The 64,716-nt window shown below is 36.4% G+C and overlaps 1 protein-coding gene across 1 annotated transcript; it reads left to right on the top strand.

Moving 5' to 3' along the window:
- The first annotated feature begins 6,486 nt into the window (after nucleotides 1–6,486).
- Nucleotides 6,487–58,203, top strand: LOC128983939 (DNA-directed RNA polymerase III subunit RPC2-like). The gene is made up of 22 exons (XM_054403216.1): nucleotides 6,487–6,706; nucleotides 9,071–9,225; nucleotides 9,930–10,106; nucleotides 11,194–11,317; nucleotides 11,904–12,071; nucleotides 12,924–13,081; nucleotides 15,516–15,630; nucleotides 23,331–23,516; nucleotides 24,949–25,062; nucleotides 27,469–27,669; nucleotides 28,767–29,083; nucleotides 29,394–29,494; nucleotides 34,092–34,295; nucleotides 36,408–36,617; nucleotides 37,915–38,096; nucleotides 38,443–38,529; nucleotides 38,995–39,160; nucleotides 39,667–39,831; nucleotides 48,831–48,961; nucleotides 49,724–49,887; nucleotides 50,062–50,151; nucleotides 58,031–58,203. The coding sequence occupies exons 1-22, from the start codon at nucleotides 6,617–6,619 to the stop codon at nucleotides 58,158–58,160; spliced, it is 3,435 nt and encodes a 1,144-aa protein (XP_054259191.1). The 5' UTR covers nucleotides 6,487–6,616; the 3' UTR covers nucleotides 58,161–58,203.
- The last annotated feature ends 6,513 nt before the right edge of the window (nucleotides 58,204–64,716 follow it).

The raw sequence follows: 64,716 nt of genomic DNA, 5'->3' as shown, positions 1-64,716 counted from the left end.
TCTTTATGTTATGATCGAGTTATGTCTGAGTTGAAGTTGGGGTTAATGTTATTGATAGATTTTGATTGCTGCTGTGTTGCGGAGGTCATTTATTATCGATGATGTGCTCCTTCTTCAATGCGAAGATTCTGAGAAATACGAATGGAAGACATCAATAACACTGGAGTACTTTGTAGTTTATGTGGAAAAGTATATTTTTAGTTTATGGACGAGAAGTACAGAAGTATTCCAATTAATAAGCCAGCTATGTTCAACAAGGCAAGGCCAATAAAATAATTTGTTTTATTCACTAGCGCTTTTGAATTGAAACCTAGTTTCTGAAAGCGCTAGTGAATAAAATAAATTATTATGTATTAGCGTTGTTGAACATTTACATTTTGTTATAAATTTCATTGTAAGCAAGATGCCAATAATTCTCAAAAAGCTTAGACCATTAAAAATGAAATGAGAATTGGGATCTTCTCTTTTGGAAAACATGTTTGGGTACAATGAAGATAGATGAATAGATGATAACGGTAACGTAGCTCACCCAAGTTACTTAAAATTTGTTTTATAAAATAAAGGAGGTGCCAGAGGTTACAGTAAGTAAAGTAACACATACATAAACATAATCTGTAAAATTCATCATTCAGTTACAGTAATTAAATGGTTTGGAGTTAAGTGCGGGAGAACCGTTCCAGTTTCAAGTAGATTGTTGCAAGAGTTGCAGTGAAGATACTAGTGTGATTTTCTGAAACAGCTGCAGCTGTTACAAGTGCTACGAATAACGCTTACTTGCGCATGCGCAGATACGCGGCATTTTCCGGTCTTGAAAGGCTCGCCAGAAATTCGGCTACAAACGGACTTGTTTCTATCCGGTTTCAACTGTTTCAAGCATTCAAAATGGTGTCACTAATTGATACTGCCGGCGACTGTGAAGTGCACGCTGTAATTAGATTTTTAGGTGCCAAACGCCAAAGGTGTGAAAGCCATTGAAATTCATCGACAGAAATGAAGTGTTTGGTGAGAACATTGTGAGTGACGGAATGGTACGCAAGTGGATAAAGCCCCCCACACACTACCAGACCAGACCTCCAGACCTGACCGTCTGGTCTGGCGTCTGGCACTTGTCTTATCGTGTGTGGGGCTGTCTGCAGACCGATTTTCTCGGACCAGACTGTCTGCGTGTCTGATGGTTGAACCCTCAGACCACAGACGGTCTGAGGTCCCCCCACCACTATTTTTGTCTTATCTGTGAGTGTGTAGCGCTGTCTGTCAGACGGCCGACCATCGTGACAATCTTCATCCATTTGTTGGAGTTCTCACCACGGTCTCTCAATTACGAATTAGGACCGTCTGGTCTGGGAGTGTGTAGAGCCGTCCAAGACGGTCTGGTTGCAGCCAGACGGTCTGGTCTGGAGGTCTGGTCTGGTAGTGTGTGGGGGGCTTAAGGGTATTTAAAGACGGCCGCACCAACGGTCGTGATGAGCAGCGCACTGGTTGGCCGCCGTCCAAGTGTCATTACTGTTGAATTGGTGCGTTGCTCACCATGAACGTTGGTGGGGCTATCTTTTCATGCCCTTCCACTTGCGTAACATAAGTTCCATGCTCTGAGTTAAGTTAAAAACTATCTATTTTATAAGTGATAATCATTAATTATCACCCACACAACACAAGAAGATCTTTGGAATATCTTGGGGATATTCCTGTGGGATATGGGGGATATCCTCTGTAAATCCCTCAGCAAAGTCCTCAGAGTTTCCTGGGGAACTCTCTGGGATATCCCTATGTCTGCCCAAATCCTGATCCCTGGGATACCCCATCATACATAAAAACGCAAAATAAAGATTTAGTCTGAAAATCACTAAAAGAAAGGTAAAAATAAAATAAAAAAATAAATGAAAATAAAATGTTAGTTGAGTATTTTGATTAAATATTTAATAAAAACAAATAATAAAAAAGTTACCTCGCCACAGCAACCCTGCAAACTAAGCAAATTTCCAATTACCTGACTGGATTTCAACTAAAATATTCCCTAAAAATTGTGAGATTTATTTCCTATATAATTAACATTAATTTTAGTGAGTACTTAGGTTTGCTTATACAGGGAAAATATTGAGATGTGTTTTTTTTTTATTGCAATGTTGATAGCTTAGTTTTAAATAAACAAAATTTCCAAATTTGGTTTTTAAATATATCTATAAACAAGCAAACTACAACAAGATTATTAATTATCCATAAGAATAACATGGGAGTTTTAAATTTATAATTTTTAAATTATCTCTGTAACCATTGGGCATACAACAACGCTTCAATATACATAATTATTTTTTTAAGGGGCAATATACCCAAAAATACTTTTTCCTTATAAATGGCCTAATTTTTTTTAAATTTATTAAAGTGTATCCTAGTGCAAAATTAAAAAAAAACATATGGTATGAACCCCCCCCCCCCTTCTCTTTTGGGCTTACAACTATCCATGAAGGGGGGGGGGGGTTTAAAAAAAAACATACGTTTACGTTTTACAGCATAACTCCTTTTGTTTTGATGTTTATTTGTTTTCACGTCCAGTGCCTTTGGATGACTGAAATCTGTCATCGCATGCTGATTGGTTCCTGGAATCTGGAACCCAATTTCAGCTGTCTCTAGTAGACATTTCTGAATTTCGATATGACTAATCAAAGTCATTTTAAACTTAATTGAGGTATAATTAATAATATACATAGTCTCTGTGAAATCTTGAAAACTCCTTTTGTATGTTTCAAAGCTAAAATAGCCTTACAAACTGTAGCATGGCTTTTCATATGCTATTGAAAATAGATTAGAGACATTTTGTTTAAATTTTTGGCAAAATTTCGTCAATTCTTTATAAAAAAAATACGTAAGGAGTATTGTTAACAATATGTAAATTTCCATGCTACTGTTTGTGTACAATATATTGAAGAACATATACGTACAAAATTTGACTTCTCTAGCGAAAAAATCAAAAAAGTTATGCCGTAAAACGTGATGGAAAACACTAAAAAAGAAATATGCGGGAAATAGCAAAAACACTTTGCTTCCAATAGGCGCCTGAAAAGAAAAAAAACCAGCTGTGCACAATTAATTATGAAATTTAATCTAAAAACTATTTTTCCTACAGTCACCCGACAAAGTTGGCTTCCTTGTACTGTTTGTAGTACAGAAAGCTGCTAATTGCTGCATATTTATACTTTGTCGTACGGTTTATACTTTGGCGCACAGCACATCAGGATTCCAACGAAACAACACAAAACAGCGTGTGGTTCTAGCCTATTATGCACGTAATCCGTGTGCCGTTTCGCGCTTCGGTGGGGCACACGGAAGATTTCTCAGGTGCCGTTTGACGTCACTAACTGCTGACGTCACTAACTGCTGACGTCACTAACTGCTGACGTCACTAACTGCTGCGTCCGAAGAAACAGACAATTTTATAATTTTCTATTATTAAATTAAACTGTCATAACCTAACCAAACTAACCAAACGTGCTGATAATGGAAAAATCGAATAAAGGTTTACTAATCGAAAAAATAGTTTTGTTCATAAAATAAAATTATAATTGCCTAAAATTCAATTTTATAATTTTTTAATTATAAAATTAAACTGTAATAACCTAACCAAACCAACCAAACTTGCTGATATGAAAAAAATGTTGATAAAAAGTTAGTCCCACCGGCGGGATTCGAACCCGGATCATTTCCGGATTATCAGCCCGCAACGCTATCCACTGCACCACCGAGGCAGATGGCTCAAAACCGTATCGTCGGTATTGGTGTTCCCTCAAAGTGACGTCAGCAGTTAGTGACATCAAACGGCACCTGAGAAATCTTCCGTGTGCCGTTTCGCGCTTCGATACAGGTAGGCAACACTTAAAGATAATAATACTATGAGCAGCTGATTGACTATTTAACTACGATTTAACCTGTCATTTCGTGTTTATCGTTTCGATAAACTCGAAATGACAGGTTAAATCTTAGTTTTTTTTCTTTTTTTCTGAGCCCTTATAAGGCTTGAGGCTTGGATAATTACTCCACGTAGCCTATTAGATGACTATTACTCACTGAATTCTTCTGTGGTTGTCTTTGGGCATTTGACACTTTCTGTAACAAAGGTTGTGTTATGTTAGTTACTCAGTTTACATTTATGTGAAATGTGAAAGTTTCTGTTTTTATTTTGAATAGTCAATCAGCTGCTCATAGTATTATCATCTTTAAGTGTTGCCAACCTATTTCCAAGCATACACGGATTACGTGCATAATAGAACCACGCTGTTTTGTGTTGTTTTGTTGGAATCCGGATGTGCGCCAAAGTATAAACCGTACGAGAAAGTATAAATATGCACCAATTAGCAGCTTTCTGTACTATAAACAGTACAAGGAAGCTAACTTTGTCGGGTGACTGTAGGAAAAATATGTTTTAAAGTCACTTTTTTCTTTACATTTTTCAGAATTTGAAAGAATTTTCATGGTCAGGAATTAAATTTTCAACAAAACAATCTTAAGCGATTTCCGAAAATCGCACTCCTTCCACCTTCAAAAATCGTTCTACTTTTAAAATATGTAAAATTTCTCCGATTTTACGGTTTTTTAAAATTGAACAAGCATGCCAGCTAGTCACACTTTTGAAAAATACTTGTTCAATAAGTTTATTTAGTATTGCCTTGCTTCAGCCGCTCCGTTTTTTTTAAATACATATTATGAAGTCAAACGAGGTGAAGCCCGTGGGTAACAGCTAGTATTCATAACTCATTATTTTTTTGAGCTCCGGTGTTGAAATCTGTAAATTTGTTTATCTTAATCTTTTATACCCCTATGTTAATTGTGCAAAATATGAATAAACACGCGTTAAAACCGTTAAAAATGGTTGATTTTAAAAATATTTTGCAATTTGCAATTTAATAAAAAGGTTTTTATTAAATTTGAACAACTTATTTTAAAAAACATCCGTTTATAAACGGTTAAAGAGTCTTTATTCAGTTTTTGCACAAACATAGTGCTCTATAAGATAAACATTTTAATAGAGTTTCACTGTCGTAGCTCAAACAGTTAATAAGTTATGAATATTTTTGTAAAAATCACATACAGTACATACAGCTATCACATACCTACACATCAAGCAACCACATACATAGTTAGATAGACCGAAAACGGAATGAGATAGGAAACATGTTATAGTTATATTACATTTTTTGTTTCTTTGGCATGCTCGATGCTCTATAACGGGACAAAGTGGGTTCACTGTTCATATGGTTGCAAGACCATGGTATTTACTCAGGGGAGGTATAGAAGAGGCTACGATGACAGCTGAGGGCTTCTTATTAGCTGAGGGAACGCCATTACCGTAACAAAACGGTCTGTAGCCATCGGCTTCGGTGGCCTAATGGTTAGCGTGCCGGGCTGATATACTGCAGATCCCGGGTTCGAATCCCGCCGGTTGCATTAACTTTTTGTCCAAGATTTTTTATTTTCAGCAAGTTTGGTTGGTTTGGTTTGGTTATTACAGTTTAATTTTATTATTAAGTCATTATACAATTTTAATTGAGCAATTTCTAGTTTTATTTTATAAACAGAATTATTTTTCCGATTACTATAAACTTTTGTTATATTATATCTTTATCAGCAAGTTTGGTTAGTTCGGTTAGGTTATGATAGTTTAATTTTGTAATTAAGAATTAATACAATTGAATTTTAGGCATTTATAATTTTATTTTATGAACAGAACTATTTTTGCGATTAGTAAACCTTCATTGCCAAAGTGCTCTCTACTACAGCGCTGTTCACGGAGGAATTTTGAACTAAATGCCTCATTTGTACCTCCCCTAAGTCAGACCCCAAGACCATGGCCAAGAAAGGTGTAACCATGTTTTATCTATGGTGTAACCAAGTGACCAACCACGACCAACCCAGTCTGTTCCTGTTTTAAATTAACAGATGAAAAGCAGCCAAAATGAAAATAATTAACAATATTGCACCTCGCAGCTGTATAGTTTGTAGCAAGCATTTAAAACTGGCAAAAAAACACCGCCAAATAAAAATTTTACTTTAGACAAAAAACAAAACCAAACACTCACATGATTCATTCTAATTCCAATCCTTGGGTTCTTCATTTATGGGCCTCCTTTTCGGGATAGAAATGCTTGACACTCCCGCCCCGTGACAGCCCTCAAGCGAGTAGACTCCAACCCAACCCCTATCCCATCATGGTCTTAGAATCCTACTAAATCCCATCTATTATCTGACACACACAAAAAAAAAACCAAAATTAAATTTGCCACCAAACTAAATCAATATCCTCAACAATTCCAAGTCAATACTAACAAAAACTCACCAAATTCTAATGAAAACCACAGAATCCTCAAATAAATTAGTGCACAACGAGGCTGCATATAATATAATCCTGCTTTCGAGCAAATAAGATAAAAAAAATAGGTATATATAGTCAATGCTTTTAGCCAGCAGCTTAGCTGATTTGTTTAGGTTTGGATTAGGTTATGTTTACATTGGCTACTTGGCTCGGCTCGCGTTAAGTTATTCGCATGGTGGGTCGTAAATTTTCACTAAGCTGTTTTATTAGTAATGTGAATGGTGTTGTTTCAATTTTTGGCTAGCAAAAACTAAAATGGGTTCCTCTGGAGAACGGGTACAAATCCGGCTAGGAACCCCAAATACAAGTTCTAAGCAGATTGGATTACCAATAAAAAACCTTGAGGTAGGCCTAACCTGAATAAATAAGAGTTTTGGGTAGCATAAACATAGGCATAGGCCAGTTCAACCCCAAGAGGGGAATTATTTATAAACTGAAATATTATAAAAAAAATTTGAAATATTGAAATAGCCTACTGTTAATTTTGGTAGCCTAATGTGTGTTTTGATGTTTTAGCTTGCAGTTATAGCCTATTTTCAGTAGTTTATATTATCACGTTGTTAATATGGAAGTGTACCCGATTTTTTTCCGTTTGTTAAGTTAGGGCCTAATTAAATTTGATAGGCCTATAAACCGTCCTGTGTGCCTAGTGTTTAATTAAAGAGGATCTTAATCTTTAAGACTCATATTCATATCTCAGTTAAATTAAGTACCGTATTGGCCTTCACCTATTTTGAACACTTATTTCCTGTTTATAAGACTTATTTGTAACTTGCAAGTAGGAACTGATTTTAGATGCAATAACGTAAGAAAAAGCTCAGTGATGGGAACTATCACTACTTAATTAAACACTACTGGATGTGCCTAGGGTTAGGTTTGCAAGATCGCAAAGGAGCTATAATACAGTGGCAATTCAAATTTTTAATAAGCTGCCTCACTCGATCAAGCGTCTTGGGCGTAAACTTTTCATGAAGAAGCTCGTCCCTCTCCTTAAGTCAAGAGCGTACTAAGTTACTCACTAAAGGATTTTTTTGAGGATAGTTTTCCTGAATTGTCTGACTAAACCGCATATCCACATGCCAAAGTTTTTGTAAATATTTATGTTTGTATCTACTCGATTCAGTTGTTTTTAAATGTATTTTTGTATATATTGAAATTCTGACGCCATCAATCCCTTATTGGGTAAAAGATGAAGACATGGTAATAAGGTAATAACTCACTACCGGGTAACTTAATTCCAAACAGCCGTTACCTCCCAGTATAAGCAAAAATAACTGTTCATACAGCCTGCAGATTATCTGTCAGTTGCTGACTGAATGAGATGAAGTTTAAATCATTTAATTTTCCACACACTTCACAGTAAAGTTGCGTTCATACAAGGCCAGTAAACTTAGAGCAGGCAGGTTTCGGGGCAGGTTATTTCCCTTCAAGTTACATGAGGCAAGTAACCTGCCCGCAAACTGGCCTCGTGTAAACGCGGCTTAAGCAGCTGGTTACTGGACTTTTTGTATAAGATACTTAGTTGTTTTGTAAGTTACCGTACAGAAAAGATCAAGTTCAGCTGGAGCTTGGTAACTTATAGCTATTTTTGTAACTAGTGTGCGAAGTGGCACTTTGATGCACATAAGAGAAATGATTAACTTACGCACAATTCACAGGCGAGTGTGGAAAGTTTCCTGAGTGCAGCAAAGGCACTTTGCACTCGCGTTACACATTATATTTTTCCTTCAGTTAACTTACTATAAAGCATATAAATAATTAGTCTTTCAAACACTATACACCACGTTTTTAGGTTAGGTTAAATCCAACCGTTGAACTAAATGGGAATCACTGCTCCAGCTGATTCTAGTTGTAGTATCTCTAAGTTAAGTGTTGCCAACTTATTTTTAACCGAACACAAATTACATGCCTAGTAAAAGCACGATTTTTGGTGTTGTCTGGTTTAAATCCTGGAGTGTGCTAAAAGAAATGAGTGTGGCAAAAGTAGGCTAAAGTTAGTGCGGCAAAAGTAAGTACAGTAGAACCTCTTTAATCCTTAATAATTGGGACCAGGGGTAGTTCGGATTATTGAATATTTCCGATTACAGTACATTTTGTTGTTTTTACATAATAATAGCTAAAATGGCTCTTAATTGTCACTGGAAGAGTGAAAAAATGCTTCACAAAGTATAATACAGTGTTTAAACAGTATTAATACAGTAGTAAACATAGAAAATAAACAGTAGGCCTACTGTAAATTACAATAGAAAAAATTACGGTGCGTATGTATACAATAAATAACTACTGTACTGTGTATAGAGTACAGTTCAATGAGGCGTTCGGATTAGTGGAAGTTCGGATTACGGGGGTTCGGATTAAAAAGGTTCTACTGTAAATACTTTGCGTGCTATAATACGTGCAAGGAAGCCTACTTTAGTCAGGTAACTGTAGGAAAAGTTTATTGATCACTCGGACGTACAGGGCACTTTATACTCGCCCACTCTAAATCTTAAAATTAGCGAAGAGTAACTTAACTAGCCCTAAGTTTTAATGATAATTTGTGATCAACTTAGGCCTATACCTGATGAGCGTATGTTAAGGTAACTTATAAGTTTAGTGTTGTTTGACATCATACAATTGTTCATTCTCTGTTCTCAAATTATAAATTCCAGGCCTAGTGAAATTATTATTTTACTTAGTGATTTATTCATGATTTTTATTTACATGTAGGATAAATGGAAGCTGGTCCCTGCTTTTCTGAGTATAAAAGGATTGGTAAAACAGCATATCGATTCATTCAATTACTTCATTAATACAGAAATCAAGAACATTGTAAAAGCAAATGAGAAAGTGCTCAGTGATGCAGACCCTCTCTTCTATGTCAAGTAAGCAATGAGTTGTCCTTAATTTGTTATTCCTAAAGTTTTTATTCTGTAACTTGGCATCTTCTTTAGCTGTATTTTCTGTCAAATTTGTAATATCCTTAGTGGAACGTTTAGGGTGTAATAATTAAACTAACAACTACATTTGGGAATTAATAAATCCTGGCCGACTACATGTTTAGGCCACGGTTTGCTGGAATCTTGAGGACTGGAGAGCAAGGAAACTTTTAGATCGGCGATTGATGCAGGGAGGGAATAGTGGCGTGATGGGTTGTAGCCAAATCCGGGAGCTTTATTGAAAACACACGATATGCCGTCACAGTCTCCTGATTGCAGTCAGGCTACAAATGCAAAACATATTGCCAACTCTTTTATAACATAACATAAATATGAATATGGTATAAATGACAACATAATGCTACATTATTGTACATACACTACATATATATAGGTTGTCATCTTTTCAGTATGTGATATCTCTTGCAGTTTAACTTACATCATCTAAAGTTGTTATTCTTTTAAGATGGTATAAAAAAATAAAATAATTAAGATGGTAGATGGCTTCTTAATTGATTGAAATGCTACTGATACTAGCTTTTGGCTGACTATTTATATGTCATTTTATATGAATTCTAACTAAACAATGATAAAAAATCATTTCATTTTACAGAGTTTAATATTTTTAATGCCCTTTGATGTTTACATAGGTACTTAAATATATATGTTGGCACACCTGATGTAGAAGAAGGGTTCAACATCACCCGGAAAACATCCCCTCATGAGTGTCGTCTGCGTGATCTGACGTACTCAGCGCCTATCACTGTGGACATAGAGTATACACGAGGCAGTACTAGGGTAGCCAGGAGTAACCTTCTTATTGGCAGGTATGAATGTAAACAATTACAGATAGGTATTCAGTTAAATCATCTTTAATGTCATCACTGACAACAAAAAAAAAATGATAAGTTATTAAGAGTGTAATGAGACAATTATTTTAGCAGAAAAATTTTGCTTGATAAGATTTTAAAAGGGAAAAGTCCTTGACTCTACTCTGAATAATATGGGTCTAATAAGATCCTTTCTAAGATTGTGAGTCTTTTTAGTTATAAGAGCCTAAGGAGATAAACATAGGGCCCAGTCTGTAATCTGGTGTTTAGGAAAAGATAACCTAATGGACTTGTTAAGAGGTTACTATGTTAAATCTATCATATTGAACATGTGCATTTTTTCAAAGCTAAATAATGGGTCAGTACATTTTTTACAATAAGAAGAAGTTAGCGGCCTCTATAATTTATAATTTGTCCGTTCACATAGAACTCAGGCCCGTGCGTGGAGCATTTCCTCCTAAGCAAGGGGTGAGCCAGTACTGTAAAATGGTGAACTGTAACATTTAGTGACAAGTACGGGGTAAAAACCATTGACTTTGCTGTTAAAGTTTCAAAGTCTGTCGCTCTACCAACTGAGCCACCTTCTCAGCACACCTTGTAGTATTTACTACTAAGTTTACTCTTTCTCATTATTCTGTATACAAATGACATTACTAGCGTAGCCTACATTGTTAAAAATGGTCCAATAGAAATTGTATATTAATGACTAATTATAGCTCTTGTATAACATTTTTTCAATATCGATTTGTCAATATTGCTTAAAATTTCATTAAACGCCAATTTAATGTGGTCTTACTTACTTGTTTTTTCTCAATAAAATGAAATTAAAATTCTTGATTTTTTGCTGGCAAAGCTAGAGCCACACGGCCTTTTCTTAAACTCAACCTGACTTCTGGTTTGATCGTGAACTTTGATCATCCATTTTACCCCTAGTATAAGTAAAGATTACTTAAACACAAGTTTGATACGCTATATAAAACTATATTAATTTAGTAGTAATAAATTCATTTAATTAATTGTAGAATTGTCATATGACATACATGAACCTTAAAAATTGTTTAGTACATAATTGTTTTTGTTTTAGGATGCCCATAATGCTACGAAGTTCAAATTGCGCGTTATACAAGAAATCAGAGTACGAATTGTCAAAGCTGAATGAATGTCCTCACGATCCTGGTGGTTACTTCATAGTTCGAGGAACTGAAAAGGTATCATGATTCCTTAATTGTATTTTGAAGAGAACGGTTAAAATATATTTTCTTTAATGTAGGCTACTATTAGTGTAACCGAACACAGTCTCCCAGTAGGCGTCTTAGGCTGGTAAGCTAAACCTAGCCTGTTTAAGATTGGCTGCATGCACTATATTTTCTCTGCAGTCACCACTAGATTGCCCTTGTCAATTTACCGTAACAGTAATTCACTGTCCTCTGATCAGTAGTGTACGCAGATTAATAGGTATTTGGTGAGGTTCTGGTATTATAAAAAAACAAAAACAGGAACAACGAAACAAAAGAATAATATCAATGATTTTATTTAAAATTATTGTTAAGTTGATGAGACCAGTTATTGGCCATTTAGTTGTGGTAACTGGATGTGTGAGCTAGGGTCACTCAGTGACATTTACTATTCATGGAAGTGTTAAACGCTGGAACTAGATCACCGTTGTTTGTGCACCCGATTGGTTAAATGTTACAGTGAATAATAAATAATATTGTGGGATTAATTTAAACACTAAAAGTCACTTTAAGACATATTTTCCATAGTATGTTTTATTTAGGCTTATTAATTTTCCAGGTGATTCTGATCCAAGAGCAGTTGTCTCGGAACAGAATGATTGTAGAGGAAGATCGTAAGGGAGGGATCCAATGTCAGGTGACCAGTAGCACTCACGATAAAAAGTCACGAACTAACATCATCATGAAGCGAGGCAAATACTACTTGAAGCATAACCTGCTGCAGGATGTAAGTGGGCAAGAAAATTCTTATTTATTATTATTTTCCATGGATTATCTCACCAAAATCAAAACATTTTAGCCTAGGTGTTAGAAACCATAAATTGATTTTGCTGATGGAAATTATATGTTTTTAGTAATCAAATTAAGGTAATCTCAAATTGAAGGTGCTAAAATTGTGAGATGTATTTATTTATTCCAACGGACATCTCCATTTTAGTGCAAGTGTTTATCCGCTTAGCAAGGTGACTTCGACAAAGCATTGCTCATCAATGCAAGGAAGGACATTTAATATTGATCATATTAGACATATCAAAGTCTATGGTGACTGGAAGTATTGTTGGTAAAGGGCTCTTAGGATTAGGTTTTTAATTAAGTTTAAGAGGGAAAAGAACACTATCTTTTGAACAGAATGAGTTATTTGTTTAAGTATCTTAGCCAGTGGGATTTTTTATGGAAGAAATTGAAAATCTTCTAGAAAAAAGTGAAATGTTTTGAAACTTCACTTGTTACCAATAGTATAACATAGACCACACATAATATTATGTGTAGGCCTATATATAAATAAGATAAGAAAGATAAAGATGACAACAAATAAAAACATTTTGTTCTATTCAATGAATATTTTAGTAATCACAGGGAGTTAAAAGCTAAGAGCATAGATTAGCACAGTGGTTAGTGAGACAGTGATCTTCAACTATATTTTTTGTTACAATTACAAAATTGTCTAGTAATAAAAGTACAAGCCAACCGTACAAGACTTTTACTTAAGTTGTTGGTGATATAAAGCAATAAATGTTTGTAACCTTCTACTGGTTTCATTCAGAAAGTGAAAAGTTCTGATGTGTTTGGGTCATTGCAGGATATTCCCATAGTGGTGGTATTCAAGGCGATGGGCTTTCAGTCTGATCAGCAGATCGTTCAGATGGTGGGGACGGAACAGGAGATCCTTAAGAAATTGGCTCCTTCCATAGAAGAATGTTATACTGTGGATGTATTTACTCAAACTCAAGCACTTAAGTCAGTAGGCCATTTTGATTTAGCTTTGCTTAGTAAAATTAGTTGACTATTTTTATATATTTTTTACGTCATGCTCAAGTAAGTTGGTCATATTGTTTTAATTAATGCATCAGCTCACAGCTTGTGGACTTTACCAGCTTGGAGAACAATATGACAGTTCGTAAAGTGATCATAACAGTGTACAATTTACAACTTGATGAAAATTATGAATTATTATTTGTATAATGCTTTACTACTAACCACAAGAAAGTGCGACTATATTATACTATTACTAATGTTATAAATGTGACCGTTTGTTTGTTTGAAGTTCAATCACGCATTAACTACTGGTCGGATTGGGTTGAAATGTGGCTTTATGATAGCTCAGATTCCCGATTAATACAAGCCTATTCTTATCTAAAAAATCCTTTCGGGTTAAAAATGTATAGATATTTATTTAAGTAAATAAAATATGTATGTTGCATTTTAGCAAGCTTGTGATCTTTATTTGAAGACCTATTATTGGATTTTTCAAGCAAAAATTAGTCATAAATAAAAATACCCCCGCCGCAGCAAACCTGCACCCTAAGCGAATTTCAATTTGCCTGATTGAATTTACACTAAAATATCACATTAAAAATATCACATTTATTCCCTATTTAAATAGCAATACTTTAACTAGTACTTCGGTTTGCTGCAACAGGGAGGGTAAAAAAGTGTTTTTAGTAAAATGTTGAATAGTTCAGTATAAAACAAATGCATTTTCCAAATTTGATAAAAATATTTTCATATACAGGCTAACTACAACAAGTTTTCTTATTCTCCGTAAGAATAACATAGGAATTTTAAATTTAATTTTTTTTGAATTTTCTCCGTAACTAGGTATTAGGCCTATGACAACGCTTCAATGTACTAAATTGTTTTTTTTTCTGAGCCCTAAAATGGTTTCGAAATAAATTGCAAAATTTTACGTTTTTAGGGTCAAAAATGGGGAAAACCAATTTTTACCCCATAAAACCGCCCATAAACCCCTTTTCCCATGGTCCGATCATGCTGGTTCGCGAACTCGTTCAAATAAATGTAGGTTTAGGCCTACATGTTTGTACCAAATTTCATCGAATTCGGATCATTTTTGCTTGAGTTATTGTGCTAACGGACACATTTGACCAAAATCTTGGACGCCATCTTGAATTTTGGACTTCCGAGACTTCGATTTCATTAGACTTTTTTTTCTGGAAAATACACATAATTCTAAGTCAAAATAACCAATAAAACAATTTAAAGCAATTTTTTTAGGGTTCTCGTACGGATTTACTCGACTAAAAAACAAGACAAGATCATACAAACTAAGGTATTTAGGCCTAGTCATTACCTTTTTCCATGTTTTATAGGCCATGTTATGTAGTGTATAATTCAGAACAAATAGTTTACACTTATAAAGACAAATTTTATTGCAGTTTTAATGTGAAAAATCATCTTGAAAACAAATGTTGCATGACCAAATATGTTTTTATCCCATTAGGCCTATAGGCCTATACGATATGCAAATCCGATTATTTTACAATAAAACAGAAATTATGACTACGTGAAAAGCGTTGAAGAGAGATTTACGGCTGATTTGCACACTGATTATAAGTAGCACACAGTAGAAAGATAGAAACATTAATTGTAAACAAAGAGCTACTAAGATTAATTAAAACATTTAAAAATAGTTATTTTCCTACTCCTTCCTCAAAAAGTTGAGCAGTAAAATAATTTGCCAAGACTCGTGTACAGAGCCTTGACTTGTAAATATCAATGGGTATTACTTATCTCTACTAATCTTAATTTCCTATAATCAATGACAAAATAAATTAACCTCATAGTTCTGTTGAGTTTTTTTATATTTAACCAGCTGTTAGTTAAAACAAATTAATTATATTGCAAAAAACAAACCGAAGATAATTTGAACATCCTAGCATTTTACTTTGTATATTGAATTAATCTGCCATCCTCTTACCAAAGAGTTGAACTTATCAATGATTAGCATTACACAAAGTATAAATAAGTCAACCGTAAGTATGTCTTTTAGTTTTTATCCAAATGCTGATTTTGTGTCACAAACAATGAATGTTTACAGCTGTTATGTTAAGCAAATTATATTATACCAAAAGCTAGTTTAGAATGTTAGCGTCGGCTGCTAGACTTTTCAAAAATTAAAACTTAACGTGTAAAAAACTGGGACCCTAAACTAAAATTATGGCTTCGACATTCCCTAGTTCTCAAAATTATCTTTCTTTCAACCCAAAAATCATAAAAATCTGTCGAGTGGTTGATTGAGAATGGGTAAATAAAATACCCTGTTACGTTTTAATATATAAGATTCGTCATCAAAGCTAATATTTAATTATGTAGATTTAATCAATAAAGTGTTCTTAAAAAGGAATTTGATTTTATAAACATATATTTGTTGCAGTTACATTGGAAGAAAGGCAAAACAGAAGAGGTTTTTTGGTCCGAGTGGAAAACCAAAACCACCAGTAGATGAAGCAAGAGATATGCTAGCCTCAGTCATCCTGGCTCATGTTCCGGTAATTTGATCTTGAGATTTGACAACTTAAAAACCAATACTACTAGATCATGTTTAGTACCTAGACACAAAACGTTACACTTTACACAAAATATAACAATATTTTACTGCCACTGACAGCATTTTCAACCAAGGAGAGAGAGTTTCTTCAGGACTAATGGTATAATTGTGTTCTCTACCTTACGAGCTGGGCTATAACCTCAATTAAAGAAATTTTAATATGTATCAAAATTCTATCAAAGTATCCTATATGATCCTGATAAGATTAAGTGACTTTTGAATGAAGTAGTCATCCCATCTTCAAAGCCAACTTCAGAAATGTTACTTCCAAACAGGGGATAGTTGAATGAGCCACTCTTAGTGTGCTACTGTCAAAATTCCATTTCTCTATAATTTGTTTATACTATGATAGTGGATGTGACTTTTTTTCTAGGTTCTAGTTTGGAATTGTTTTTTACATTAACTTACTTTAGGCTTGGCCTAAAGGGGGTCGTGGCATTATCACTTTGATAAAATCCATTGGTGATTGGCGGGATTTCAAGTCCATCGCTCTGTCACTGAACCAGCTCGCTCTGCTGATGTAACGTTGACTTAACAGATGTTATTGTTTAATGTTTACAAATGACAAATGACAATGACAAATGACAAATGACAATGACAAATGACAATTCTTTATTGCACATAACATCTGTTTAAGTTATTACAAATGTAATACACAGACAGGTACATTGTCATGTTTACAAAATAAAAAGTCATCTTTTCAGTTAATCTTGGTTAAAAATTGTTAACCCAGCACACTCTGTTAACTCAATTTATATTATTTTTAACCGACTTCCCCACTACCAACAAAAGGAGGAGGTTCTCAATTTGTCTGTGGCGATGTTTTTTTTTTTCTATGTATGTTCTCTACAGTTTCCGCCATCAACTAATATGTAGGTTGTAACATTATTTCTCCTCTACAATAGATAGTTTACAATTTTTTCAATTACATTTTTCTATAACCATTATATTTTTGTGACATTGTTATCAGAATACAAAAATTTAAAATGTTCTAAATATATTAAATTAGTATAATTATGAACTTTCTATGTTACACATTTTTATCTTTCAATCGATCCGTTCTCTCATGCCAACACACGTATATTCACAATCATTTAAATTTAGTTAATTATGTTATTCTTTAAATTTTTTACTAAAACTTAAAACGGTGAAATTTAAATCGTAAACCTTTTGTAGCTTTAAAATTGTAATAACTTAATGTTCTTGCATAGAAATTATCCAAAAGTTTATTTAAGAGCTTCTGCATAAACTAATTACTTGAATCAAATATTGCTTATAATACAAAATACACATTAATAGCTAAGTAATGTAGTATAGCGTAGTTATGTTCCAACATTGCAGGTATGGTTACACTTATCCATTTGAAATTTATAATTTCATATTTTAATAGCCAAATAACAAAAAAAATTGTTTTTACATTACAAGAGAAATAGTTTATTTCATTATTTTTCTTCCTCTAATGTTAATTGCAGTTATCATCTAAAGTTCCAGTTATTTGTAGTCAAGTTAAATATTTTTCCTACGAAGTTTGTACCTATTTGTAATAATCTTCTATTGTATTCTTGATTGGAATTTTATAAACTACCTAACTAGGCCGATTGAAAATATTAAAATTTCATTAAAAGTATTTTTTCTCCTTTTAATAATTATTACGCTGTAATCATACAACTCATTTTGCAGTATTAATTAATTATATTATGATAAATGTTCTAAGATAAATTTAGTCCATAGTACAGTTTTTGAAATCTTTGAAATTGTGGAAGTTGTTATACTAAAGTAATTTTGCTCCTTTTAATCAGTTTTTTCTCCTATATTTTCAATTTTGAAGTTATCTATCATTGTACTTGTACATTTTTATTACAGTGAAGGTTTTGTTTTGTTTTTGATAAGGCTACTTTATTTTGAAACAGCAACTTAATATTTATTCTCATGCTAGATTTTAGTGGTATAGTGTTATAGTTGTATCAATGGTTGACTGGGCAGGTGACTGGGGCTTGGCCGATGCAATTTTTTAATAACTGTGATGATGACGGCGACGGCGACTTCCATTGTCTTGAGCTACATTCCACAGATCAATACATTAATTTTTTTAATTATCATTTAAAGAGCCTGAAAATTTTTCACAATAACATTAGAAGCTTTTCCAAAAATTTTGATGAGTTTTTAGTTTACTTAGATTCTTTTAATACCAGTCTAGATGTTATAATTTTTTCTGAGTGCTGGCTTGGCGGGGGAGGGGTGGGGGCGAACATCGACGGGTTTGACACTCACATGACTACCACTCAACGTAACCGCAATGATGGTATCATTGTGTTTACTAACAAATCACTATCAGCTACTGCACGACAAATCACTCTGGGGGACGTTCATGGGTTATCACTGGACTTTGTGTACTGCAACAAGAACTTCAATTTACTTGCACTCTACAGAACATTCGACAGCAATCCAGTACAATTCACTAGTGAACTTGAGACTTATTATCAGAACATAGATAGAAACAAAATGTGCATTTTTATGGGTGACATGAATTTAAACCTTTTGAACAAGGATATACTAATTGACCTCTACTTAAACAGTTTACTTGGTTCTGGACTTGTACAGTGTGTGGACAGACCGACTAGAGTTACACAGGACACTGCCTCCTGCATTGATCACATATTTGTGCGTTACTGTGACATGGCTGCTGTGCGCGCTGCTGTACTGCACACTAGCCTCACCGACCACTATGCCACCGCCCTCACTATACATGGCACTGCATACACTCACGCACACACACTTAACATTCACACTGCTACCGGACCTTCTCAAACTTACCTTGATCACACCCTTCTCACTCAAAATCTCTCTCAGACCGACTGGGGACCTATCCTAAACTGTATAGATATCAATATGTGCTGAGAAATGTTTTACAAAAATCTAGATTTTGCTTTACAAAATGCAAAAAAACCTATAACTTCAAGATCATCTAGACGTAAAAGAATTAAACCATGGATTACTGACAGTTTGGTCAAATCAATACGTACTAGAGACAAATTAAGTAAAGCCGCTCGTCGTGAACCATTTAATGATTATCTACAAACTTATTATAGGAATTACAGACAAAACCTATGCAATCTATTAAAAAGAGCCAAACGAGATTTTTACAGGGAAAGATTGTACCAGAACAATAGGAATCCAAAATTGTTTTGGGGACTGATCAATGATCTTGCTGGCAGGCCACGTAATAAAAATTCATTTCCAATTGATAAATTTATTCCCAGCATGTCTCATGATACTCAAGCCGCAAAACACGAGATAGCAGATGATTTTAATAACTTCTTTGCTTCTGTTGGAGTAAATCTATCGAGGCAGATAGATGCGGGTGGGACCCCAGTGGTTGTTGACTCTGACTACAGACTGGACTCTACTTTCACATTGCAAACTGTTTCTGCACAAGACGTACTACGACACATCTCCGAGCTGCGCGGTGGCTCAGCTCCGGGTCTGGACGAAGTTTCGGCTGATTTACTTAAACAAAACGCACTCATAATTTACATTCCGCTGCTACACATAATTAATCTATCTCTACTGACTGGTATATTCCCGGCTCAATTCAAAACTGCAAAAGTAATTCCTTTATTTAAAACAGGTGATCCAAAAGACTGTAACAACTTTAGACCAATCTCATTGTTAAGCGTGTTTTCCAAGGTTTTAGAGCGTATTGTCAAGGAGCAGTTGGTGGAGTACCTTCATAATAACAATATATTATCTAATTCACAATTTGGGTTTAGAAAAGATAAAAACATCTCTGATGCACTTTTTGAAGTATGTAAATCTATAAATAACTCAATGGCTAATAACAATCGTTCTATGTTAATTTTCTTAGATTTAAAAAAAGCATTTGACTCAATTAACAGAAACTTGTTGATAGCAAAATTGGAACAGATCGGTGTCAGAGGCACTGCTCTCGCCTGGTTCAAAAACTATTTATCTGACAGACATCAAGTAGTTTCCATTTGTGGTGTGAATAGTGATGCAAATTTAATTGAGTATGGGGTTATTCAGGGAAGTACTCTGGGGCCTATACTTTTTCTAATATATATAAATAACATTTCAAAACTGAACCTGGATGGTGAACTATTTTTATTTGCTGACGACACATTAGTTTTGTTAAAGGGTCGTTCTTGGGAGGATGTCAGGTCTAAAGCTCTCCGTGACCTCTCACTTCTAAAAAAATGGCTAGATCAAAATGTGCTCTCACTTAATGTGAACAAGACTAAATTTCTTCCGATATCACTCAGTACAAGCACTGATTATAGTCTAGACAATTTGAAGATTCATTGTTGCGGCGACCATAACAGTATATCTTGTAATTGTGAATACATTGAAAAAGTAGATTATTACAAATATTTAGGTGTTTATTTTGACTACCGAATGAGGTGGTCAGAGCATGTAGATTTCTTAAAGAAAAAGATTCGTAAATACATATATGCTTTTAATCAACTGAGTGTCATTTTGGACGAGGAGGACGTAAAGAGAGCTTATTTCGCTTATGTACAATCCTTGATTTCATTTGGTATTATCTGCTGGGGAGCATGCTATCACACCACCTTGGAACCCTTGAATGTGGTCCAAAGATCAATTTTGAAAGTAGCTTTTAGAAAAAATAAAAGGTACTCCACTGATGCGCTATTCCGTGAGACGGGAGTATTACCAGTCAGACATATTTTCATTCAGTTTCTTCTTAGTCACACATTCAAAAACTCAAACACGATCCTTACAGCAGTCACACATCAACACTACACAAGATATTCACACAATGTTGGAATATCTGTCCCTCAGCTACATAAGTCAGTTCTAACTACCAACTGTTTTTATGTTGCTCAGATTCTATATCGAAATCTAATTCAAAAATATAATATTCAACACATTTTTAGTTTACCCTCAATACAGAAATTCAAAAATCAGATGCTTGTTTTACTGCACACGATTACCAATGAAGAGGCCGAAACTTTGATCAGACCTAACCTTACTTGACCCTGACTAAACAATCCTTGACCCTTCGACCCCCTCGCCCTCACAATGTCTCCTGTCTTAGATTGCACTGGCTTTGGTTGTCGTCGCCGACATTCTCTTATCCGCTAAACGATCAAGTTAAATTAACAAGGCTTAAAAACCTTCCCAATTTTAGTGTGTGCCCTCAATTTGCTTAGACTGATAACAGCCAGGCCTACGCACAGGCACCTGCCCATGTAGGCCTATCCCATAAGTAAGGCAAATTTTATTTTATTTTAGAAATATTGTACTGTTAGTTGTATAGCTACTCTCTGTTTTAGTTTATATTTTTGGGATAAATAAACGTTTTTCATTTCATTTTTTTTTTCATTTAATTTCATTTCATTTCATGTTCACCAATTTCTCTGTGATTCTTTTACCGATCAGTGTGGTTCCACCACCAAAATAACCAGGAGAGTTTCTATTTGGTACCTTATATATTATGTTTAAGTATAATATTAGTTTCGGTGAAAAATTCTGAAAACCTTAAATATTCAACATTTATTTTGTTTACATTTGTGCAGATTGTTTACATTTGTGCAGAGAAGGCAATAAATAATAATAACATTCCTACAGCTGTTAGTTGAAACCATTAAAAGAAGCTACAGACAATTCTTCATGAAACAGTTGCTTCATATTGATCAATAAACTATTTCTTGCCATGGAGCCTAAATTAATTACATTGAGAAAAATGCTTTTTGTTTTGGTTACTGTTGTATTAAGTCTGTTCTTCTAGTCATATGATTTATTTGTGTTTAAATATCTTTTGTTGACAGATGATTTTTGTAAACATGTTTTTGTAAACATTGGTTTAGTTTTGAAATAGAGTTTGTTGAAACAAGATGTGTGTTTAATATTCTTGTATTAGAAATAGAACAGTTACTATAGAAAATGTATTTTAACGTTTGACCTGATTTGTGTATACAGTAATTCTGTTTTTAGTATTGAATATTCTGACTTACAAAAACATATGTTTCAGTGAATAGCTGTATGATATCGACAAATAAAGGTGTATTGTGAAAACCAAAGCATTCGTAAAACAGGTCTAAATATAAATTAAATGCAATTATTCCTTACACGACCTAAGAAGTGTGACAGTGAATAATCGTCAATTGTCTTAAAAGTGTTAAATATTTTAATTACTAAACATGCATTTGCAGATGTGGAATGTTTATTAATATTCTCTACCCAGTTACTATTATCATATCAGTACTATTATGCCTGCTTCGGAAAGTCCTAGGGGAAGATGATTTGCAATTTCAACTAGGCTATATCTTGATCAAACAAAACCCCCTACATGACTTACACCACTTTTAGCTGAACCAATCTTTCATATAATATTTTCCAAAGGTACTATACATGTTAACGACCAATTTTCCACTTTTGAGAGATTGTTTAGTGCTGGTAGCTGAGGAATAACTTTCATATTGTTCCAAAAGGCTTGAGACATTACTGTATTTCTTTTTATAATGTAGAAGTACACCGATTGCAGGAAACGATGATGTCTGACATTTCAATGTATCTAGAAAAGACAATTAGTTTTTCATCAGGCCTATTGTAATGGACAACTCTTTCTTTCTTAAGGAATATCTAAAAATGTTTATTTTCATAACCAATGATTATGTAACCTCAACAGGTGACTCAAGCAGTTTTAAAATAATTATTGTTCTGTGGAACTTTTGATTGTTTCAAACAGTTTTGCTTATCAAAAAACCTCAAGTGATTGATATATAAAAAATTATACAGTCACTAAAAATCATGAAATAATTTCTTTTTGTAAAAAAATACAACCGACTTCGAACGCTCTAAAAAGAATGAAATAATTTCAATAAAGTAAACTTTTGTATTAGGCAAGCTCACGTATTTCAAGTCGGCGCGGCTCAAACTGCAAATATGATTGAAATTAAATATTGTGTGTGTATTTTGAAAATCAATAAATTGTAGCTGGATAACATAAATATATAAAAAACATACTGAACTGTTTTGTTTATATATTAAAGGAAATATTTTCTTGTATTTTATGTTTACTTCAGAATAAATGCATTATAAAAATAACACACACAAATGTTCTATATGAATAGGAAAATAATTTAGTTTGATATTATGATAGGGAAAAGAAGCTAGTTTAGTATTAAAACGTTACTTTTCAGAGTTAGAAACATTTAAATGCGTTATAATCTTTTTAAAGATACTCGTTAATACCACTATAATGCCGATATCTGATTACGGTAATAAAATAACACTTAACGCATAACTATGAAAAACACAGGCAGATTAACACCTTTAGTTATAGATAGTCACCTGCAATATGGACACCCTCTTTCAATTTTGTATCAAAAATCATCATAGAGCCGCGCCGACTTAAAATACGTGAGCTTGCCTAATACAAAAGTTTACTTTATTGAAATTATTTCATTCTTTTTAGAGCGTTCGGAGTCGGTTGTATTTTTTTACAAAAAGAAATTATATCATGTTAGCATTGGAATTGCATGTCCACCTCTATCAATAGTTAAACATTAAGCATATAGAAAAAATGTCCTTGATAAATGTTTTTCCTGTTCATTGGTTAAAACAAGCAAAGGGTTTTCATATGAATATAATCAACAGGTGGAGAACTTTAACTTCAAGCTAAAAGCTATATACACGGCTCTGATGCTGCGAAGGGTAATTCAAGCGCAAGATGATGTGGAAGTGGTCGATGACCGAGACTACTACGGCAACAAACGCCTCGAGCTAGCTGGCTCACTGCTGTCACTCATGTTTGAAGACTGCTTCAAGAGGTTCAACTCAGAGGTGAGAAACGACCAATCACCTGTCAATACCACTGTATCTCACATAGTATACAACCTAGAATTATCATATTTGCCATGTATGGTATGGTATGGTGTATGGTATGTATATGTTGTTTATATGTATGGTGTAGATGTTCAATAAGAAGGGATTTGACAAGGGATTTGACAAAATTTGAAACATACAGGGGGTTAAGGGGGGGTAGCTATTTCCGGTGGAATTGGACTATGTTTAAGCCTACAAATTCAAATTGAAAACATCTTTATTTTCCGTACATGTACATGGGTACAAAATAGTGTCAATGTCACAACATTTGTAGATGACTCAGTTTTTTTGTCATCAAATCAGGATCCTATTTTGGCATCGTCAAACTTACAGGCTGCATTAGACGACTTGTCTCAGTGGCTACAAAATTGGAAAATTAAAGTTAACAAAACAAAATCCATTCAAGTTACCTTTACCATGACAACAAGAACTTGCGCCTCAGTAACGTTGAATAATGTCATGCTTCCACAATCCAACGAAGTTAAGTACTTTGTTATACATCTTGACAGAAGACTTGCATGGCGTTTTCACATTTGAAACAAAAGACGTTATTTAAATTTGAAAGCAAACAAACTAAATTGGCTTATCGGCTCGCCTATCGGTCAAAATTCAAAATTATTCTAGTCCTTTTTTTAATCTTCTGTTTTTCTTGTTTAATTTCTGAACTTATTCATGATTTCTTTGTGTAATACACATTTCGATAAGTTTGTTTTCAAAGCATAAATTAAAGTAATAATCAACTTTTTGTGAAAAATTTGTATTTTTCTATGATTTTCTATGATTATGCTTACCGGTATATCATAATCATACCTTTATATTTTGGTCTGTACAAGTTGAATTAACGCTTGGATCTTAAATATGATGGAAAATTGTTTTTGCAGAATTAAATCATCCACAACTTTTGTATTTAAAGTTCTTTCTATTGCCAACGATTTTAGAATAAAATCAGTTTAAAGTCAAACAAAACTGTGAAAATTGACTTTATCCTCATGTTTGCCCCTTAAAACAAGGCAGTTCACATTAAACCACAATTACCAAACTCTGTATTTCATTAGAGCAGCTTATTTTGTAACATAAAAATACATAAATTTGTAAAAAGTGGTTAAAAACATATTGTACAAGTGCTTAAAGTACACACTTGATTAAATTTTAGGAGTTATTGATCATGCTATTTATTCTGAAATAGGTGCCAGATAAAACCCGTACCGCAAAAAATTATAAATTTTCTATTCTAAAACTTTATTTCAGGGTTAGTTGTTACCATTAGCCGAACTGTTGTAAAATTTTTTGTAAAACGGTAATAATTTTTTTTTAAAACTGATGTTAATAAAGTGTTATATAAATTGTTATAATACAGTAGTTCCAAAAATAAAAAATATTGTAATTACAGTTGAAAGCAATCGCAGACAAGAACATTCCCAAGATCAAGGCAGCACAGTTTGATATTGTCAAGCATATGAGGCAAGATCTGATCACTAATGCACTGGTGTATGCAATATCAACTGTAAGTATCAATGTTTTACAGGTAAGGTTATAGAGGTAAGGAGGGATTCTTAAGTCACACAACACATCAATGTATTCTTTTTTAGTTATTTTTTTGTGGTTGAAAGAACATTTATGTTATTAATGGGAGTGTTTGAACATTTTTCATCAAGTTTTAAAAAAATACCACCACCTGCAGGGTAAATGAATTTTCATTTACCGAGCTGGGTTTTCACTCAAATATTCCCCTAAAATAATCAGATTTAATTCCTATTTAAATTATGTAAACTAGGTGAAACCCGTCGAAATCGACGGTTGGGGGCCTCCTCGTTTATATGGTCGTGTGGCTTCATTGGCAACAAATAATGCAAATCAAATAGCAATATGGTATTTCCAAAGAGAAAAAGATACTGTAAATTGGCTGTTACGTAAATATTGACACTTACATGCATTGTTAATCAACTTATAAAGGATAATGTGATTTAGTTTAAAAGAAATATGACCTTTCTGTTATGACAGTAGCTGCTTAAATAGTTATTTACTCTTCCAGCCAAAATATCGTGTTACTTTCAATGATGTTACCAACCCAGTGGGCCACGGTCCGTAATATAGGCCACTGCAAATAATGTGTCAAGATAGGTACCATTTTAGGCAAGGTTTTTGTGTTTGGATGTTATTAGACACGATAAGAGTACACTGAACTTCTTCTGCAGATGAATAACTGATGGAGAAATATAAGCCGATTCATAAATTAATGTCACAATGCGAGTTTGAGCATTTTGTAACTATATGAGAAAGTGACATAGTATTTTTTAGACTGCTGCTCAGTGCACTTTAAGAATATGTTTTTTAGAGATAAATTAAATTATTTTTGTTGCTGAGTAGCGCTAGTAAAAATGCACAACACTTTTTTGTTAGCCTAATAACATTCAAAGGCTCTCTAAGAGTTCAAGAAAATAACATTGCAAATACCTCTCAATAAATGTGTGTTGTTTAAAATACAATTTAAAAATGAACAGCTGTTTCATTAAAAAGTATTATCCACATGGCCAAAATGTAAACAAATCGGTGGAGGGATCTTTAAAGGCTTCTGCGACAGAGCCCTAAGGGAATTTACTTAGTTTTTCTTTTGATAAATCATCTACAGACCAAGACCTTTCTTTGGACACCTCTACCAAGTTTCTCCGCCCAACCGTTCTCTCAAATTAGTGGAGACAAAGTTTCCAATAAATATTTAAGATTCCCCCATGTTAATCTTATGGGAGAAAACCCAACTTTGATGGAAGATCCTGTCCAAACTAATAAAGATTTCAAAAAACAAAAAAAACTTTGCAAAACTACAGATCAGGGCCATTGTTTTGACACTTTAATCGTCAAAATCGGTCCAAAAATGAGGGAGGAGTTCTGTTCACAAAAATCGGCTTAGCGTATTATATATATAGATTGTAATGTAATGAGTACTTAGATTTGCTGCTACAGGGAAGGTAATAACATTGACTATTGGATAGTCAAAGATAATAAGCTGTGAATTTATTGAAATGAGATTAATAAGCTGAGCTGTAAAGCTAAGTATGGAATAAACAAATGTGCCAAATTTGATTAAAATATATCCATAAACAAGCAAACCACCACAGTTTACTTATTCTCCATAACAGTAACATAAGAATTTTGAATTTACACATTATAGAATTTTCTTCATAACTGTTATAAGACAACAACGCTTAACTAAATTAATTTTTGTATGTTCTACAAAATAGTTGGGGAAGAAATTGCAACATTTTTTTATGTTTTGGATGTCAAAAATGGGAAAACCAATTTTTACCCCATGAGAGGGCTCATTAAAACCCAGTTCCCATAGCCCGATCAGATCATGCTGGTTCGCAAACTCGTTTAAATAAATGTAGACACTTTTGTACTAAATTAAATTAAATTTGTAAAATTTTTGCTTGAGTTATTGTGCTAACGGACACACACACACACACACATATTAATTCAAACGGATGGTGTTTTTAGCCTCAAAAAAAAAAAACAAAAAAAATTGGTCCTAAGTCTAGGTCTTGGTGTGAGACCTACGGTGATAACTTATTCCCTATGAGAAATTCACGAAAAAACAATATACCAAAACATAAACTGAATTGTATTTTTCTACCCTCCATCACCATGGTTTTCTTTCAGGATTTCAATTCTGGTTTTGACTATGTAGATCCCTGTGTGGGTTTTCTTTTGTGATTCCTCACCCTTAGCTTTGTTTGTTTGCTAATCTTGTTATTTTTTAAGTACTGTCTCATCTGAGGGCGAGATCAGATTTCAGATCCCAACGCTATAGAATCTTATTTTTTCACCGTGATAGAAAATGTTGGCAATAACTCCTCAAATAACATATAAAATTATGTAAAGAGTAGAAAGTACTGATTGTGAACATATCTAGGGTAACTGGACCATAAAGAGATTCAAGATGGAGAGGCAGGGAGTGACACAGGTGTTGTCTCGTCTGTCCTACATCTCCGCCCTGGGGATGATGACCAGGGTCAACTCTCAGTTTGAAAAGACAAGGAAGGTGTCGGGGCCGAGGTCTCTGCAGCCGTCCCAGTGGGGAATGTTGTGCCCTTCAGACACCCCTGAGGGTGAGGTGAGTACTGGGGAAGGAGAAAGCTTAGTCGTGTACAAAGTGTAGCAAAAGTTTAATTTTAATGGTACTTATGTACAGTAGAAGTTTTTCCTGAAACAGTATCAAGGGTGGGTGATGTTGATTCTGTTATATTTCAGACTTTAGAAACTTATATTTATTACAACTATTCAACAACTACTTCACTTACTTATTAGTTTTTACGTAAAGGTTTGTGTTAAGATAGCAGGATTATGTAAATAGGAAAGATTCCACTCTTGTACCAAAAATACTTTACAGTAGTATGCTACTCTGCAAGACCGGGAAGTTGGTGTTTAAAAGCATGAATGTTCCTGTGTGAGGCTGAACAAGGGATTTTGTACGAGTAGTGCAAACACTTTCCCAGATGAGTCTTGTACACGCTATTTTTATTTTAACACAAACAGTATTTTCAACGGTTTTAAAAAGTTGACGTTTCCAATATTTCCAATAAGAAGTTGTGTTAGGATAGCAGACTTTACTTGATCTAGAGTCCATAGTACACATTAACCTATAGAACACTAAAATTATAATTTTTCACTGTGACTGACTGCAAACAAGGTTTGAGTTGGGAAGAGGGATTCATGAAGGTATAATTTTTATCCTTCCATTGTTGAAAACCATCCTTACTTTTTACTCAAGCCAACATTAATTTAAATTTGTACAACCATGTTTTTACTGAAGTTTAAAATTATAATTGTGCAGTTTGTATTTACTTTATTATTTTATTCATTCTCCTTGTTCAGGTTTGGATGTTTAGTCCACAGTCTTTTAGCACTGCTGTATAGAATTTAAACAGTTTTCACCTTTCTTGTTCCTTCTCACCCTATCAAGTACAGTTCGGCCTCTCAGTCAGAGTTTGTAAATTCAACTTGACAATCCCAGGAGTAGTCTGCAAATGTAATCATCTTATGTAAAAAAATTAAATTCAATAAACTAATTTGAATCAAATATTGACTGTGGACTCAGCATGGCCAAAAAGTGTGCCAGGAGCTCAAAAACCCTGTGGAACATTAAATAGCTCAATGACCCACTACCCACTACAAACTGGGCATACCTAATGACTCTATCTTTATGTTTAGGCATGTGGACTTGTGAAAAACCTTGCTCTAATGACACACATCACGACAGAGCTTGAGGAGGGCCCAATTGCAAAGGTGTTGTATAACATCGGTGTGGAACACATCAGTCTTCTCAACGGTGAGGAGATGTATGCTCCTGGCATCTACCTAGTCATTCTCAATGGAAACATCCTGGGAGTGACTGGTAACTACCGCAGGGTTGTGAGGGTGTTCCGTCTGTTGCGGAGGTGTGGAAGAGTCAATGGGTTTGTCTCCATCTATCCGCAACACAAGCACAGATGTATCTACATATCCTGTGATGGAGGCCGACTGTGTAGGTAGGATCATTATGCACTGACTGAAGACTTTGAGAACAACAGGAGTATTTTGTTTTAATGATTCGATACTGTTAATCAATGGTGTTTTTGAAAACCTTTTTTATTGTTTAGTAGATGGGCTATATGACTAGCTTTTAGCTGGAATAGTTTTCCAAAACTCTTTGCATACAAATGCTATGTATTATTTTTCTAATTTCAATTTTCTATTACATTGGATCCAAAATAAATTCAAGTTAGTAATTTTTCCCCATTATTTTACCCTGAAGGAAGATATTTATTTTCATCGGTTATATATTTGATTTATTTTCAGGCCGTATATTATAGTGGAGAAAGGAGAATCCCTAGTCAAGCAGCATCATTTAGATGAGCTAAACCAAGGAGTTAGAATATTTCAAGACTTCATTTTCGATGGTATGATTTCTATTACTTGACATGACATGACCAAAACTGTTTGTAGACATAGCACAAAACAATCTTCTTAACCACTGTTTTTATAAAGCTCTCTATAAAAGCTTTGATTTAAAATATTCAATACTTTTTAATTTTCAAATTCTTAATCTTTCATAAATTTACACAGTTTTAATTAATGAAATCGTTGAGTGTAAAAAATATGACAATTAAAGAAACGGAAAGTAAATAAAAGAAACGTCTTATAACACTTAAAACATATATTTACGCTTATACTGTTACTCACAAGACGGTAAATATACAAAAAAGGTGGTAAGTGGTGATCGATTTCGATTGGACACTCCAATCATCATCAGACCCAATAGGCGAATGACAAGAATCTTGAATGGCGTCCCTACTTATACCCTATTGGCTACCGGAAGCACCGGCCAATACATTTTTATAAGTGCAACTGGAATCAAAATGTATTTGTTCATTAATCAACTTATTTCTATCTTTACATTTTTCCTTATAAATATACAATTCTTCCCAAGCATTCATTACATATCCTTTCTTACAATTCTTTAAAATATCTAGACTATCCTCCATTTTTCCTAGTGAGTGCCCATTTTGTAACAGGTGTTGTGCGACATTTGATCTTTCCGGTTTGTTGTTCCTCCATGCAGATATGTGGTTTTTGAAGCGGTTAACGAAGTTCACAGTCTGTCCAATGTAGAAGCTATCACAATCGTCACAATTGATTTTATATATGCCTGAAGTGTCGAATTTGTTACAATCTTCTATTTTTGGATGCAGTATTTTACTCATGGTGTTCTGAGTCCTGTAGGCTATTGAAACTCTGTATTTCTTGAATCTGTTAGCAGTCCTTTGTGTTGTAGTCCCCGTGTAGCTAAATGTGATATATCTAGTGTTTTCCTCTTTTATCTCTTCTAATGTTGTTCTGCTGTGTAGTGTATTCTGTCTATCGATTTTCCTCCTCGTCTTCCTTGCGATGTCCTCTATCGTCTTGGTCCGAAATCCATTCACTTGAGCGATCTTCTTAATGGTGTCCAGTTCTTTTTTCCTATTGGTTTGGCTAAGTGGGATCTTATAGGCTCGGTACAGCATAGATCTAAAGGGTGCGGTCTTGTGGATTGTCGGATGGATAGACTTGTTGTTGATTGTAGTGTCCGTTTGCGTAGGTTTCCTGTAGATGTCAAACTCTATCTTGCTGTCTTTTCTCTCTAATGTGAGGTCCAGGAATTTGATCTTTTTGTTTTCTTCAAACTCGTTAGTAAAGGTGAGGTTCGGGTGGTGGTTGTTTAGTGTCTGCATCATCGTTTCGTGCTCCTGCTCCTGGGCTTGTCTGAAGATAACAAGAATGTCGTCTACATATCTAACATACAGTTTTACATCATGATTTTTTCTTAAATTCGTTAACATTTCTTTTTCCTGATGCTGTAAAAATATTTCTGACAAAATTGCCGAAAGTGGACTTCCCATAGCTAAACCATCTGTTTGTTCGTAAAATCTATTGTTAAATCTAAAATAATTTTGCTTCAAAACAGTCACAAGTAATTTTACAATCTGATTGACATATTCATCGTCTAAACTATTCTGTAAAAGCCTACATTTAACAAGATCTACAGTTTCGGATACAGGTATGTTTGTGTACAGATTTGCGATATCAAATGAGACTAGCCTACTATTCGAATCTATATCTATGTTCTTGACACGTTCAACAAATTCATAACTATTCTTTACATTGTATACATATTCTAATTCTAAATCATTGCTGAGCTTACTTGCTAACAATTTTGAAACATTGTAGGTAGGAGCACATTTAAAGTTAACTAATGGTCTGATGGGTACATTCTTCTTGTGTATTTTTGGGATCCCTTTCATCACGGGCGCTTTAGAATTTAGGATGTTCATCTTCTGTCGACATTCTTCGGGAATCACTCTGGTGCATCTCTTCACGACGTCGGACAGCTCTCTTTGGTACTTCTGCGTTGGATCCTTTTTCAGCTCTTTGAAGTTATTTTCTTTGAACACTGAATATATAAAGAAGACGGAAGATTTCATCAAAGAAAATAACTTCAAAGAGCTGAAAAAGGATCCAACGCAGAAGTACCAAAGAGAGCTGTCCGACGTCGTGAAGAGATGCACCAGAGTGATTCCCGAAGAATGTCGACAGAAGATGAACATCCTAAATTCTAAAGCGCCCGTGATGAAAGGGATCCCAAAAATACACAAGAAGAATGTACCCATCAGACCATTAGTTAACTTTAAATGTGCTCCTACCTACAATGTTTCAAAATTGTTAGCAAGTAAGCTCAGCAATGATTTAGAATTAGAATATGTATACAATGTAAAGAATAGTTATGAATTTGTTGAACGTGTCAAGAACATAGATATAGATTCGAATAGTAGGCTAGTCTCATTTGATATCGCAAATCTGTACACAAACATACCTGTATCCGAAACTGTAGATCTTGTTAAATGTAGGCTTTTACAGAATAGTTTAGACGATGAATATGTCAATCAGATTGTAAAATTACTTGTGACTGTTTTGAAGCAAAATTATTTTAGATTTAACAATAGATTTTACGAACAAACAGATGGTTTAGCTATGGGAAGTCCACTTTCGGCAATTTTGTCAGAAATATTTTTACAGCATCAGGAAAAAGAAATGTTAACGAATTTAAGAAAAAATCATGATGTAAAACTGTTTGTTAGATATGTAGACGACATTCTTGTTATCTTCAGACAAGCCCAGGAGCAGGAGCACGAAACGATGATGCAGACACTAAACAACCACCACCCGAACCTCACCTTTACTAACGAGTTTGAAGAAAACAAAAAGATCAAATTCCTGGACCTCACATTAGAGAGAAAAGACAGCAAGATAGAGTTTGACATCTACAGGAAACCTACGCAAACGGACACTACAATCAACAACAAGTCTATCCATCCGACAATCCACAAGACCGCAGCCTTTAGATCTATGCTGTACCGAGCCTATAAGATCCCACTTAGCCAAACCAATAGGAAAAAAGAACTGGACACCATTAAGAAGATCGCTCAAGTGAATGGATTTCGGACCAAGACGATAGAGGACATCGCAAGGAAGACGAGGAGGAAAATCGATAGACAGAATACACTACACAGCAGAACAACATTAGAAGAGATAAAAGAGGAAAACACTAGATATATCACATTTAGCTACACGGGGACTACAACACAAAGGACTGCTAACAGATTTAAGAAATACGGAGTTTCAATAGCCTACAGGACTCAGAACACCATGAGTAAAATACTGCATCCAAAAATAGAAGATTGTAACAAATTCGACACTTCAGGCATATATAAAATCAATTGTGACGATTGTGATAGCTTCTACATTGGACAGACTGTGAACTTTGTTAACCGCTTCAAAAACCACATATCTGCATGGAGGAACAACAAACCAGAAAGATCAAATGTCGCACAACACCTGTTACAAAATGGGCACTCACTAGGAAAAATGGAGGATAGTCTAGATATTTTAAAGAATTGTAAGAAAGGATATGTAATGAATGCTTGGGAAGAATTGTATATTTATAAGGAAAAATGTAAAGATAGAAATAAGTTGATTAATGAACAAATACATTTTGATTCCAGTTGCACTTATAAAAATGTATTGGCCGGTGCTTCCGGTAGCCAATAGGGTATAAGTAGGGACGCCATTCAAGATTCTTGTCATTCGCCTATTGGGTCTGATGATGATTGGAGTGTCCAATCGAAATCGATCACCACTTACCACCTTTTTTGTATATTTACCGTCTTGTGAGTAACAGTATAAGCGTAAATATATGTTTTAAGTGTTATAAGACGTTTCTTTTATTTACTTTCTGTAAATTTAATAACACGTACAATGCTGATCAAGAAGTTATTTAATTAAAGAAAAGAATGTACTTAAAAGAGCTTTATTCTTGCTTAGGATTATTATGTACAAGGATAGGAATCAGCTAGCTTACCTGGTAGACAGAGTCCAGATTAGCCTTGATTACACATTAAACACATGAGACAACACAGAAAAACTTAATATTTCGTCCCAGTTAGGGACTTCATCAGAAGGGAGAAGAAAGAAAACTGGCAGTTAAAGTTCAAATTCAAAAGTTCCACAAGTGTTGCCAACTGTTGTTTAAAATGAGATGAACATTTCTGTTGTTATGTACATCTTTAAACACATACACTCATATATACACATGGTAGGTTGATTATTAAAAAAATGTGAAGCTAACTGAGGGAAAGGTTGGGTGAATTATCTGATGTTAAGGTTATGAGTGTTTCAGTAATGTATTGGTAGGCTAGTTCCCACCTTGCACTAGTCTTTGGGGAGGGATTTGATGGCTTTTGTGGTGAAACATGTATCAAAATCTATGTTGTGGTTTACTGCATGTATTGCAACGGGCTTGTATTTGTTTGTTTTAACATTCTTGTATTTGTTTTAAGATCTTGCTTACACACCTGACCGTGTAGTTTAAGGCAATAAAGATTGTAGGATGAGGTGTTTACTGACTAAGATCGGTTAAACCAGAACGATTTCAAGCGATTTATCTATGATTTGTCTGCACAGGATTGATAGAGTACCTAGATGTGAACGAGGAGAACGACTCGATGATTGCTCTGGATGAAGAGAATATAGTACCAGAGCAGACGACACACCTGGAGATAGCAGCTTTCACGTTGTTGGGAGTATGTGCTGGACTGGTGCCTTACCCCCACCACAACCAGAGTCCTAGGAACACCTACCAGTGTGCCATGGGAAAACAGGCTATGGGTAAGTCCTTAAATATGTCCCAGAAATCATCTTTGAATTGTTGAAGATACACAATAGACAATGTCAGTTTTCGACTCTAGTTCAATGAAGATGCCTTCCAGTTCAATGAAATTAAATAAAAAAATCCTTTAATTCACCTTCTAAAAAAACCCCCTCTTACAATACAGTTAGCTCTCCTATCATCTACCAGGACACATCAGAAACACTTACTTAGAAAACTTGCTTACTGTCACTCCCATGACCATTTATATTATAGAAGGTAAAGTTAATCTCAGCTAACTGCCTCCACTTCCTCTGATTTCATGCCTATGTTTCCAAGGCATATCCCCAACTACTTTATCTTACGAATTCTTCGAAGGGCGTCCAAAAAAGAGATCATCCATATTTATTTTACTAGCTTTTCTCCTTTATTATCAGCAAATTTCATCCCTAGATCTTGCTTCATCAACCACATCTAGTTCTTGAAACAGATCCATCAGTTGATTATGCTTCATTCTACATACTCAATTTTATATTGTGGGACAATTATTTTTCCAAGTACTTTTGACTTTACCGAAAAATACAGCAATACACTTCTTTCACACTATACAATTGTTTTGTCTGCTTAAGGGAGGTCTTCCAATATGAACAGTCTTGCAATACATACCTCCTTAAGATTTGTGCCTTCCTCCTGTCGCAGTATGTAACTACCTGGCCTTCCTACTTGGTTGTTATTAATTCAACGATGTCAGATCTTTGTTATAGACTAGAGTTTGGAAAATATCTTATTTTCTCTGGTATACCATACTCCAACATAATTTACTTGAAAAAATACTAGGGATGGACGGGATTGAATTTTTAGTTCGGGACGGGACGGGACGGGATTTTTATTTCCTTCCCAAAATTCGGGACGGGACGAGACGGGATTTTTTTTGTGCATAAAAAGAAAGTACTGTATTGCAGTTACCAAAAAAAGACATACGAAATCAATTTTTACCATTTGTGGCACTGATCTATAAAAACCAAAAAATGGGTAACAATTTACAGGTACCTATAGTAACTTTTGACTCGCGGGTCACGGGGTGATCGTCTGTATGACTCACGGTCACGGCGAGATCGTCGTAATGACTCGCGATCACGGCGCGATCGTCGGTATGACTCGCGGTAACGACGCGATCGTCGTCATGACTCGCGGTCACGGCGCGATCGCCGGTAGGACTCCGCGGTCACGGCGCGATCGTCGGTATGACTCAGCGGTCACGGGGTTATCGTCGGTATGACTCGCGGTCACGGCATGATCGTCGGTATGACTCGCGAACACGGCATGATCGTCGGTATGACTCCGCGGTCACGGCGCGATAGTCGTCATGACACGCGGTCACGGCGCGATCGTCGGTATGACTCGCGGTCACAGCGCGATCGTCGGTATGACTCGCGGTCACGGCGCGATCGTCGGTATGACTCGCGGTCACGGCGCGATCGTCGGTATGACTCGCGATCACGGCTCGATCGTCAGCATGACTCCGCGGTCACGGCGCGATCGTCGTCATGACTCGCGGTCACGGCATGATCGTCGGTATGACTTGCGGTCACGGCGCGATCGTCGGTATGACTCCGCGGTCACGGCGCGATCGTCGTCATGACTCGCGGTCACGGCGCGATCGTCGGTATGACTCGCGGTCACGGCGCGATCGTCGGTAGGACTCCGCGGTCACGGCGCGATCGTCGGTATGACTTCGTCTCCTGCATTCGCGGACCTATCGCTCGCAATAACGGCGTTATCGGCACTCGCGAAGCGGAAAAATCGCCGACGATCGGACCAAATCCCGTCCCGAAAAATTCCCGAGTCAAATGTAATCCCGTCCCGATAATCGGGAATATTTTTTTCCCGAAAAATTCCCGAAATTTCGGGACCCGTCCATCCCTAAAAAATACTATACTTTAATTCAATAATACTTTTATCTGAAATGGCGACCATACAAAAGTAGGTATTTTAAGCCAAGTATGATAATAAGGTGTCTGAATATTTCTTAAATCCAACAATTTTTTTATTTTACCTATACTTATTACTAGTTAAGGATGTGAAAATATTTGTATCCTCTGTGATATCTTTAATTTCCATGTGATTTCCAGGTACGATTGGTTATAACCAGCGTAACCGAATCGACACTCTGATGTACAACCTGGTGTACCCGCAGGCTCCCATGGTCAAGTCAAAGACAATAGAACTGATCAACTTTGACAAGCTGCCAGCGGGACAGAATGCGACCATTGCTGTTATGAGCTACTCGGGATATGACATAGAGGATGCGCTCATACTCAACAAGGCATCTCTTGATAGAGGTATGTCCGTCACAGTAAGATGGTATTGCAGGCTGGCTTTAATTCTTGCTTTACTGTTACTTTATTTGAATTGTAATAGGGATGTGTCGATTCTTGATAACACAGATACTTGGACATTGGTATCGGTATAGAGAATTAATCGTCAAATATCATTGCTGATACTGATAACCGACTCATCTGCAAAGATCACATCCTCGTAAAATTACTGCTTTTGTGGCAATAGTGCTTGACGATTCTGTGATCGCGGGGGCCTTAGATAATGTTTACGCAACAGTTGAAATCTGAAAAAAAACACTTCAGTATCAGAACTTGTTTTAACTTTCACAAAAGTCTGTTTAGGCTGGTTTTGTAAAAAGTTGTCAAAGCATTAATCTTAACTGACGTACCACATACAGACAAACAAGACGGGGACAAACAGACGGGGTGGTGGAGGAGTTATGAATTGACTTTTGGATATTAGGGTGGACATTACACATGGACCAGGTAGATAATTTTTGTATTCAGATAGAACGTAGTTAGATGAGCTGAACACAGATTTGACAGGACGATTTCTATTATCCAGATTCTATAGTTTGCAGTAGGTTATACTGTAAACAATGTTGGTGTATACAAAAGAAAACATTAATGACTACTGCAAGGATCAGTAAACTGTAAGTTATCAGAATTTTACCGCAATCGTGGAAGACGACCAAAATGTCTACACAACCCCGTTAGATAATGATGATTACTACATGACCGCGGGAGACGATAACGATGACTACACCGCCACAAAAGATATCAGAATTTTCTTCACCCGTTAGATTGCAACCAGGGTGTGGTACAGTAGAACCTTGATAACAAGACTCTCATGGGGATTATTAAAAATAAGACTTGTTTATGAAGGTTGACTTCTTATCAAGATTGTCATAATATGTGATAAGGGGTAAAATGAATTCTAGGGAATTTGAAAATTACACTTATCAAAGCGAGTATTGCTATCGAGGATCCACTGTATAAAGAAACTCCTACTGAACATTACTCAATCAGGTGGAAACAAACTACTCATCCATTGACAGAGTGGATCAAGTCTTGGGCTTGGATACTAACTAGGAATTGGGAGTGTACAGCAAATGCATGCAGTATGCTTGTTGGTACAACATACTGGGATTTGAGTTGGTGCTCTAGAAAAATCTGGAGTAAAAAATCAGGAACATAATAACTTGTAAATCCTAGTGCATTGTGTTCTATGTTACAATATCAGTTTCAGATTTAATAATTTGACACATTATGTTCTAAGAGTGTTTATCTCGTCCGCTAGGTTACGGCAGATGCCTAGTGTACAGGAATGCTAAGTGTACACTGAAGCAGTACGCCAACCAGACTTATGACAGGATTCTCGGACCCCTAGTTGACGCGGAGACCAAGAAGCCGATCTACAAGTGTGAGCCGCTAGACGCTGATGGCATCGCCTGTCCTGGGGAAATGGTGCGGGAGAGACAAGTAAGACAAACATTCACAACTAGGTGATATTTTATAGGAAAGCCAAGAAAATTAGTATTTAATATTTTTGCATTATTGACTTGTAAGTTGTCAGAGATTTATAAATCGTCCTCTTGTTTATTTGCTTATTTAATCAATTGAATAACAAAAATCTTAATTAAATTATCTTTGGCCCAGATTTGTACTTATCATTTCACATTGACTAGGTTGTAAGAGTCAAGTAGAATTTTGGTAGATAATTCAATAGATGTGTTAATAGTTAATAGTAGTTGACAGTAAATTGAAGTATATTGTTTTTAATTTTTTCACTAATTTTTTTGGCAACATTCATTTTATGTTTTGTCAGATTCTTGTGAACAAGTCTATGCCTGTTGTCAGCTCAACGACCCCCCAGGGTGCAATGTCCACTCCACAACCTCCTCCTGAATACAAGGTAGGTTATATTCACGATACTTAGGTTATATTAACTAATAAAATGTAATTAAATCTAAGGCTTACCTTACGATCCAATTTATTTTTATAGTGGAGACCTAGGTTTCTACGTCGAAAGGTTATTATGAGTCCTTTGTCTCATAGGCTACTTCTGGTTTGCCCTCTCTTACTTGAGATATTGTCGATTTGGCAGGTTAGCAGGATGGCAACTTGGGAGGTTAGGATTGATTAAGCAGATCATGGCCATGTATCTAAGTTGTTCTCATTTATGTCTTTGTAAATATTTATATGTGTTCAATGTTTTTACAAATTATACCAAATCATATCAAATTATACCAGAGGCTATATCTCCAAATAATAAAATGTACTTGGAATGGATAAATGTTACTACCCATATACCTGTTTGAATTTTAAAACAATACAGTTCTTTAAGAATTGAGAACCTTTATCCCCACAAATGTTTTAGGAGGTGCCGATTACTTATAAGGGCTCTGTGCCTAGCTACATAGAGAAAGTGATGGTTTCATCTAACAACGAAGACGCTTTCCTCATAAAATTGTTGCTGCGTCAGACTCGACGGCCTGAAATTGGTGATAAGTTCAGCAGTCGACACGGTCAGAAAGGCGTCACAGGTGAGGAGAGACTCTTGTACCTTTGTTCTCTTTAGCAAGAGTAATATTTACAACGTACTGTTCTTTATGTTGAGACACCTCAAAATCATACCTTTGTCCAAACCAAAAAAAGGTCCAAACCATCAGAAGATAACATACAATTGAATAAATACTTTTAGACTTACACAGCTATGAGTTAATCACTTAAGCAATGAAACACAGCAGTATAAACGGTATGTAATCTACCAAACAGCGCTAGACAAAGAGATTGTAACTTTTTTGATTACAAGCTTTGTATAAAGCGTCATGCTGGAGATCCTCTGAAACAAAACCAGATTTAAATGAAAGAGAGGTTACTGTGTACTTTTATCACTTAACACAGAATATTGTCAGTAGTTGGTGACCATCTCAACAGATTGCACCACGTTTTTTTGGCTTCAAACTTTTTCATTGAATGCGAAGTCTATTCTGTGTATAGTCAATGGTACTACTTATTTCGCCCATAACAAACATTATATTATTTGCAGGTCTGATCGTAGACCAGGAGGACCTCCCATTCAACGACTACGGGATTGTACCTGATATGATCATGAACCCTCATGGCTTTCCATCCCGTATGACAGTAGGTAAACTGATAGAATTACTGGCGGGCAAGGCTGGCCTAATGGAGGGAAAGTTCCACTACGGTACAGGTAAATAAATTATGCCTTTGTCAATGGACTTCTTATAACAATTTTGTTATTTTTTTTTTCAAAAAACCAAGTGTGTTGAGAAGATTATCAAGTTCAGTTTTTGTGTAAGGTACTCTATCATACTGTATTAAATTAATTTGAGAAAGTGAAGCTATCTTTTTCATGTCTTTGATGATTTGATTTTATACGGGCATTTCTTATTGTTGATACAGAGGGCAGCTTCTAGTTCATATTCTGTATACAAACTGCTAAATCTTATCAGGTCTATAGTAAAAAAATTAGTTCTTGTGACTTATGAGCCGACCCCTCGCACCACCCCCAGACGAACAACTATTGGAAGCATGCCCCCCATAGTGACAGTGCGAGTGGCCGCCCCACATCCCTAACAAAAGTGAAAGGCCGCGGGTGAATATCAAAAACAAAACAAACAGTTGTCAACAAAGCCTATATAATTACAAAAAATCAACAAATAACAAAACATCCATCCAAAGAATTTCTTTAAATAATCTTTCTCAAAAATTTAATTAAAAAGATGATTTTAGGTTTACCCTTCTAAACTTACAAATACTGGTACCAGTAACGGAAAAATAGGCCTAACAACGAATAGATTAAAGACGGTAACAGTTAATATTAAACCTTTAAAAATCAACAATTAAATGAATAACAAGTGACTAAAAAATAAATAACAATGGTAAATAATTTGGGGGCCCCATTGATGATCAGTCCTTTTCAAAAAACTTTCATTAATTACAAAATATAACTTGCGGTAATGGTCACTGGTCACTCTGGTCGCTTCAACTAGTGGTGGGTGGCGGTGGTGGTAGAAGGCGGATGGTGGCTTGAAGGTATAGTGTGTCCCACTGGTCCCAGGAGCAGGGTGACTGGCAGCCCGAAGAGGGAGAAGGTGTAAGGTCTCCCCGGGCGACCCTCTCCGGAAGCGGCGGAACAAAACCTCCCATCCGGGACCTCATCTGACGACTGGCAATCCGTTTAATTACATGTTACAAGAAATTGGTTAGTATGAAGCACAGTAAAAACGTGACTAGATGTTAACTGATATAAAAATAACATTACAAACACAAAACTTGACATGAAACGATGACAGTCGCTGTTCTTCTGCCGAAAATGTGTCCGACACAGCGGAAAATGCCCCGGGGTCTGCAGGACTGCTGCCAGCCCCAAACCGACTGAGTTCCGGCGCAAAGCCAGTACTCGCACTATACAAAACACTGAGGCGTGACATTGGTGGGACGATTGGCGTACAAGTCACGGCTCAAAACAACCTCTCCCAATTCTAGAAGATCTCAACACCACAGATCAACTCAAGTGTCTGAAGTGGGGAACGCCAAAAGTCTTTCAACTGGAGGGACTACTCACCCCCAGGGTTTGCACTGGCCAGTGCTGGAAAATTTACTAGGGAAAAATCTTCAGCAGCGCACAAGGGACAGAAGAGGTGATCAAGCTCTCTGGCCCAGTGCACTTCCCGCTCAGACACAAGAGTAAAGAAAGATGACCTACGGAATTGTTCCCCGGAAAGGCTTCAGATGAGAAATGTGAGCCCTCCGGAAAACTTCTCCAGTCTGCGGATTTCCAAGCCGCACGGAGACAGGAGTCAAGAACTTCAAGATGCGGTGGGGACCTGACCACCGATGAGACAACTTAGCGGCTCTCTTGTCCACGGCCGAACTGACCGGATGAGCCTTGCAGAAAACCAAATCCCCCACCTGGAAAGGATTGTCCAACCGACCTCGATTGTGCTTCCTCTGTACCAATTCCCTAGCTCGGATCAAGTTCCTCCTAGCCGCCTGTCAAGTTGCCTTGACATTGGCTGCACCAGGGGGTGGCAGAAGGTCGCCAATTTTCCACACATTTGCCAAGGGATTATTGGGTGGATAGCCCAACAGCAGCTCGAAAGGGACCGCCTTGTGACTCTCATGGTGTGCAGTATTGAAAGCAAATTGAATCCAAGGAAGTTCCTGATCCCAGGTGGTCTGCTTGTCAGCATGAAAAGCTATGAGAGCGGAACGAAGATTTCTGTTGAACCTCTCAGCATGGGAAGGCTGTGGATAGTAAGGAGAAGTGGTCACATGGCGGATACCGTGCCCAAAGCACATTCTTTTGAAAAGGTGAGACACAAACTGAGTTCCGTTGTCGGAAACAATGGTGGCGGGTATTCCAAAGTGTTGGAACAAATGGGTACGAAGTGCCTGCACGGTGAGCTGTGCAGTGGCGTTCCTCAAAGGAAAAAGCCAACAAAACTTGGAGAAGGCATCCACACAAACAAGCAAGAATTTGTTTCCTGACTTGCTACGTGGGAGAGGCCCTACATAGTCTATGAAAACCTTCTCCAAAGGTCTCTCCGCCACCTCAGATGACAACAACCCATACTTGGTATTCTGAGCAGGCTTGCTTAGCGAGCATGTTTGACAAGAACGTACTCGTGCCGCAATGTCCCTGTCCATACCCTTCCAGATGAACATGTCCCTAACCTTCGCAATGGTCTTGTGAATCCCTAAGTGCCCACCCACAGGGGAAGAGTGAAAGTACGCAAAGACCATGGGTACAAGAAGACTAGGCAGGACAACCTTGGGTTTACCCTGCTGTCGGTCTCGACAACAAAGGGCACCCTGGGACAGTAAATACGGGGGGTGGGCTCCCCCATTTTGAAGCTCACCAATGATCTTAGCCAGCTCGGGATCTTTTAGCTGATGTGGGATGAACTCAGAGAAGGCAAGGGGAAACTCCAGGAGCACAGCACACCCTGTGTGCTCCTCCTGATCAGAAGGTTGGTCGTCAGGTGAATGATACATCCTGGATAAAGTGTCAGCAATCACATTCTGCGTGCCTCGAACATGTTGCACTTGGAATTTGAGGGAAGAAATCTGGACAACCCAACGACCAATTTTCCCAAGCTGGCGAGGATGTGCAAGGAGCCATGAGAGTGCTTGGTTGTCGGTTTCCAGCAAAAACTCTTTGTGTTCCAAAAAACGTCGGAACTTATTCACTCCAAACACGACAGCCAAACACTCTAACTCATACACAGAAGAGCTTTTCTTTTCGCATGGGTTCAAAGTGCGTGAGGCATACGCAATTGGCTGCCTAACACTATCTACCTCTTGAGACAACACAGCCGCAATGGCAACGGAGGAAGCATCGGTTTGCAAAACAAACTTTTGACTGAAATCTGGCATCGCCAAAACCGGGGGTTGCATGATAGCTTCTTTCAGAAGATCAAAAGACATCTGTTGTGCTTCACCCCAAACAAACTTGGCGCCCTTCTTCCGAAGCTCATTGAGAGGAGCCGCCAACTCAGCCACATTGGGGATGAAGCGCCGGTAGAAACCCACCATGCCAATGAAACGGGCAATGCCTTTGACATCTCTGGGAGGAGGAAAATCCCTGATAGCCTGGGTTCTAGCCGGATCGATACAGACACCTCGTGAAGATACTAGATGACATAGGAAAGAAATCTCAGCCTGAGCAAAACTAACTTTCTCGGGATTTACGGTAAGGCCAGCCCTAAGCAACCTATTCATGACTTCCTCAAGATGAACCAGATGGTCTTCAAAGCTCTCACTGTACACCAAAAGATCGTCAAGATAGTTGAACACAAATTTGAATTTGACGTCATGAAAGATGGAGTCAAGAAGTCTGGTGAGGGTTTGGGCCCCCACAGCTAGACCCATGGGAACACGTGTGAACTGGTACAAGTTCCACGGAACGCAGAAGGCAGTGAGAGGTCGAGATTCAGGTTTCAAGGGAATCTGATGGTAAGCCTGGTTCAAATCAAAGACGGAAAAATACTTGGCCTTACCGAACCAATCGAACGCAGAGTGCAAATCAGGGAGAGGGACAGAGTCAATTTCAATCTGAGCATTCAACTTGCGATAATCTAGAACCATTCGAGACTTGCCATTTGGCTTTGGAACTAGAAAAGCTGGACTTGCGTAACTTGAGCGAGAAGGCTCAATTACCCCATTTTCAAGAAGCTCATTGATGATTCCACGGAGTGTTTCCATTTTGGGTGGAGCAAGCTTGTAAGGATGAGAACGAACTGGACGGGTGTCAGTCAAACGGATTTCGTACTCCAAAAGATTGGTGACTCCAAGCTTTGGCGTCAGCACCTCAGGAAAACGAGAACACAATGTTCTGATTGCTTCAGCCTCACCAGGAGTCAGATGCCCTAAAGGATCAACTTTTGGTTTGCTGGGTGTCTCAGGCTCCACCACAGCTGCACCATTCACAATTTCATCCGCAAAAGGAATGAGCACCCGTCTTGCGAAACGAAAGAAGCACTGGCCTCTGCCTAAATCCAAAATCAGGCCACAATGCTTGATGAAATCCGCTCCCAAAATGACAGGAATGCAAAGGTCCTTGGCTACCCAAAAACTCCACACCCAAGAAAAATGTTCAATCTTGAATTTCAAACGGGCTTCATAGATGATAGGAAGTGGGGATTTTGATGCAGTCCAGCAGATGTGGGTACTTCGCTCAACTTGCTTGATTAGCCCAGAAGATTTTAGATTTTCAAACAGGGAAAGGGAAATGAGACAACGGGCTGACCCAGAATCCACAAGGGCCTTCTGCACCGTTTTACCTAAGAAGATGTTGAGTCGGGGGCAAGTTGAGCGCGCCGCTTTCACTCCCATGCATGCAAGCTCCCTCATTCCCCGCGACAGAGGCTCCCCAAAACCAGCACTCCCAGAAGGGGCAGTACTCACAGAAACCAAATTCTTACTGACTTTCTCCAAAATAGCTTTCTCACAGGGCGGTTTAGGCAAACTTTCCTCTTGTGAGCTACTCAGGTTTTTGGACAAAGTCGCAAGATTAACCCTCTGACGACACTCTCGTCTCATGTGACCTGGTTGACCACAACCAAAGCAAACAATAGGATGCCTCTGTCTCTGCGGTGTTTCAGGACCTTGACCCACGGAAGCTACAGCGGGATGGAGAACAGTCTGGGGAAGATGCCCCGAAACATGCTCCCTCTGACAATCAGCGCCTTGAACGCTCCGTGAAAGGATGACCAGCCTATCCAGGTCTGCAAAAGAAGAAGGCTTTGGAGCAAAAATCAGTCTGGACCGCTCCTCAGGCTTCAACCCCTGCAAGAGAATGTCCACCAGTTGGTTTTCAGGGATGCCCAGCCGTAGGACACGCCACACGCCACAAATGTCACCCACATACTGACTGAGAGTTTCATCAAACTTTTGAGGTCGAAACACTCTCTCAACCTTCAATCTCTCCATGACCCTGAAGGGGACAAAGAGCTCAAGTACTTCACTGTGAAAATTGTCAAAATTAACTCCCCGTTTCAAAAAATCTAACAATTTGTCACCAAGAGGTCTCAGGCAGAGTGGAACCAGCAGTTCCAACACTACTGAGTCCTCCATGCCTGGGAACTCCTTCAGGTGCAACACCTTTCCCAAAAACTCTAACAAAGGTTCCACCTTTAAACCATCAACTTTGCGAATGTCGCTCAAAACCCCAGCAATGGGATTGGGCAGTGGAGCAAACAAACCCATTTTGCTTTCAGTCAGTCGGTCTACTTTCAAAACACACACAAAAAAAATTTTACAACAAACAATTCACAAACTTAACTAACTAAAGGCTCTGGACTGAAATGCCTACAGTCAGATGAGGTCCCAAACAGAAGAACCTGCCCATACACACCGCCTTAGCCACCAAAACAAAAAACACGGACTTACACTCACCACATACACACATACATACATACACTAAACAACAACACCTAACATTTGTGTGATGAGGTAAACACACACACACAGTTTCAATTTTGGGTTTGGCCATGCTTTTGACACTCTTGCTCCCAAAGGATGCAAGTCATTAACCAGATTCCACCCGGTGACTCGGCCAAGGGCGAGCTCCTAATAAAATAACTACAACAGTGTGCTTACCCCACCACAACAACATTTCTTCAAAAAATTCCCAAAACTGCCAGACCAGAATCACCGCAGGGGGCCCACGCTTGCGTGGGTTCGTGGCCTGGGCGACCACGCGGACCCTAGCTCTCCCAGAGGGGAGGTAATTGCCCGGTGTTGGAACCGGCACTTCAGGTAGACCACAAGCTATGGACGACTGGACAAGCCAGCCTCTTTGGGTTGTACCCAAAGTGAGAGTACCCAGTGACATTCCCTCCATTCAGGGTGGTGGGGTGTTCAGCTCTGCTAGTGTTGATTAAGTTCATAGATCTTTCACCTGCCTGTAGCTTGTGGTTGTGACTGAGTCCTACCTGTTGTGTACGACTGACATTTTGTGAGGCATATCCTCGACTTTGGAAGTAGCCTCGTCCTGGGAGGTGAAATACCTAGCCCCCAGAGGGGAGGTAAATGCTCCGTGTTGGTATCGGCATTTTCAAGTAGGCCACAGACATGGACGACTGGGCATTGGGTCCCAGTGACATTCCTTTATCCAGGATGGAGGGGTGTTTAGCTCTAGGAGAGATGGAAGTGCATCATAATCTCTAACCTACCTGTGTCTGTGGTTCTTTGGGCTTCGGCCTGCTTGTTGTGTGCGACCAGCATTCAGTGGGCAAATCCTCGACTTTGGAAGTAACCTTTCCTGGAGGTGAAAACAGGCAAGTACCCGTAGCTCACGGGGACACTCAAGGGCAACGTAACTTTCCGCAGTGTGAGGGCAACGGTTTGTAGGCACTTATGCAAACCAATCCCTGTCTCTGAGTACGGACGGTATGGTTATCTTGAGTGTGGGGGGTTCTTCCCGGAACCTCAATTGAGTCAAGGGTGTCGCCACCTCTGGTGGATAGGTTCATCCGGGTGGGTCCCACTTCTATACCTGCCTCCTTTTGGGAAACCCTGATGGCCTGGCAGTGATGTTGGGTCTGACGGGCAAACGAAGTAGATCGGGTGCTGGGTCCGAGCCCGCCAGGGGTATCTGGGGATCTATCGCTCTGGTTATCTCTGGTTTCCCAGCAATGGGTAAGGCCTCGATCGGGTAGTGGTGTAAATGGGAGGTTGCTGACGGTCCCCTTCCTCCTGGCTATTGATGGCGGGTTCTGCCTGTCAGGGATTAGATAGGTCCCGAGTGTTGCTTGCACTAAATGCGTCGGGGCGCTCTACCATGGACCTCTAGGTCCTGACCTAGTGGAACCCAGGTGGAGTGACGCTTAAACAAGCAGCCGGAATCCCTGGTTAGGATTGAGGGGCAACCCTCCTTCCGAAGGGTCTGCTTCGGCAGCCGGCGAGCCTGATGACCTTAAGTCATCCGCCCATGATGTGCTAAAGGTTGATGCATAAGCTTCGGCCTACATCATGGGGCCCGGGTATGTCCTAAAGGATAGGTACCGGGTATGCAGTCAGGGGGCTTCGGCTCTCATGACAAATAATGTAATGTAATGTAGACCAGAATCACCCAAAAATCAATCCATCCACGGCCCTTCAAAACAAATCAGAACGTGGACAGTGATCGGATCTCTAAGTATCCAAGTCGTGAAACCGAAGTTTCACGACAAGGCACCCAGGACGCAACCAAAAAACCACGCTCTGCTACCATCTGAGCCGACCCCTCGCACCACCCCCAGACGAACAACTATTGGAAGCATGCCCCCCATAGTGACAGTGCGAGTGGCCGCCCCACATCCCTAACAAAAGTGAAAGGCCGTGGGTGAATATCAAAAACAAAACAAACAGTTGTCAACAAAGCCTATATAATTAAAAAAAATCAACAAATAACAAAAAATCCATCCAAAGAATTTCTTTAAATAATCTTTCTCAAAAATTTAATTAAAAAGATGATTTTAGGTTTACCCTTCTAAACTTACAAATACTGGTACCAGTAACGGAAAAATAGGCCTAACAACGAATAGATTAAAGACGGTAACAGTTAATATTAAACCTTTAAAAATCAACAATTAAATGAATAACAAGTGACTAAAAAATAAATAACAATGGTAAATAATTTGGGGGCCCCATTGATGATCAGTCCTTTTCAAAAAACTTTCATTAATTACAAAATATAACTTGCGGTAATGGTCACTGGTCACTCTGGTCGCTTCAACTAGTGGTGGGTGGCGGTGGTGGTAGAAGGCGGATGGTGGCTTGAAGGTATAGTGTGTCCCACTGGTCCCAGGAGCAGGGTGACTGGCAGCCCGAAGAGGGAGAAGGTGTAAGGTCTCCCCGGGCGACCCTCTCCGGAAGCGGCGGAACAAAACCTCCCATCCGGGACCTCAACTGACGACTGGCAATCCGTTTAATTACATGTTACAAGAAATTGGTTAGTATGAAGCACAGTAAAAACGTGACTAGATGTTAACTGATATAAAAATAACATTACAAACACAAAACTTGACATGAAACGATGACAGTCGCTGTTCTTCTGCCGAAAATGTGTCCGACACAGCGGAAAATGCCCCGGGGTCTGCAGGACTGCTGCCAGCCCCAAACCGACTGAGTTCCGGCGCAAAGCCAGTACTCGCACTATACAAAACACTGAGGCGTGACATTGGTGGGACGATTGGCGTACAAGTCACGGCTCACTTACAAATTACTTTAATGACTTACATAATAACAAACATTTATTTATTACACTGTAAGTTAGGTAGGTTTCCAACCATTTGATGAAACTGTGGGTTATAAAGAAGAGAATTAAATCCTTTGCTCACAGTCTTGTAACTTACCCACAAGTCTTTACAAAATTGTTTTGGAAAAACCAGAGTTCCTTGGTATACTAGTTGTATTTGTATTAATTTTGTGATATATACATGCATTCATATCCTCTCCAGCTCTGGTTGTTCTCGGATCTTTGTGTCAACTAGGCTTCTCTATCTTGTCCTATCTATCAGAACAGTGTTCTTCCTTTACAATCTTCCAATTCATTCTTCTTTCTCATCCTCTCTCTTCATGTTTATTTATCCACATTTTTATACAATTTCATCTTCTTCCCTCTATTTTTGAAACCCTCAGGTTTTTAAATCCCTTAAAATATGATAAACATGATTCTGTCACATAATTTTGTCGTTACAGCATTTGGGGGTTCCAAAGTGTCAGATGTGTGTGAAGAGTTGGCCAGAAATGGGTTCAACTACCAGGGCAAAGACATCTTCTACTCCGGCATCACTGGGGAGCCACTGCAGGCTTACATCTACTCCGGACCGGTAAACTCCTCTAGCATTGAGATAGACATATAGGCCAACATTTTACAAAAAAAATAAACAAGGCTACGAACGATGATGACAAACTGACAATATGCTATATGTTTTGTGATCAATACAAAATAACTTGTTCTTAGTCATATCCTGTGGAGATAAGCGTATGGTTCAGTTCTCATTGCCCAGCGTGGGAGCGGAAATGTCGAGATTCCTAGAAAGCGGCGGTTAAACCGAACTGCTCTCAAAGCAAGGTCGGTTAAAACACACTGTATTATTTTACGATCGAAGGCGGATAATCGGATTATCGGTTAATACGAGGTTGGTTAAGAGGGGTCTACTGTAGTTGGCATAATCAGACTTGGAGCCCTTTGTAAACAATGGAATAATCTTAGAAAGTTGAAATTGTATATTAAATAAATATCTAGTGCACTGTGAGGTTATACATTTTTTCTGTAGTTTTTTAATTGTTTTATGAGTTAGAACATCTAGGCTCCAAGAACTCTTAATAGTTTATAACAAGTTGTTCTCTCAGTTTTACCATTTCGATGACAAATTCAAGCAAATCAACTCGTGAATTATTTAACCAAGTAGACCTTTTTATCCTCTTGATATTTTACTTAAACATGTTTTCAAACATAAAACATAGACTTGACTGACAATAAATTAATTCATATAGTTCGACTATGTTCTGAAGGGCAGCAAATTTATATGTATCTCAGAGGGTCGTAGAGAGATGTAGCAACTGTCAGATGACAATGTTTGTGACAGGTGTACTACCAGAAGCTGAAGCACATGGTACAAGACAAGATGCACGCCAGGTCTCGAGGCCCGAGAGCTGTGTTGACTAGACAACCTACAGAGGGTCGTAGTAGAGAGGGTGGACTGAGGCTCGGCGAGATGGAACGTGACTGTCTCATCAGCTACGGTGCCAGGTGACTTTCTCATTACATATTTTATATTTATCTCCGTAATCAATTTAGTGTGTATTTTACACGTATGAAATGGACGTATTAAAATTATATTTGGTGATTTAAAACTTAAATGATATATTTACAAACCGCAAGGAATATTGTCTTACTCTTAACTTATCTATGTGATTTTTTCAGTATGCTGCTAATTGAAAGACTGATGATATCTAGTGATGCTTTTGATGTTGATGTGTGCAACCAGTGTGGACGACTTGGCTACTCAGGCTGGTAAGCGAATATTTAGTTCTTGAATGATAAACCAAAATAGATGAAGACAGTAAAATACTGTTACACTTTATGTCACATGAGCAAGCTAGTGGAGACTGTAGTTGCATGTCTGCTTGGGTGCCTAAGATGTTACCACTATACCCCTACCTTGTAGCCAATTAGGTAGTATACTTTAATTTAGGATGAATCTAATTTAAGCTGGTAGTAGAAGTGAGATAAATTAAAAGACAAAGTAGGCCAAAGATACATTTATTTTATGGATGTCAATTTTCTCAAAATAGACTTTCCAAATGAAATTAAATATGCAGTTGTTACTTCCCAAAAATTATACTAGATAATAAAATAGTGGAAAGATCTTACTTTAAACAGAGACACTGGTTTAATGGTCAGAACAGGCACTAGCAGATACCATGCAAACTAGAAGTGGTGCAAAAAGCTACTGGACCAATCATAAGAAGGTGAACAAGAAGTGGTAGTACCAAGAAGTGGTTGATTTCTGTCTGAAAACATCACACAAACCCAATAAAAACTATTCTCTATAAATTCTAATAATTAAAAGTGGATTTAAGATCTTTACAACTTCTTGTGAAAATGTGCTTCTCCTAGAACAAAACTCAACAGGTCTGTATAAACTTTACTTGTTTTCTTTTCTTGTGAAATGCATTAAAATTGATTTGAAAACTATTCATTCCTTTTCATCTTTTTCCAAAAGTGATTTCTACAAAGCTATATACAATAAATCAACTAAAATCTTATTACTAAACAATATTAAAACTACTTACAATTTTCTACAGCAACCACAACTTAGATGACCATATTTCCAGTGAACTTAAAACTGACAAAGTTGAACCAGGTTATCACTAACCACTACCAACCCTACAAAACTAAAACTTCTAAACTGCTGGTCACTCTTTCTTAATCTTTCTAGCCAATGATTAAATAATATTGATTTTGTTTTGTTATTTCAAATAAAAACTAACTACCATCGGTACAGAATTTCCCCTCCTTAACTTGAAATTACATAAACAAAATTATACACTCTTTCTCAAAATTAATATTTACATTTCCTTTTAAAACAACAACTCTACAAAAGAAAATAAACAAACCTTTTAAAACAAATAATAAAACTCTAACTCCGTTTGACATTTCAACTAGCGCTACCTATCAACAAATTCTACAAACACTAACTCCTAGTTCAAATAGCCTCCACACGTTTACAGCACCTTACAGAACCTTCTACTCAAAACAACAACTTCTATTTACACAATTTTTCATTTTGAACCATTTCATTTTCCTATGACAATTCAAATATTATCAATCTTATTTACAAAATTTATACCTTAAAATAAAACCTTTCTTTAAAACCCCCAATTACTTAAGCGATCTTAAACAAGCCTATTTAAATCTCTTTTGAACTCTTCACATCCGCTCACAGTTCACTGACCCCTCCCAACATCAACTCCAGACAAGACAAATAAACTTTCACTTCTCCAGTTTAGTTTAGTTATGTCGTTTGCGTGTGCTGTGTTTTTCTTTAGTTTTCCCTTAATTTATTTATCCCAGTGTGTTATATTCCCTGTTTTTATGTTCCCTCGTGTGTTTCGTGTGAAGTGTTTTGTGTTCTGTGTTATTTTCCCTGTTTACAAGTGCAAAATTAATCAAAATGTTATTGTGCGTCCTTTAGTAAAAATCCCACTCATACACTACGTTCAGACTCCATTTTAGATTCATACAGATTCATACTACCTTTTGCTGCCACAAATACTCACACATTCACCAATACATACACATTTATACACTCTCTTACTAAAAACACTTTAAAACTTTGAAAAATTCTTAAGAACCTAAAACAACTCCCACAGTACTAATTTACAAAATTTCAAATTCCCTCTTAGCTTGCTAAAATCCCTTAACTAATTAATATTTCAACTAAACAAATCTATCTTCTACTTTACAGACATTTCATAAAGACCAATTTAGCTTCAGTCTTCCGTAATCTTCCATTTAATTCCATTTTTCACATTTCCTCTTCCATCAATACATTGGTTACTTTTGGTCCTCTTCACTACTTAACTCTTCTTTAAATCAATTATATGAATTTTCTTCACGTCTTCTAACTTGCTAGGATTTTGTACTAGTACTGTTGAATCACTCAGAAAATAGCGTATTACGTAAGGTCCAACGTATCTAGGTGCTAACTTCTTGCTGAATTTATTCGCTGCATTACTTAAATAATGTGTCTTGATGTACACTTCCATATTCAACTTAAATGGATGGTTTCTCCGAGGATAGCTATATCTCTCCCTTCTTTGATTTCTGGCAATGCTTCTTCTGACGTTATTTATGGCTTTCTCCAAATTTTCCCTCCTTTGATCAGGAGTTAACTTCTCCGAAATAATGTCATTAACATTCCATAAGTTTGTCAGTGCATTGTTACAAGGATGGGCAAACATTAAACCAAAAGCAGTCGATTTAGTCGAACTATTTACAGCAGTATTCAAACTTGTGGCAATCAGTCCCAGATCTGAATCCCATTTATCATGTTGATTACCATAAAAACTCCGTAAAGCATTATTAGTCTCCCTCAAATATCGTTCCGACAAATTTCCGTTTGCTCTGTACGCAGCTAGCTTTCTGTGTTCCACATAGTTATTGAACATGAATTTCTTAAATTCCTTGGATGTAAAATAACTCGCATTATCAGACACAAGTATTCGGGGTACTGAGAAACTATCAAAAATTATCTTCAATTTTTCTATGATGAATTTTGTCTTGCAATCCTTCAGAGGGTACAACCATACAAAACGGGTAAATGCATCGACCACAATTAAAATGTACTGATTGAGTTTATTTGATCGGGGAAATGGTCCAGCTAGGTCAATAAACACAGTGTTTAGAGCTTGAGTTACAGGAACAGATATCAGTCGACCTTCAAACTTACGTTGTTCCGACTTAGACATCAGACAGATCTTACATTCACGGACTTTACCTTTTACGAATTCATTTAATTCAGGATGGTGAAAACTTTCATTTACTTTACTTTGAGTCCTAAAAATTCCCATATGACCACCAATTAATGAGTTGTGATAGAATGCGAATATTACACTAAACAGTTTCTTGGGCAAATAAATCTTCTTTTTAAACAATAAAACTTCATTTTTCAGGGTATAATTTTCATTATTAGTCTTATTCTTGATGCTTTCAATGATTTTCTTACACTCTTCATCGCTCTCTTGATGTACTTTAATGTCCTTAAGATCCAATGGTATTTCATTTAACACATTACAAAAATAGACTTCATTGTTGATATTGCTTAACAGATTAGTTTCGTGAATTTCCGTCTCACTCTCTTTCTCTTCACTAAACATACGTGATAACGCATCAGCTATTATATTCTCCGAACCTTTTACATGTTCAACTGTGAATGGAAGACTAAACAACCTTTCAAACCATCTAGACAATCTTCCACGGCTTTTTTGAGATTTGAGCATGAAACTAAGACCTTGACAATCAGTAACTAATTTAAAACTTCTTACTTCCAAGAATTGATGCCATTTCTCTACACACAATATTACACTATAAGCTTCCTTTTCGTAAGTGCTATAACGCATCTCAGTAGGTGTGAATTTCTTCGAATAGTAAGCAATAGGCATTAAATTCCCTCCTCATTTCTTTGCAATAAAACACCAGCAGCTGCAAGGTCGCTTGCGTCGGTATGCAATTCAAATTCTTTAGAAAAATCGGCCATTTGTAGTATAGGCGGATTTGCTATCTTACTCTTTAAGGTTTCAAATGCATTTTGACACTCCCTCATTCCACTTAAATTTTACACCTTTCTTTTCAGCGCAAACAGAGGTAAACATATTTCAGCATATTTAGGAATATATCTAGACCAATAACCACACATTCCTATAAACTGTCGCACTTGCCTCACAGTTTTTGGAGCAGGAAATTTCATTAATGAGTTAGTTCGCTCGGGATCTATTGTGATGCTATCTTGTTTAATAATATGTCCTAAAAAACTTATTTCCTTACAAAAGAATTTGACTTTTTGTGGATTTACCGTAAGTCCGTGTTTTGCTAATCTCTTAATCACTTCTGTAACGTGCTCAATATGGTTTCTCTTATCAGGGCTATATACAACTATATCGTCACAAAAGTTAATCATATACTGAAATTTGATGTCATTAAATATTTTGTCCAAATAATGTGATAGTACGCTACTGCCTATTTTCAATCCAAATGGAATTCTCTTCATACGGAATTTACCAAAAATTGTACTAAAAGATGTTAAATCTCTGGATTCTAAAGCTATGGGACATTGTAAAAATGCTTTGTTTAAATCTATGACTGTAAAATATCTAGCTCCTTTTAGATGCTGATACATATTCTGCATATCTCCTAGCGGGTAATCTACATTGATTAACTTCTTATTGAGTTCAGAGTAGTTAATTACAAGTCTGTCATCTTGAGTCAAAAATGCAGGGGCGCTATATGGACTAGTGGAAACTTCCGCGACATCTTGTTTATCCAGTCATCAATTATAGCTTTCATCTTCTCTACTTTGGGTGGACTTAAAAAATAAGGGCGTATACTAACAGGTTTATCATCCGTCACTTTAAGCTCAATTTCCAAATCAAGTGCTGATCCTATCTTATCCGTAAAAACAGTAGGAAAATTCTTAATTAACTTCTCAGCTTCTTCACACATTTCAACATCTCCTACTTTAATACTACTTAAGCTTAATTCACTCAGGTTTGTACTTGGAATTAACTTAATTTCATCTTCAGGTTTAAATGTAAAATAACCCATTTGTCGATCCATATTTAGGTTTAACTTGCTTGCACACATAAAAGGGTATCCTAAAATCATGTCAAAATATTTTAACTCAACCACTAAAAATGTTTGTTTCCAGGTAAATGATTTTATCTTAATCAAAGTTTCACATTGCTTATTTATGTTCAAAGGTTCATTGTTTGCAGCAACTATGGTTCCCTGCCAAGTATTTTCACTCATAATTAATTTATTTCCCAATAATCTGTTGTATAAATCCAAGCTTATAAAGTTTTGACTAGCTCCAGTGTCTAACAAAGCTCCCACACTTAATTTGTTTCCTAAATCCACAGAAATACAGGGTAAATGTGTTACAGTTTTAGCTTTTACTTTCTTTAATCCAGGTGAATTTATTTTATTAAAATCCTTAACAACTCTTCTCAGTTCAGACTTAAAATTGGGACTATGAGAACTATATACAGGTTTATTATTTCCGAATTCTTTCTTGCCGTCCGGAAAAAAACAGATTTGTAGTCTAGGCTACGTGTTTTTCCTGGCTTAACTAGTTTTTTGGATCTGGTCTGTAACAATTACGAGCAATATGACCTACTCTTTGACATTTGAAACAAACAGGCCTCTCATTGTTACGATTTGAGTAGTGACTTTTAGGTCGTTGAACTCCTGGGTTAGGTTTATCCATCCTAGGCTTATCATCAGTTGATAGATAAGGCTTGCTAACACTACTATTACTAACTGGAAAACCTTGATTTCTGAGGTAATCATTGTATGTTACATTATTTAAACTTATACAAAGATGATCTAAGTCTAAAAATGTTTCAGGGTTCTTCTCAAATATTAGTTTGTTGCGCAAATCAGGATGTATTCCATTCTTAATAAAACTAACAAGTTGACTCTCAGTTAAATCACACTTTAATACCTGGTGGTTTATTTTTATTTCATGCACATATATAGACAAAGGTTCAAGGTGTTTTTGAGGTCGAAAAATTAAATCTTGTTTCAGCTTTTCCCTTAAGGTGATTGGCAAAAATGTAGTGATTATATTAGCATGCAACAAATCAATTGATTTTGATTCCCTCTTGAATTCTAATATTTTATTCACTAATGGTGCTGTAGAATAAATTGGTAGAATCTCATACAAATCTTGCTCCGATAAAGAAGTTTCATTTCGGACAGTAACTAGGTTTCTCAAAAACTGCAACAATGTGTTTGTTTCTAAACCATTACACACAGGAAAATTTTTTAAATAAATTTCCAATGGGTTTGACAACTTTGTAAAAAGGCTACTAGGACTTAGGCTACTATTTACAACTGTACATGAGTTTGGTTGATTATTTATGACTTGACCCGGCACATTTTGTTGAAAACAATCAATCTCTACTTTTTGAGGTGTAGATGAAGTGAAGTTTTCAGTTGGTGGAACTACCGATTTAGACTGATTTAATTTTTCCCCAATTATTTCATTCTCAACTATAGAGTTATTCAGCTCCTCTTCAAAATCCCCCATTTCCTGGTCTGAGAAGGTATGCATTGTTTTAAATTGCTCAAAACTATTTAAGATTTGCTGATTTAATTTGTCTAAACTAACTTTCTTATCTGGATCCAGCTTACATTGTAATAGATTAGTAGTCCGGTTTTGTACATGCACTAGTTTAGCCTTGATTTTAGCTATTTTGAGTTTAGTCACATTTTCCCTACACTGTTCAATTAGAGAATCAATTTGTTCACACTTTTCCCCAATTATAGTTATTTCCCCAGATAAAGTGTATGAACCTTTTAAATTTGTTAAATCGGTATTCTGGTTAATACAAGATCTTAAAGTTTTTCTTAAAGAGTCTACATCACTATCACTCGTTTCTTCCCCTCTTATTCTTATCTCGTACAGAAGTTCTTCTTTGTTTAGATAATTTAAATTGTATTTTGACATGTTGAAAATTTTCAGCCTCTATTTATTTGCTGTAGTTCTTCTAACATAGGCATAATCCTCAATAATCATGTAGGCCTATGTATTTCTCACTTTTACCAGCTTCTAATTTTAAATGATTCATTAGCAGAGTTGCGCACTTGTATACCCCTACCTTGTAGCCAATTAGGTAGTATACTTTAATTTAGGATGAATCTAATTTAAGCTGGTAGTAGAAGTGAGATAAATTAAAAGACAAAGTAGGCCAAAGATACATTTATTTTATGGATGTCAATTTTCTCAAAATAGACTTTCCAAATGAAATTAAATATGCAGTTGTTACTTCCCAAAAATTATACTAGATAATAAAATAGTGGAAAGATCTTACTTTAAACAGAGACACTGGTTTAATGGTCAGAACAGGCACTAGCAGATACCATGCAAACTAGAAGTGGTGCAAAAAGCTACTGGACCAATCATAAGAAGGTGAACAAGAAGTGGTAGTACCAAGAAGTGGTTGATTTCTGTCTGAAAACATCACACAAACCCAATAAAAACTATTCTCTATAAATTCTAATAATTAAAAGTGGATTTAAGATCTTTACAACTTCTTGTGAAAATGTGCTTCTCCTAGAACAAAACTCAACAGGTCTGTATAAACTTTACTTGTTTTCTTTTCTTGTGAAATGCATTAAAATTGATTTGAAAACTATTCATTCCTTTTCATCTTTTTCCAAAAGTGATTTCTACAAAGCTATATACAATAAATCAACTAAAATCTTATTACTAAACAATATTAAAACTACTTACAATTTTCTACAGCAACCACAACTTAGATGACCATATTTCCAGTGAACTTAAAACTGACAAAGTTGAACCAGGTTATCACTAACCACTACCAACCCTACAAAACTAAAACTTCTAAACTGCTGGTCACTCTTTCTTAATCTTTCTAGCCAATGATTAAATAATATTGATTTTGTTTTGTTATTTCAAATAAAAACTAACTACCATCGGTACACCACTAAGATACTATATTAGGTGATGTTAGGTGACTCTAGTATTTGTGATAAAAGGATATAATGTTCATATATTTTTAATGGCAACACTATGAGTCTTTGTGTTTTAAATGTAGGCTATATGCTCACATATCTAGACTGTATTTTATGACAATGTTTGTTGCAGGTGTCATGGTTGTCACAGTAGTGCATCAGTGTCAACCATCCGCATCCCCTATGCATGCAAACTGTTGTTCCAAGAACTGCAGTCCATGAACATCGTGCCGAGACTTACCTTGAAGAATTACTGTGATTAAACCACTGTTGTATAGTGGATTAAATACATTTTTTTACTGTTAATTGTTGTTTTTGTATGCTATTAAATAGTGTGCTTTACCCTTGACATCCAGAATTTACCATTTTATTTATGAGCTATCGTTTTTGGTTGTTATATGGTTATGACTGAAGGTTGGGGTCTGTAATTGACTGTATTTAACATTCCACTTTAATCTGGCTGATAGGTTTTACCTAGTAGTTTTCTTAATTTATTGGTGCTGAGTCACTATGAAGAGGTGGGGTTTGCAAGGAAATTCAAAATATATAAACACATTGTGACGGAGTTGAGTAACTTTGTGAGATAAAGAATCAGCCATATATGTTTGTTCCTGTGGTACTACCAGGAACAAACACTTATTTTAATGACGTGAAAGGCCCCGAGAAAAAACAATAAAAGATGTAAATAAGAAGGTTAAAAAAGATTTTTAATGTCTAGAAGACTGAGAATTATAAAACTAAGAGAGATATCCCAGCGGTAAGAAGCAATATTATTTTTGTTAAATCCGCCTTTAGACATTTCTTTGGAAATTGTTTACTCAATACGTAAAAATATTCATGAAATAATAAATCTAGAGATAAACATTATTAGTCCATTGTATTTATTTGTTAATAAAATCCATCAAAAATCTGCTCAACACCACTGGGTCCACAAATTGTCGAGTTAGTAGGGTTTTACTGTACAATGAAACATTCACTGTAAACACAGATTTCATTTTAAGTTTTACATATCTATATATATAAAATAAAATGTATGTTTGTATGTTTGTCCTTTATGGACTCCAAAACCGCTCGACAGATTGTAATAAAACTTTCAGGCATTATTTATCATTATTCAAGGATGGTTTGTGTGAAGTTTGGTGCAGATCCGTCAAAAGGGCTCCGCCCCAGTGGCTCTGGAGTTTCCCATGTTAACCTTATGAGTAGTCATATTTAAATGGAATTAAAGAATCTTAACAGCTGGTTCAACCAAACAATTTGATTCTGTGATGTTAAATAGCATTAAAAAGTTAATAGGTTTACCAACAGGGTGCAGCACTGTAATTTTTTTTAATTTATGAAAGGTGAGTGAGCGTAGCGAACGAACATCAACCTGGAGGTGAGTTAGCGTAGTGAACTAACTAACCTGAAGGCAAGTGAGCGTAGCGAACGAGCTCCAACCTAAAGGTGAGTGAGCATAGCAAACGAACTTCAACCAGGACGTGATTGAGCCATGCGAACGAGTTCATCTTGAAAATGAACGAGCATTTGACATAAAACCACATTAGGACAGGACGATGTCTGTCGGGCCAGCTAGTTTGATTATAAAAATAATCTTAGCCCCATCCTGAAATCAATATTTGATTATAAAATACAAGATGGTAACAGCAGTTTAGACTCCTTTCAAGTCCAATGGAGTTGACAATAATTATTTGACGATAATGCAACTTTTTGAACAGTAGTGCCTTCGAACACAATGCTGTAACATTACACGACAATACGATTGCAGCATTTTCTATTTGAAGGCACGCTTTAATACAGCCATCGTGACGTGATAGTAGACAATACAGAGTGGACTTGTCTATTCTTAAATGTGATAACATCTGCCTAGATTGTGTCGATCAATCGATTGACTGTCTAAATTTTTTTTATTTGCTTAACATTTTGTGTATGCTATCAGTAAATCCTTATTTATGTATATAAGAAAAAGTTGAGGTTCCACCCAAATTCTAATTATAGAATAACTTGTAACATCTACATTTATACACGAATAAAAACCTAGAGTAGTGAAAAATTGATTTATTGTTGTGATTGAAATTATGTAATAAAAGAACATAATTTTTAATATTTGGGGGGTTTTAAACTAAGAAAATTAGGACCAAGTCTTGTCTTATATTTTGTCAGGGGGGGTTACCGCCTTGAGAGAACCATTCCAGGATTCGCCTAAATGATAAGAAGACTACAAACTTCTTCAGAATGGTTGGTCTGATAGTAACAAGACCTCCCGAATGTGAAGCAGCATTATTATCAGTTAGATTGGTATTAGTACATGAAATACCTTATTACTAATTACTACATCCATAAGGTACTTAACTTAACGCTAAGTACAAATAACTTTCTACTAACTACATAACATACTTAACCTTAGACACATATCATGTTTAAGGGTTGTTTTACAAGGGTGGATTGTTAGCCTATTGCCTCAACCCCCAATATGAATGGAGGACCATACTTCTGGTCAGCGAGTCCATCGGACCTAGCCGGGAGATCTGACAAGCAGATCCACCGACCTTCCTCCTATCCGCCACCTGGGGACGCTCCGTATACGCTGAAGTAGGAAAGCGCACGGATACTTTATTACAAGATACATAAAATACTAACACTAAGTACAAAAGATACTTAATACTATAGATACATGGTATACTTAAAACTAAAATGTTTGTTCTAACTCGTACAGTTTCATCTTCTTCAGGACTTCTCTTCTTTTCTATCGCAACTTGTCTTCAATCGGCTTACAGTGTTGCTGCAGAACTTTTAAATTGCTTCCTCTTGAAGTTTCCCAGATATTCCAGCCCTTCATCCTATGTGCATTCATCTCCCACATTTCACCATGTTCCTCAATAATTTTCCTATAGGAGATCCTTTGGCACTCTGAGCAATCCTTTCAACTATGCTGATCCTTTTTGCTTCACCGAAGCAATATACACCAGGTTGCCTTGTAGCTTTATAACCTCTCAATTTTCCTTAGAAGTTTCTATTTGTTCGCTTCTTATAGTGATCTTATGCAAGTAGGTTCTTATGTAGCAGTAGTGTGACAAGAATAGACGAACATGCCAAGTTTTCACTGATCTTCCAGAACTGCTCTACTTGTTGGCTCTGGAGTTGAGCCAAGACACTTAACTTTCTTCAGTCTGTACTCCTCCTCTACATAATTTTTACATGAGGGGAAATATTGTTGTCTTTCATTCATTATTGAGCTGATGAATGAATAAAATTGATGGTTTCTATGGAAATATTTAATCACAGTACTGTCAATAATTGTCAACATGCTACAATTCAAGACGCTTGGACCTTGTACTACAGACATAGTAGTTAGAGACCTTTATTTCCTTACAATGCAATGTCAAAGCCAAATTAAAATAAAAATGCACCCGCCGCAGCAAACCTGGAGACTACATACACTACTACTAGTTCAAACTTGTCTGATTACATTTTTACTCAAATATTTCCTTAAGACATATTTATTCCCATTTTAAATAAGATCAATAGATTTAACGAGTGCTTAGGTTTGCTGCTACGGGGAAGGTAAAAACTGTTTTTTTAAATAGTTTTCATTTTTCTATAAGAATAACATGGGAATTTTAAATTACACTTCTTTTGTATTTTTTCCGTAACCATTAGGCATGCAACAGCGCTTCAATATACTAAATTATTTTTTTAAGCTCAATTAAATGGCTTAGAAATAAATTGCAAAATTTTTGTTTTTAGAGTAAAAAATGGGGAAAACCCATTTTCACCCCATAAACCCCCCCTCCTGTAGTCCAATCATGCTGGTTCGCGAACTCATTCGAATAAATGTAAGTTTACACGTTTATACCGAATTTCATCAAAGTCGGAACATTTTTGCTCGAGTTATTGTGCTAACGGACATATATATGAATTTGAACGGATGGTGTTTTTGGCCTCTGGGGGGACCTCAAAATTAAAAAGTAAATCGGTCCCAGGTCCAGCTCTTACCATGAGACCTACGGTAATAGCTTATTCCCTATATGGGAAATTCGCTAAAACAAAGTAGGTATTTGACTATTCAAATACCTATTTTGTTTTATATATTTATATATTTTGACTCTCTATAGAGTCTCCAACAGAATGTGCTGCTGACGATTGCTGGTTTAGGTTATAAACAAACTTTAATATTAATCCAAGAAGGGGGTAACTTGTTGCTAACTAATAAGGATTTCTTTTAGGATAGCAGGCTTATGTAAGTTAGTAAAAGTGATCTCTGACTCACGAAATAAAAAAAATATATATTCCTTTTACAAGATCCCTATCTTCCAAAGACTACCCTTCCCTAGATGAAAATGCTATCTGTGACAATTGGACCTAAAGATCTCTTACCTTCTCCAACCTCCTTTGGGTGAAAATAGTGACAGCTATAATGAAATATTCTGTTAAGTATTCTTTTGATTTATTTTGCCTTTAGTCTGTCTCCAAGAATTAAATCTAAGTTTTTACATTAAAATATTTATGTCATTAGTCTGTCTCAGTGTAAAATATTTAGGTATAACTCTTGACCAAAAAATAAAATGAAAATCTCATATCTGGTGCAAGAGACAGCAAATGGAATGAAAAACTCGTAAACTCAATTGGCTATTATTTATTTATTTTCCAACGGATGACGCCAATACATAAGAAGATTTAGATTATGATACAATTTAAAAGAAAATAAAAAAAAATGGCTATTAGGTACGCATTCAAAACTATCATTGGCTAAAAAAATTTTAGTATATAAATTTATGATCAAACCAATTATTGTTCTCATATTCGTTTGAACAGGGGCCCATTTCATAATAAAGTACAAACTAATATTATTAGTAAATCAGCTGATCGCCCAATGCAAATCTAATGGAAATTACAAGTTACAAGTTGTAACTTGTAACTTGTAGTTTATTATGAAATGGGCCCCAGGTTGTAAAATTAAATTCTCATATAAAAAAAGGTCTGCCTCCAACTCATGTTTAGGGATTTCAGAATATTAACATGGGCTTTTGTTGACATATTGTTGTTTTTAATTAATGTTCTGTGTTCGTGATCTTATATGTGTTGAGTGCTGTTGTGTGAAAACAAAGCTATTTAAGCGGAAAAAATGTATATTCCTGGGATGAAGTGTTTTACAATGGTTAACAGCTCTTTGCCGTTTAACAAGGTTTGACAACATTTGAAACTAATAAAAGGTAATGTAAAACCAAATATATTCCAATACAATCCATTTATTGCCATCAACATTATAAATACATGTATAGCAACGTCATACAGTTTTCATCACAATATAGGCCTAGACTATCCATTTACCTACTTAATATGTTCTACAAATTCTTTGACCTTATACACAGATAAATCACTCAAAATCTTTCTAATAGTAAATTTAAATTGTGTTATTTCAAGTCATTTAATGTGAGCAGGTAACATATTATACAACCTTTTGCCAAATTCACTAAAAAAATGATTGTGGTCATAAAATTACATTGGTTTGGACGGAGAAAAGAGTTTTGTCTGGTAAAATGGTTATGAACCGAATCATTTGTAGGGAACTCTCTAATATTATTTTTAATATACAATAAACAATCTAAAATGTACAGAGAAGTGACAGTTAAAATTCCAAGTTTCTTGAATAATGGCTTGTGTTTCACTGTCAACATTGAATATTGCTTTAACAGCTTTCTTTTGCAACAATTGCACTAATACTACCAGAATGACCCCACACAACAATACTATAAGACAAATGACTTTGAATGTGGGCAAATTAATTACAGTTCCGGGGCTACAACAATTAATTATAACTAGAATTCCATTCACATATTCTAAAAACAGTAAAACTGAGAATATCTCAGCCTAGTACCAAAGAGAATCTAGTACTAAACTCCATAATATTAATCGAGCAAAAAATTAAATGTAAATCGACGCTAACCAAACAGACTACTCGTATTAACATAATGTCCCCCAGCGGGGAATATTCGCATAAACAAAACCAAACTTAACTCTGCCTGCACAAATTTAATGCACTTAGCGAACGCATAACATTACCTATCGCAAAAACTAGGTATAGTAATATGGGCACTGTAAATCGATCTTGCTCGATATCGATATTACGAAGGCCACACGCATGTATTCAATAATCGCCGGTCGATTACAATCGATAGATAGCGAGTAATTCCTCGGACAATATACTATATGCTGAATAAATTAAAACTGATAGAGTCATTAATCGACCGGCCCGGTTTTATGGTTTCATAATAAAATACAATGTTTATTAGTACAAGAAGCTCCGGGTCGATTTACATATAGAGCGGGCGAGCTGGCCACCGCTTGACTGCACGGTAGATGGACCTGAGCCTCATTAGTTTAGTGTGACGAAATTCTGTGTTAATTATTTAGTGTTGGGTATATCTGGTACTATTATAGTTAGACCTGAATCAGTTATACCATAGGTAAAACACCCCGTACACATTCCTCATCCAAGGATCATCTGAAACTAAATTTTAAAATATATTTTCCTGTCTGCGGATGTATGCGGACTTTGTTGTGATATTGGCAATTTTGTATATGTTATTTGAAACTATTTCATCTCCTAGTTTACCCAATAAATCTATACTATTATATAAAAATCTAATGGTGTCTGTCTGTATGTGTATTACTAATAGGCTCAAAAACTACTGAACCGACTGGGCTTAAATTTTACAATAATATAGCTACCATACTAAGGACCATTATAGGACTATTCACACTTTGATACTGACCATGGGCTTTGCACCTTTGGCTTTAAAACTTCTGAGGTGAGGA

This window comes from Macrosteles quadrilineatus, unplaced genomic scaffold (genome assembly GCF_028750875.1).
Source record: "Macrosteles quadrilineatus isolate MER2022 unplaced genomic scaffold, UCM_ALF_1.0 Scaffold_2__2_contigs__length_208266976, whole genome shotgun sequence".
Lineage (NCBI taxonomy): Eukaryota > Metazoa > Arthropoda > Insecta > Hemiptera > Cicadellidae > Macrosteles > Macrosteles quadrilineatus.
The sequence above is the reverse complement of the archived record's forward strand: the minus strand, read 5'-3'. Positions and strand labels throughout refer to the sequence as shown.

What these genes read in the sequence shown, in the direction of transcription:
- LOC128983939 (XM_054403216.1), top strand. Translation starts at nt 6,617, where the DNA reads ATGGGTTCCTCTGGAGAACGGGTACAAATCCGGCTAGGAACCCCAAAT. An exon ending in TCATCCTGGCTCATGTTCCG is followed by an intron (nt 15,631 to 23,330) that starts GTAATTTGATCT and finishes TATAATCAACAG; the next exon opens with GTGGAGAACTTTAACTTCAA. An exon ending in CGGTCAGAAAGGCGTCACAG is followed by an intron (nt 39,161 to 39,666) that starts GTGAGGAGAGAC and finishes TATTATTTGCAG; the next exon opens with GTCTGATCGTAGACCAGGAG.